The sequence below is a fragment of the Quercus suber genome, unplaced genomic scaffold (assembly GCF_002906115.3).
Source record: "Quercus suber isolate HL8 unplaced genomic scaffold, Cork oak 2.0 scaffold_11, whole genome shotgun sequence".
In the NCBI taxonomy this organism is placed as follows: Eukaryota; Viridiplantae; Streptophyta; class Magnoliopsida; order Fagales; family Fagaceae; genus Quercus; species Quercus suber.
This window is the reverse complement of record NW_027069477.1, coordinates 2,054,407-2,126,495: the sequence shown is the minus strand read 5'-3', so window position 1 is coordinate 2,126,495 and position 72,089 is coordinate 2,054,407. Positions and strand designations below refer to the sequence as shown.

Here is a 72,089-nt window from a genome sequence, read left to right as displayed (position 1 = left end):
AGCTTTGTGAATAATCAAGATGAAACCTTCATTATGTACAGTATATTTTCAAATTCAGCTGACCCCAAAGTTATTGTTAAAATGGTGATGGATGAATCAGGAATTATGCAACGGTCCTTATGGCAAGAGACTACATGGATCGAATATTGGTCCGGCCCACAAGAGTTATGCGATAAGTATTTGAATTGTGGTCCAAATAGTTATTGTGACCCACACAATTTGGTCAATTTTGAGTGCAGGTGCTTTCCTGGATTTGAACCTAAGTCATCTCGTGATTGCATAAGGGAAAAGCAAGGAGTATCCATGTGCAACAATGGAGAAGGGTTCGTGAAGTTGGCACATATGAAGGTGCCAGATACTTCAATAGCACATGCGGACATGAGTTTGAGTATGAAAGAGTGTGAGCAAAAGTGTTTGAGGAATTGTTCTTGTATGGCTTACACAAGTGCAAATGAGAGTGAGGGAGGGATTGGTTGCTTGACATGGCAAGGGGACTTGACGGACGCAAGAACATATCCTGATGTAGGACAAGATTTATACATACGTGTGGATGCAGTTGTATTAGGTACTTTTTCATCTTAAAATTTTGATAAAGCATTTTACAAAAATACACAGTGAGATCCCGCACCCCATTTGGTGGCTAGGTCATCGGTTCGATGAGCTAGGCAAATGATGTCGGTAGTCTAGTGGTTAGAGCCACCACTCCGATGATCAGTGCCAACGTTCTGGTGGCTAGAGCCATCACTCTGGCAATAGATACTAGTAATCTAGTCACTAAAGCTACGTGCTAGAGGTCTGATTACCGAAGCCACCATTCTGGTGGCCGGAGACATCACTCTAGCGGCAATTGCCCCATGTCCAGTTGTTGGAGACATCATTCAAGCTAAAATTTCAATAGTCTGGTTACTAGACCTCCTACACTAGCGGTTCTGGTGACTCAGCTACTGATTTTGGTTGTTTGCTTGAAAATTTTATTGGTCATACAAAACACCTTAAAATTTTATTTGTTTTACTTCAAAACAAATAGAGTGTTAGTCAAAGTTCATGTCTATTGTATTATATTAGTCTGAAATTTATATAGAATACTAGTTCAACATCTAATTTGTCCTATGGTACTAACCTTAAAGTTGATTTAGGTCACATTATTGAAACATGATTTTCTCTATTTAAAATTGATCTATTTCATATTTCAAATTATATATTACAAATCTAAATGAGTATTACATTCCATATGGGAAAGAATTTATATATGGTTTTGTTAAATTATCTAAAAATATCAAAATTTTCACAATTCTACCTTTTATCTATTTCATACTAATTCAAAACTCAAACAATGTGTGGAGAAGTCAAAATTATTTAAGAGTTGTATACCCCTAATAACACAACATTTCTACAAATATATTCATCACTCGTAGTAGGTCCAACTATGCAATACTTGTTTCATTTTATTTTTATATAGTTATTATAATAATGGGAGAGAGAGAAATTGAACTGTGATTCTACTTATATCAATAAGAAACACTCTCTTGGCATTGGACATTGTTGTTACAAAAATAGGTTTGCAATATTTGTTTTTTTTTTTCTTTTTTAACACATTTTCGGCCTCAAAAAAGAGAATCACAGATGGACTTGACATTGTTGTGAGAACATGTTTGTTTTTTTTTGTTTTGTTCTTTTGATAAGTTGGACCTCAAAATGAGAATTGCATTTTCTCTTTTTAAAAAATAAAATAAAATCACATATTCTCCTTAAACCCTTGTTCCATCCCTACTTTCATTTTCTTGCAAAATTGCATTAATAAATATTTATGTTCAATCAACTTCTGAAATTTATGATGTCATTTGAATAATTTTTTTTTTTTTTTTACTCAGCTCAATATGCTAAGAAAAATGGTCTTACTCAAAAAAAGAGGATGCTGGCAATTCTGGGAGTTTCTGTTGGTGTAATGTTTCTTCTTATAGTCTCAGCTGTGTATTGTTTTGTAATGAAGAAGAAGAAAGGTAAGGAAGTTTAGAGCAATTTTTTAAAACCTATTTCTATACTTCTAAGGCCAGTGAACAAATGCTCCCAAGATTACTCCAACACTATGTTTCAAAGTTTATAAAAGAATAGGCTATGTTTCAGAGTTTATAAATGAATAGGCTATGTTTTAGAGTTTATAAAAGAATAGGCAGAATATGTAAATCATGAAATAAAACTAAATAAAATGGAATGGAACTTGATATATTTTTCAAGCGTAGAAGTTGATTAAAGAAAAAATGAAAAAGAACAGGATATATTTTGTTATTATACTCATAATCATTTCTTTGGATCCAAAGATGGTATACTAAAGCAGCCAAGGAAATTTTTCAAATGCTATTCTTAAACTTCTTGCCTTTCAGCCTACGAATAAATGCATTGGCTCATTCCATTTGCACATTCTTATATCTACCATATACAAATGTCAAATTCAAAAGAAAGAACACTCGTAGATGACAAGATCAAAAATTCCATTTGACTTCTACAGAAAACATACATTAGCACCATTGCACCCCATTTTACAACCCTTTCTTGGGAGGGAAACCTGTCCTTCATTGCCAGCCAAGATATGAAGGACTTGTTGGGAAAAGTTGCTTTAGACCATACTAGTTTCTACCATTCATTGAGACATACATGTTTCTTATTTAATTCTACTCTAAATTGCAATTCGTCCTTCATTGCCAACCAAAGACAAAGTATTAAGGAATGCTTAGAAGCAGCTGCTTTAGACCATACCACTTTCCACCATTTAGCTGTATCCATCTTGTTTCTTATTTCACTCCAGGTTGAAATCTATGTGACTTTTCCAAATTTAGATGAAATCCAGTACATTGAGTTGTATAATTGTCTTAGCTAATTTTAATTGATGAAAATAAGCTTGTAGGGTAGTATCTTTTGATCTGATAGGTTTCCAAGGCTACTGCATTTCTTTCAGAATACTTAATACTTCTGCAAACTCAGAAATTGTAGTATCATACACCACCTTTTGGACATGTCAATTATCCTGCCACATGGATAATTTTTTCACCTTTTCAACTAAAAGCTTCATGAATGGCCCAACCAATTCCTTGACATTTTAAGATTTTCTCCAGCTCCATCAGCAGGCCTGAAAAAAAAAAAAAAAAAAAAAAAGAATGCAAGTAACCCAAATTCAAATTTTTTTTTCTTTTTGTGAAGAACCCAAATACAAATGTAACTTGTTTTCCAATAGTAGCGGCTCTAGGAATTTTTTTCAGGGTGTTCCTCAACAAGTATAAATTACACAATCTAATTAAAAAAAAAATTGTATATTGACAACAACAACAAAAAAACATGCAAATACATAAAGTTTATAATTGCCTTCTACGTGGTTTTCTTATAAAATATTTGTTCATAATTCTAGCAAAAGAATAAATAATAAACTATAAGTTGATTTGAAATATTAATAAAATTATTAATTATTGTTGTTTAGTTGTTTCATTAATTTGTTTGTCTTTTATAAAATATAATTTATTATTTTGTTGTTTCATTAATTGTAAATTATTAATTATTGTTTAGGCTAACATAATTTAATTTGTTTGTCTTTTATAATGTATTAGTTAATTAAATTATTAATTATTGTTTATTAGTTGTTTCTCCCAATTAATAACAAATTTATCCATTAATCATTTTTGAGACTCAATTAGTTTTTCTTCTTTTTTTTCTTTTTTAAAATTTTTTATATCCAGATGAATATTTTCTAGTAGACATTTCTAATCAAAAATACATTTATAAAGATTAAAATAAAAAATAACTTTTAAATGTAGAGCAAATGAAAAATTACATAATTTATATAAAAAATATTGTTGTAGTTTCATCAAACAATAACAAGTTTTTAACAATCACAACTTGTATAAATAAAGATTTATTCATTATATTACCAATAACTAATATATATATATATATATATAGAAAAACACAAGATTAAAAATAATACTAATAATAAATAAACACAAAACTGTGCAAGCCTAGCAGCGCGAGTCCAAATCTTCTGTCCCACTTTTCCTGCTCCATTTTATACTCCACCAATAAATACTTACCACGTGTTCACCTAATTAATTAAATATTATCATTATTGACTTATTAATCTTACAGTTATTAATTAATAGTATCACGTGGCAAGTATTTATTGGTGGAGTATAAAGTGGAGTAGGAAAAGTGAGACAGAAGATTTGGATTCAGCGCCCCAGCCCAGCGAAGAGGATGCCTGCCAAGATGCCACCCACAAAAAACATAAAACAAATCCTATTGCCCAAAAAAAAAAAAAAAAAAAAAATTCTTGAAGACCCAAACGTGGTGAAACGTCTAGCCCACTGCCCAGAGAATACTTAAGTCTTTAACAAATCTAAAGAAGAGTCCAGAGAAAGGCAGAATGGCAGAAATCCAAGTACCTCAAAAGTCAAAAGTCAAAACCCATTCAGCGCAGCGGAGAAAAAAAATGAAGAAAAAGATGAGATCGGAGGAAGCTTGGTCTAGGGTCGGACTGACAGTGGGAGTGGAGAGAAAGAATGAGAGTGTCAGAGAGCAAGAGTTGAGAGAAAAAAGCAGAGCAAGAATGAGAAAAAGAAAGGTAAAAATTTTAGGGATTTGAAGTTTTTTATTTGTTTTGACAACGTGATCGCATATATTGGGTTTTAGTTTTTTATATATTTTATATTTTTTGAGAATCCGTTTGCTGCAATGATGGGTTTGCTTTACCTTGTTTTTTTCTTTAAGTTGGGTTTGTAATTTGTTGTTTAGGATTAATGTTGGGTTTGTAATATGTTGTTTAGGATTGATGTTGGACCTTTTTTTTTTTTCTAGTGGGCTTGCTTTGTTACAATTTTTTTTCCTTCAAATTTTAGTNTCATTGTAGCAACTCAAGCCTAAGAGACTCGAGTTTCATGTTCTGGCAGTGGAAATCGAGTTTCATAGACTCGAGTTCATTAAAAGAAACTTAGAAAAAGAAAAAAAAATCCTCTGACCTATTTCTTTCTTCTTTCTGATTTCTTCTTCTCTCTCTGAACCTTCTTCTCTTTGGTTTTTTCTCTATATCAAAGCCCAAATTGGGCTCCAAGGCTGAAGCTCATCAACAAGGTTTCTATCTTGTTCATATCTCTTATTCCCCACCAGAGCTCACCTCCAATCAAGATGAATAGCATTTGTTAGGTTTAGGTTTGCAAGTTCCGATCAGGATGAGGTGGTGGTACGATTGTTGGGTTTGGATTTGTAGGTTTCGATTAGGAGGAGGAAGTGGAGCAATTGTTGGGTTTGGATTTGTAGGTTCCAATCAAGATGAGGTGGTGGCGCAATTAGCTTTGCGTATTTTGTTGGGTTTGGTTTTGCTGGTGAGATGTTTGTGAGGACTTGTGAGGAAGGTTTTGATCAGATCGGTATGAGGTGGTGGAGATTTTTCTCGGATGGAGATTTTGCTTGGATCGAATCCGATCTGTGAGGAAGATTGAACCTGTGAGGAAGGTTTTGATGGAGTTGGTTACGTAGGAACTGAAGGTTGAAGAAGGAACTGGGTTGTAAGGAACTTGAGTCTCATAAGCTCGAGTTCCCCGTAGAACTTGAGTGTTTTATGCTCAATTTGCTACAATGATCTCGAGTCTAATAGGCTCGAGATGTTAGTTTGCTAAATAGTTTGGAAATATTGTTAACTAATGAAACTATTTGAAAATAGAGGTTATTTTGCAAAAAAAATCCCAAGAACTTGAGTCTTGAGTTCCACATGGAATTTTATATCCACCTAAGCTTTGCCAACACTTAGAACTCGAGCTTTTTGCAAAACGTGTTAATTAACAAATGGGAGAAATTTATTTTTACCACCCTAAACTATGCCACAAATTACAGTTTGCACCCTAAATTATTCGAATGCACAGTTTGCGCCCTAAACTATGACCATTGTTACACTTTGCACCATGATGTTAGTTTTACTGTTAAATAGACGGAGATATGAAACATGTGACTTGCATATGTGAATTGCTTAACCAACATAGACTTAAAAGACCAAAAACCCCTCTTTCCAATTAATTAAAAAAAAAAAAACTTTTTTCCAGCTCTCTTTCTCTATCGTGTTACGTATCAGCCCCTTGGCACACCATTGCTCCACCACTGTGTTAATTGATTCTTTTTTCCTTTCTTTATTTGATTACCACTACTATTAGCATGGCTTATCCAAATTCCTTAACCCAAAGCCCCTTCTCATCACAAAAACAGTGTTAATTTCTTTATTTGATTGCCACTAGCATGGCTCACTGTGTTAATTTTTTTTCCTTTCTGTATTTTAAAGCAGATTTACTTCTCACGTTCTTTTGTTGGCCTCATCAATTCTCTTCACCTATATCGTTCACATCACCACCATGAGGAGTATGACCAAACTATGACAACCTCATAGCAATGCATACCCACTCAAAACTACCGAATATGATTTTGATTTGGGGATTTAGGCTCCGCTTGGGAAGAGGGAATAGAATGGAATAGAAAGGAATAAAAGGAATAATTTTAGAATATTCTTCTCTTCTTTTGTTTGGGAGTTTTAATGGAGGAAATGGAAAGTCCATTCCCTTGTTTGGGAGTTTAAGTGGGAGGGAATGAAATGGATATGAGGGAACACTCATTCCTCTCTATTCCCTTAAAATCTCAAATTTTCATTCCCTTCGAAATTGGGAGGAATGAGAGGGAATGGAATTAGATTTAATGATTTTTTTACTAAAAATCTTAAAATACCCCTATATATTCAACCTTTTATTTTAAAATAGGGGTCTAATAGTAATATTGTCATAAAATGATTCCATTCCATTCCCTTCATGTTGCTCACAAACAGGATTACTTACATTCCATTCCTTTATTTTAAAACATCTAATCAAGGTTATTTAATTCCATTCTTTTCCATTCATTTCCCTTAATTAAATGCATTCCATTCATTTCCATTCTCTTATGATCATCTCATTCCATTCCATTCCATTCTCTTATAAACTCCCAAGCGGAGCCTTAGGGTTGCAAATGATCTTGATTTGGGGAGAGGGGCTGATACACATGAGAGAGAACTAAAAAAATATATATTTTTAATTGATTGGGAAGAGGGTGTTTTGGTCTTTTAAGTTTGTGACATTTAAGCAATACACATATGCAGTTCATGTGCTTTATATTTTCGTCTAACTTAATATAAAATTAACGTCAGGGTGTAAAGTGTAATAATGATCATAATTTAGGGTGCAAACTATGCATTCGAATAACTTAGGATATAAAATGTAATTTATGATGTGAAGTGTAATTTATGGCATAGTTCATGGCGGTAAAGTGTAATTTTTCTAAACAAAAAAATTGTTAGTAAAATGGTATTAAATGGCAAAAAAAAAAAAAAAAAAAAAAAAAATCCCTGTGAAAGTCCTCTATTAATCCATCCGTTTAGTTTTTGGTTCCACCGCCTTAGCAGCACACGCAGGTTTTGACCATTTTTCTCTCTTCACACACCTCCACCGCTCTTTACCATTCTTACCCTAAAACAACAACAACACAGGACAGTACAGTACAGACACCCAGTTTCTCTGAAACCATGCCACAAGGTACTCACCCTTCTTCTTCAATTTCCTTTTACTTAGTTGGGCTTACATATATAATTTCAATTATTCTGCTTCTTTTTTTCTTTTCTGGGTTGTTTTAGATTCTGGGTTTCGTTTGATTTTTAGTTAATGATGATAATTGTAATACATATATGGCAGATCTTCCTGGGTTTTATTATGACAAGGAGAAGAACAGGTACTTCCCTATTAAAAGCCCAACACCCGGTTCCTCCCGTTCTTCTTCTTCGGCTACGGCCCAAGAACCAACTCCGAAGTCCACAAGGGTATACTATTGTTTACAATATATACTAAAAATTTGATTTTGTGAAGATGGCATGTCTAAAAAAATTGATTTTGTGAAGAGGTACTGAAAATAGTTGTATTCTTCAAACAGTATGATATATTTTGATATATCTCAAGGAGTGTTATCAGTTTTACAAAATGAGGGACTCAATTGATTAAAATTAAAGTTTAGAGATTAATTTGACAATTAACGTGAATTTAACTTTTCATTAATAATTTTGTTTCTTGAAAATATTAAGCATGCTTCTATAATTACTTGCATAAAATAGTATAAAAATTATAAATGGGCTCATTTCTCTGGTATGAGAATTGCAATAAACCAAGTATATGTATGATGCATTTAATTATCATGATGATAAGTATATTACAAGGGTTATAGATTATAATACTCGATGTTTTACACAGCGGAAGTGGCGACGGAACAAACCAAGTAAATGATGCAGAGTACCTCTTGCCCTGCGTTGATTGTTGCGGACATTTTCGTGATGGAACTTGCTCTCTATGTTGCAATGACGAGACTCATGGCTTAAAAATTGAAGCCATGGCCAGAGAAGGATAGTTACGGCATCCATTCATATAAATCCACCTTCTCTCTTTTGATTCTCAATTTCTCACTTGTTGAATTAATTTTAGGTAAATAATATATGTAGGAAAATGCTAAAATCATTACAAATTTTATTAAATAAAGCTTACAAACTAATTTGACAATGAATTTGAGTGGTGGGCTTTAAACTACCTTGTAAATGAATATTTGAATTTCCTCTCTATGATTGGTGACATATTAGTTTGTACAATAGTAGTGCCACGTACAATTCAGGGTATTCTTGGAGTGTTCTCAAGAACACCCTAACCTTTAAAAAAAAAAAATTATATATAATAATTAAAAAAAATTATTTGTTTACCCTTAAAAAAAATTTAAGAATACCCTCAATCAAAATTAGAAACACCTTTAAATTAAATATATATATATATATATATATTTGTTCTACTTTCAAGCAAAAAAAAAAGCCCAAAAATTTTTTTGAACTAAAATTTGAAGGAAAAAAAATTGTAACAAAGCAAGCCACTAGAAAAAAAAAAAGGTCCAACATCAATCCTAAACAACATATTACAAACCCAACATTAATCCTAAACAACAAATTACAAACCCAACTTAAAGAAAAAAACAAGGTAAAGCAAACCCATCATTGCAGCAAACGGATTCTCAAAAAATATAAAATATATAAAAAACTAAAACCCAATATATGCGATCACGTTGTCAAAACAAATAAAAAACTTCAAATCCCTAAAATTTAAAAAAAAAAAAAAAAAAAAAAAAAAAAAAAAAAAAAAAAAAAAAAAAAAAAAAAAAAAAAAAAAAAAAAAAAAAAAAAAAAAAAAAAAAAAACGTGCTTAATGAATATATTTCAAAAAATCATGTTACGTGGCAAATTTCCCCACTTTCATAGTATCAACTCTTCTATGAAAAATTTGAAGTTAGCTTTATTTTTGGAGGCTTTTTTATTATTTTGTTAATGTTAGGTTACCAATTATCCAGTTTCAAATTAACTCACACTTTTATAATGAATTATATATTTTATTGAATTATTGAAAACGTTATTATATTTCATAATTATTAGGTTTAATTATTAATTTTTATTAACAAATTAACAAATTGGTTATTAATAATAGGGACTCTTGGTCTCAGTGAGGCTCGTTGTATAGACCTGAAACACAATATACTTCCACCTTCACGTTTTTAGAAATAACTTGTAGTTAGCTCTATTTTGTTAGGGATTTTTTTTTTTTTTTTTTTTTACCAATTACAAGATTTCAAGTTAACTATTTTATTTTAATGATTCATTGAAAATTTTATTTTACTTATTAGGTTTAATTATTAATTTGATCTTTCAATTATTAGGTAAAATTCAATTTGCTCCATCAATTATTCAATTTAGTCTTTAAACTTTCAAAGTCAAATCAATTTCAAAATTGAGTTTCTTTTTTGTTTAAACTTTAATGGAATTAATAGTGAATTTGACTTAATTTTGAAAATTATAATCTTTCTATAATAACCCATTAACTCATTGTTTATTTGTCAAATTATTTAAATTCGTTAAAATTTAAACTAAAAGAAGTTTTAAAAATAAAATTGACTTAATTTGAAATTTGAGAAACTAAATTGCCACAATTAATAATTTGGGGACAAAATTAAACTTTATCAAATAGTTGAAGACCATATTAGTAATTTAACCTAAACTACTAGAACCTTTTTTTTTTAAAGAAATAATTACAATATGATGTTAACTGCGTAGCTCGAATCCTTTTCCCCTGACCCCCAAGCACTTTGCGTATAGTGATATGCCAATTTAGCTACAAGGTCCTTGACTAAATTACTATAACTTGATTATGTATATCTGTCATTCATCGATCAATAAAGAGCAACAAATTATGACGGTTCATATAAATATTGAATTTGTTAAGAATGTGCAACATCTCATACCTAGCATATACTGGGTTGAACTAGACTATATAAATAACTACAAGAATCTTAAATCACAACTAGATTAATCCTTTAAGGTATAGCACATATATGACTTGCACTTTTTCTTAGATCATTACACAAATTGTATGAATTTTTAGGAAATCAATAATATTTTGGCATGGACATATTTTACCCTCTAAAAATATTAGATAATTGAATTTTTTTTGTTAATCGTTTTCAAATATGATCTTATGAGTAATGATTGAATTATAGAAGAGAACAAGGGGAGGTGGGGGGATATTATAGGTTCAGCTACGATGCATAAGAAAGGTGTTTGGGGCCATTTTTTGGTTGCCCAGCCATGTGTGGTCTGTTGGAGAGATGACCTTACTAGGCCCGGGTTCTTTTTGGAGAGTTGCATCTAGAACTCAACATTGGGCCACGTGGTCCAACGGCTACTAGCGTATTTTTAAGCTTACAAAATCATTAAGGCCAAAATCTAAGAATCACGATAATGGTTGAGTAAATATGTAATATGTGTTTGATATGATAGCTTTGATTAGTAATTGTAATAAAGTAATTTATTTAGAGGTAAAGTAATCATGTACTTAATTATGTAAATTTAAAGATATGGAAGCAAAGTCACTTATCTTTGATGATTTGCAGCCCAGCTGTGTAGCCTCAGTGAGCTAATAGGATTCTAGCAGAATGCCAGCAGTAGAGGCTAGTTAAGCTTGCCCCTTTTGTCATACATTTAAATGAGTTTAAGCCTTGGTTAATAGTTGGAATAAAGTGACATGTATTTAATGTATGAAGTAATCATGTATTCAATAAAGCAAATTTAAAGATATAGAATCAGAGTCACTTATCTCTGATGGTTTACAGCCCCAGCTGTACAGCTTTTGTGAGTTGATAATGTCCCAGCAGAGTGACCCCAGCGGTAGAGAGGCAGTTTGCCACGATAACTTCAAGATTAAGAGAAAAAATGAGTGCAACTAGAGGGAGAGAAAGTATGTTCAGCTGTGTGTAGGGGCTGCTTAAGCTTGCCCCTCTTATCATGCACTTAAATAAGTTTCCCTTTTGACAATGCTCTTTTAGTGGTTGTGAAGTTATGAATAGTGTTTCTTTCCATAAGAAGGGCTTTTGCATGGAGTATTTGTGCCTTCTAAGAGAAGAGCTTTTGTAAGAAGTAGTTGTGCCTTCTAAGAGAAGGGCTTTGATATGAGATCTTGGTGCCTTCTAGGAGAATAGCTTTAGTAATAGAAGTTCATGCCTTCCATGAGAAGGGCTTTTAGTATGAGTGTTTGGCATCTCTTGAGAAGTGTGGAGATGGTAAAGACATAGATGTGTTTATGAGATGCAGTATTTGTAATATGTATGATATGTGGAAGTATGAGAGATATGGAGGTTAAAGATAGTGAAAATATGAGATTATAACTGTTGGAGAAGTTGTAGAGATTGCTTTCCAAGAGGAAAGATTTTGTAAGAGAAGAGCATGGAGATGTGCTTAAGTATTAGGAGATAGGAGCCGTAAGATAGGTGTAGAAGAGTATTGAGATGTGTTTATGGGCAGCAAAACAGTAGAATTTTAGAGTGAGAGAGTATGAGAGTGAAGCTTAGAAGAGTTGTGGTGTGTTATATGTAATGGTATAGTAAGTGTATATGAGATTATGTAAGAGAAGTGAAGAAAGAGATGTTTAGAGATATGGGTAGCGAGGTATATGTATTTTCAGAATATGGAGAGTGAGATAATAAATATGAGAGAGTAATAGCATTGTAGTGTGTTTAGCCAAGCTGTTGGGATTTTCTGCTGGGATGTATGAGAGCTTATGAAGGTGTTTATGAGCTAAGGGCTGAAGAGTTTAATTCCTAATTTGGAAACAAAAAACTCAGAAGTTCAGTACTTCATTCAGAGTTTCAGAAGATAATTAGAGGGAGAGAGAAGTTTATGAGAGAGTTCTCCTCCATTGGTGTCCCCCCCTTGAGGTGTTGATGAAGGATCCCCGTTAGAGTTTAAGAGGGTATTTTAGCAAATAATATCAGTCAAAATCTGTCCCAAACAACAATGAATCTTCAGAGAATCCATCTTAAGATTTGGGCAAAAATGGTATGTTTAGTTTTAAGGTGTTCTTGCTATTTCGGGTAAGAGTTACTAGGGAAAAAAATAGCAGAAAAGGAAAGTATTTTAGCAAGAGAAAGGTAGTTTCAATAGTTGGTTTTGGTTTTAGTCAAATGAGAAAAAATCGGTAATGCTTAGGCTGCTGGGTCAGCTATCACAGCTATTCTGAAAAGGCTGTCCTAGCTGTCAGGAAAAGTTATGACAGCTATCTTGAAAAAAGCTGTCACAACTGTCATAAGATAGCTGTTTGCTTTGAGCAAAAGTGAATAAGGTCAAATGGGTCCTTTCAGACTGCTGGAGAGGTTATTTCAAGGATTTGGTTGAAAAATGGTAAGATTTCTTTGAAGGGTATCTTGCTATTTTGGGTATAACAGCTAGTTGCTGGGATTTTAGCATTAAATGGCTGATGATATCACTTCCAGTCAGGTGTCAAGTGCTGAATATACTGCTGGGGTTTAGCTAAAAATGTTTCCCTTTTTGGGTGTTTGTGTTTTTGGTGCAAGGTCCCATTACAACACATTTCTATCAAGTGATAGAAGGATTGGTTAATAGTCAAAGAAGTTTTAGAGATTTAGTCAAGGTATCATTGTGTTGTGACATAAACTTGGTAAGCGAGAAGAGTATTTAATGCTCTGCTCTAGCAGCTGGCAGAGAATATATATGGTTTGATTGTGCAGACAGCAGCTGGGTATGAGAGATATCATGAATATTTTGCATAGAGAAAGCTAAAAGATAGCCAATCAGATTAGGCCATGTGTCTGAGTTGGATTTTAGCTAAAAGAAGTAATAAGATTTATGTAAAATAATATAATGAAGTTTCCAAATTTGTATTGCAACAGCTGGGGATTGAATGAACAGTTATTTTCCCAGCAGTTGGATGGCTGGAGATATTGAGCATTTGTCATATGATGAATATCAAGTTTTAGGAAAAGAGCAATGGGAAATTTTATTATCTAAAGTGCTATGTGATAAAAGATGCTTACCATATGTTACTCGCTACATAGGGACTCGTCAGAGTTCAGGGAGTTGAAGAAGACATGTCAAGCAACATGTTTCTTTTATCAACTTTAAATCGCTGAAGCTATATTGAACATACCTTTTGGCCCTCCAAACCACGACTCCTAAAGTTTCCCCAAAGAGACTTATAAGCTTGGGTCATAAGCCAAAAATGAGATGATGTACCTGGGTTTTGTTGTCATTTTGTATAAATATGGGCTCTTGTTGAAGAAGCCGCTTGCCATGAGTGTAAAAGAGGTAATATGGGCTGTGAGCTTTGATTCATTGCTTAAGCCCGATCCATATGTTGATGTTGATGATGTTGTGAGGTTATGATTCCAATTGATGAAGAGGAAATGTGGATCATGGACCCGCCTCTTGAAGTAAGGATCTCGTGGGCTATGTAAGCCCAATCCATGTAATTGAATGAGATATGAGCTTATTTTGGGCTTTAAATAGATTTACCAAAAAAATCAATGATATGTTGATGTGGCATGGGTTGCCAATGAGGTAATGCTACGTGGGCCGAAAAAACAGTCCTCAACAAAAGGTTAACATAAACGTATGCTCTATCATTGATAAAACAATTTCTTCAATGTCAAAGTAAAATATAAAATAATTGCTCTCAAAATAACCCAACAAATAAGAAAAAGGAAATAATTCATTCCTATATAGCATTTATTTGCATAATTTATAGTATCGAACGTACACTATAACACATTTATAGAAAATGATCATACCAAAATCGTTTTGAGTGTTTAAACCACCTTACTCAATATGAATATTTAAGTCTTACCATCTAGTTAACACTTCCATTTTAATTTTTAAGTTATCATCTCCAACCACCTTTTGATTTTATGTAATTGCCTCTGCATTCTTCTTGCCTTCCTGGTAATTGGCTCTTCTTCTCTCCATATTCTTACTAAAAATTAGTTTTTCTCTCTCCCATTAAATTCTTATTTTTCCCACATTATAAAAAAAAAAAAAAAAATGATTACCATCTCTCTCTCTCTCTCAAAAATTTTCTTTCTTTTGTTGAATTTTTTATTCTTTCTTGCATCTTTCTCTACTTTAGATTGATGAATTTTTGTATTCTTTAGAACTCTACTTTGGGTTAATGTTTTCAAGCTTTATTATTTTATTTTTCTTTGATTGTTAGATGGTATCCTACTACAATTATAAAGATAGTATATAAATATATAATGTTATTTTATTACATAGTATAGCTTGGATAATATGGTATTTACAACTATACAATTTTATTTTGGTTCTTCTTCTCATCTTATTTTATATAAATTTGTTATTTTCTCTCATATTCTCTCCAGTATAGGGTGATTACTCTCTCTGTCTCTGTCTCTGTCTCTGATTTTTTATTATTTCTTGCAACTCTATCTTAGGAGAATGAATTTTTGTGTTTTTTATAACTCATGTTTTTTGGTGTTTTGTTTTTTGTGTTCCCCCATCACAAGTCATCTCTCACCCTCTTATAGCTTTGGTTTGATTTTTGTTTAAATTAATACTTAATTATTTTGGAAGTGAGAATTTAAATTTATATTAAAATACAATCTTGGCTATGGATTTGAATATATCTATCTATTATTTGAGTAATATCAAGTATAATTTTGTAATGAGTTATGATTATCATGATTATCTCTTTAAGGGAATAAAAAAAAATTAAATAATAAATTTAAAACTTAAAAAGTTTTTTTTTTTTTGAGAGAGAGAAAAGACTTTTAGCTTTATTAAGATAGAGTGGCCTTATTGGCCTGAAAAATAGGATAAACTTATGGTGGAATATCCTTCATCCACACTTCATAGTCTATAATAGACATAGCTAGCCTAGCCAAACCATGGACATGTTGCCTTCTCTCTTAACATGAGAGTAAGACAATTTAGAGAAAGAAGAAGCACAAAAACTTGCGTCCTCTGTTAACAAACCAAAATAGTTTAAACTAAAGTCATTTGATTTCAAAGCTTTCACTACAATTTCAGAATCACCTTCCACGACAGCTTGATCAATTCCAATCTCCAATCCAAACTCCATGAGAAGCTGCCATGGCTTTGATCTCCAAAGCTTAAAAAGTTTAGTTGTACTAAAAAAAATCAAGAAAACAAAACACACTATAACAATAGTTGAAAGAATATGGACCATATCAAACAAGAATAACATCAATCAAACACACGAAAAATAATACAATGATATATTTGTAGAGATAGAGAGATGAAAATAAATACTTTTAGCAATTGTTTATTTTTTAGAGAGAACAAATTATCTTCAATAAATTTTAGATAACAAAACTACATTAAATTTGGTCGAAGATGTTAGAAGCACCCTTAGAATAATGCTTTCTAAAACTATGAGATTGGTAGAGTACAAAACAAATAAAATAATGTCTTATTCCGGATTGAGTATGGTTGTTTCCTAAAATTCTAGTAAGATTACTTTTGAAAAGCTCATTATGCATTATCATTCTAAATATAAAGCCCAACTACACATTGAATCACTACATTTCTTTTTTCTAGTATGATTAAAATGTCTACAAATTGCTGCAACAATTTCAAAAATGTTGTGGAAGAAAAGAGTCATGATGTAATGTTGTGGAAGAAAAGAGTCATGATGTTGATGAGGCAACCTTGTGTTATGAATTATGAGAGCAGAATTGGGTCAAAGAAGGGGTTTGAAGAGAGGATTGCCCTCATGACTAAAACCATGTTTCGAAGAAAGCGTGAGCTGAATTATATACTTGAAACTTGAGTTGAAAGTTGAAACCGGTTGTCTTGAAGTTAACAAGGCTTGTGGCTTCCGTGTACAACAACACTTCATTGTGTTGCTGCTAGGGGATTTGCTGTTTTAGCTGAGGTTATTAAGCTGCTCTTTCCCGGTGCTTCGGCACTTCATTTTGTCTTGTTGCATATATACTTTGGACTATGTAGATCATTTTAATTTGATTTTTATTGACTATGTAATTGCATTTAAAGTAATACTGTGTAATAGAACATGTATATATTTGGAATGATTTTTTATTTTACTTTTATTTTTTATAATTCAATAGTTACAAATTTACAATTAATTATAAAATTAAGAGGTATGAAAACAAAATTTAACTAAATTATCCAGTGCGGGCTACGAGGCTACAACTACTCTCTTTTTTCCCCCTGAAATACAAGGCTACAACTTTTTTTATTTCTATTTTTTGGTATTTAATCTACTGGTTACAACTAGTTGCTACTAATTTGTGACCAATGATTATTGTAGAATCATGTAACTTAAGGAACTTATCGTATGTTCATGTTTTTTTTTTTCCATCATAAGTTCATTTTTTGTGTGTGTGTATATATATATATATTATTTTTTTTTTAAAGCAATCGCCAATGTTCACATTCATATATTAATTTGAGTTAAAAAAAAAATTATACAATTTTTTGCTAACTAAAAACATTTATATAGAACAATGGTTATTACACATATGCTTGTTTATATAGAGCAATGGTTATGTAGGGCAATCATAACTTAAATTTTAATCTTCTCAAAAATAAAAAAAAATAACTTGAAGTTTAAATACAAGCTTGTGTGTACTGAATATGTGTGGAAGACTTATGTCCCTTTCTCTTGTATATTAATCTGTAAAACACTAAAAGCTATGGAGCTCTTTATTCTAACCAATATGGAGCAGTGGGGCCTAAACTAAAAAAGCTACTATAGGCTCTTTATTCTTTACGTGGAACCATTTCAAAAAAATAAATAAATAAATAAAAAAGCTACTATAGGCTACTATAGGCTCTTTATTCTTTACGTGGAACCATTTCCCAAAAAAAAAAAATGCTACGATAGGCTCTTTATTCTTTTCGTGGAACCATAAATTATGGAGCAGCGGTGCCGTGGTGAAGGCAAGCATTGTATTCCTTCCTGAGTTCATATCAACTTTAATCTTCCTTCTCCCGCATTTCATCCTTGCCTTCAGCTTTCTTCTCTGTCTTTCAGCGTTTTCTCTCATCCGAAAGAACAAATGGCCGATGCAATCCTGTATGGCGTTGTACAGAAGATCATTGAAAGCTTGGGCTCCTCCACTCTCAAACAGATTGGATCGATCTGGGGTGTCAAAGGTGATCTCGAAAAAATGAACAACACTGTTCTCACTATTCGAGCTGTACTTCTTGATGCAGAGGAGCAGCAGGTCCAGAACCACCAAGTCAAGCACTGGCTCAACAGGCTCAGAGATGTAGTTTTTGATGCGGATGACTTGCTGAGCGAGTTCTCCACTCATGTGTTTCGGCTTAAGGTGATGGGCGGTGATAAAATGGCAAAGAAGGTACGTATTTTCTTTTCAAGTTCAAACCAACTCGTTTTTAGTCTAAACATGGCTTGCAAAATAAAAGCTATGAGGGAGAGGCTTAATGATATATCAAATGACAGACACCAATTTCAGTTGAAGTTGGTAGATTGTCCTTTAGAGACACGAGTTGTGACTAGGGGGAGGGATCAAACTCACTCTTTTGTACCTGATGAAGATGTTATCGGGAGAGAAAAGGATAAGCAAGCCATCATAGATCTGTTGTTGGACTTTGATGTGGAAGATAATGTTTCATTCATATCAATAGTGGGAATTGGTGGGCTAGGAAAAACCACACTGGCCCAATATGTATTTAATGATGAGAAGGTCCAAACTAAGTTTGAGTTGAAGATGTGGGTGTGTGTATCTGATGACTTAGATGTTAAAAAAATTGTTGAAAAGATAATTGAATCTGCAACTAAAAGAAAACCTGAGAATCTTGAGATGGATCTATTGCAAAATAAACTTCGGGAGCAACTCAACCAAAAGAAGTACTTACTTGTATTGGATGACATTTGGAATGAGAATGAAGAGAGCTGGTGTGCATTGAAAAGACTTTTGATGGGTGGTGCAAAGGGAAGTAAGGTGGTGATAACTACACGAACCAACATGGTTGCGGAGATTACTAGTACTATCTCACCGTATTTTCTAAAAGGCTTGTCAAGGGATCAATCTTGGTCATTATTGAAGAAAATGGCATTTAAAAAAGGCCATGCGACCATCAATTCTAACCTTGAAGCAATTGGGATGAACATAGTAGAAAAATGTCAAGGAGTGCCTCTTGCTATAAGGATGATAGGGAAAGTCTTATTCTTTAAACAAACTGAAGATGAGTGGTTACACATATAAGAATACTAATCTCACAGATGTAACTCAATTGAAAGATGGTATTATGCCAGTTTTAAAATTGAGTTACGATTATCTCCCATCACATTTAAAATGTTGTTTTGCATATTGTTCATTGTTTCCCAAAGATTATTTGATCGATCAGTTGACATTGATACAATTATGGATATCACAAGGTTTTATCCAATCATCAGAGGAGAGCCATCAACTAGAGCATGTTTTTCTCAAAAAAAAATAAATAAATAAATAAAAAAAACTAGAGCATGTTGCCAATGAGTACTTCATGGAGCTACTTTGGAGATCCTTCTTCCAAGATGCAGAAGAAGATAGAGGCATGAATAGGAGGAGGTTTAAAATGCATGATTTAATTCATGATCTTGCACAATATGTATCAAAGACTGATTGTACATTGGTTGATACTAGTGCACAAAATGTGAAAGAAAAAGGACGCCATCTATCGTTTTCATTTTATAATGTTTCATTCTTTGAGAATTTAAGCACGTTGGTTAAAGCAAACAAGATACGAACATTTATATTGGCATACGATAAGTGGAAATATGATCAGGGAAAGATTGAAGAATTAACTCTCAAAAAACTTATTTTTACTTTTAGATACTTGCGTGCATTAGACCTACATGGTTTAAATATGAAAATGTTGCCAAATACCATAGGTACTTTGATGCATCTAAAGTACCTTGACCTTTCCTCTAATGATATTGAGGTTCTCCCTAGTTATATTACTAAATTGGTGAATTTGCGAACATTAAACCTCTCTCAATGTGAAAGGCTTCGGGAATTACCAACTGACATTCAAAAATTGGTTAGCCTCAAGCACCTTGACATAGAAGATTGTGAGAATTTGACTCATATGCCATGTGGATTAGGGCAATTGACTTCTCTTCAAACATTAACCTTATTTGTTGTGAGTAAGGGCCCTCCAAGTTCTTCCAAGCATTGTGTTGGGCTAGTGGAATTAAACAAGCTAAATGACTTGAGAGGAAAAATAAAGATTAAAAATTTGGCACGGTTGAAAGATGCCACCCCAGAATTTAAGGCTGCAAATTTGAAGGACAGGCAACGTCTCAGTGAGTTGGAATTAGACTGGAATCTAGAGAGTGATGATGGTGTAGATGCTAGTGATGATGAAAATTCCATGGATAGCCTCCAATCGCACGAGAGTTTAAAATCTTTGAGAGTAGATGGGTATATGGGTGTGAGAGTTTCAAGTTGGCTTTCATTCTTAACAAATCTCGTTGTATTAAGTATAGATAGTTGTAAGAAGTGCCAATATTTGCCACCGTTGTATCAACTCTCATCTCTACGAGGACTATGGATTTCCAATATGGATGGTCTGGAGTACATGACAGACGGGGATATGAATGATGAGATATCTGCTTCATTGGCATCACCATCGACATTTTTCCCATCCCTTCACACACTCTTTCTCGGTGACTATCAAAATCTAAAGGGATAGTGGAGGAGTGTGGATAAGGGGAATAAGGCAACAACGACATCAACAATATCATCATCATCAACTAATCACTATCACCAACACATGCCGTACTTTCCGCATCTTTCTACGTTATGGTTGGCGAATTGCCCTAAGATGACTTGCATGCCGCTATTTCCAAATCTTGAAAAGGGGCTTGAATTTAGGAATAGCAGTTTGAAGGTATTGGAAGAGACAATAGAGATGAATAATACGGGAGGAAGGGCTTCTTCATTTCCGTCCTCTTCCTCTTCCTCTTCCTCCTCCTTCTCCCCCCCTCTCTCCAAATTAAAGCAATTGCCTTTGGTGAGAATTGAGGAGTTGGAGTCTCTGCCAAAGGAGTGGTTTAAAAACCTAACTTCTCTTGAGAGATTAGTGATTTTGAACTGTCCCAATCTGATGTCACTTTCCGAAGGGATGAGTCACCTCACCTCTTTACAGACCCTAAGTATTAGCGATTGTACCAATCTGACATCACTTCTCGAATGGATGAGTCACCTCACCTCTATACAGACCCTGCTTATTTGGGGCTGTCCCCAATTAAAGCAAAGATACGAGAAGGAAAATGGAGAGGATTGGGATAAGATTTCTCACATCTCAAATCGTCAGATAGGGGGATGAAAAGTTGAACTACTGCATACGCTTCCCTGGTATGTTCTTCACTCTTCTCTGATTTTTTTTTTTTTAAACTTATTTTATAATTTCAATAATTCTAGACGCACGATTTTCAAAGCACAAGCAAAACAAAAATTAAAAACTCTACAATTTCTTTTTCCACACACAAAATTAAAAAACAGAATTTTACGTTTTCTTTTCCAAAACCTTTTGCAATTGAATCACAAAAAATTTAAAATCACAGAAAATCAACAAATATATTCAAATAATACCATTTCTCGCTCTATAAATTCACAACCTTTTGTAATTGAATCACAACAAAATTAAAAATTACCACATGCTTCTACTATATCTTTAATGGTAAAGGAAAAAAATAAATAAATGTGGGCACATAACAAATGAAAAAAAATTAAATGAAGACCAATTCAAAATATAACATAAAGAACCAAACTTAGTATTAATCATTCATCAATCAATCAACAAATATATTCAGTTCCAACTGCATCCAAGAAAGCTAATATTTGACAAACAGTAACAATTCTTTCACATAAATCACAAAAAATTTAAAAAATATATCACATGCTTCTGCAATATAGGGGTTAAAAAAAGTGGGCAAAAACATTACAAATGAAAAAACTAAATGAAAACCAATTCAAACCATAAAATAAAGAACCAAACTTTCTATTACTCAATTCATCAATCAATCAATCAACTACATAATTCAATTCCATCCAAGAAACCTAACATCTCACAAATAATTACAATTCTTTCACAATTAAAACACAATTTTTTTTAAAAAAATTTTTATAAATCACATGCTTCTACCATATCCTAAGGGGTAAAAAAAAAAACAAAGGTGGGCAGAAACATTACAAATGAAAAAACTAAATGAAACCCATTTCAAACCATAACATAAAGAACCAACCTTTCTATTATTCATTCATCAATCAATCAATCAACTATACAATTCAATTCCATCCAAGAAACCTAACATTTAACAAATAATAACAATTCTTTCACAAATTTTTTTTTGATAAGTAACATAAGAAATTTTATTAAAAAACCAAGTACAATGGAGGTATACTACAGTGGCACAATTCAAAAACCTAGATTACAACGATCTATAAGATCGGAGAGAGAAAAACAAGAATAGGAAGGCAAAACTCAACTCCCCTCAAGGAGAGTACGGAAAAAGAAAAACTTAATATCAAGAATAGACCGTTCGCAATCCTCAATACATCTAGCATTCCACTCTTGCCAAAAGCACCAAAACAAACAATGTGGCACAAAACAAACAAGAATAACAATTCTTTCACAATTAAATCACAAAGGATTAAAAAATATCACATACATGCTACTGCTATATCCTAATGGGTTAAAAATAAAAAATAAATAAATAAATAAAAGGTGGCCAACAAAGAACATTACAAATCAAAAAAATTAAAGAAAACCCATTTCAAACCATAACATAAAGAACCAAACTTACTGTTACTCATTCATCAATCAATCAACTATATAATCCAATTCCATCCAAGAAACCTAGCATTTAACCAACAAAAACAATTCTTTCATAATTAAAACACAAAAGTTATAAAAATAAAAAATCACATGCGTTCTGCTATATCCTAAGGGGTAAAAAAATAAAAGGTGGGCAAAAGCATTACATATCAAAAAATTAAAGGAAACCCATTTCAAACCATAACATAAAGAACCAAACTTTCAATTACTCATTCATCAATCAATCAATCAACCATATAATTCAATTCCATCCAAGAAACCTAACATTTAACAAATAATAACATTTCTTTCACAATTAAATCACAAAAGATTAAAAAAATCACATGTCTCTGCCATATCCTAAGGGGTAAAAAAAAGAGTGAGCAACAAAAACATTACAAATGAAAAATATTAAAGGAAACCCATTTTAAACCATAACATAAAGAACCAAACTTTCTATTACTCATTCATCAATCAATCAATCAACTATATAATTCAATTCCATCCAAGAAACCTAACATTTCACAAATAATAAAATTTCTTTCACAATTCAATCACAAAAGATTAAAGAATATCACACACTTCTGCTATATCCTAAGGGGTGTAAAAAAAAGGTGGGTAAAAAGTACCAAAAACATTACAAACGAAAAAATTAAAGGAAACCCATTCCAAACTATAACATAAAGAACCAAACTTTCTATTACTCATTCATCAATCAATCAATCAATCAACTATACAATTCAATTCCATCCAAGAAACCTAACATTTCACAAACAATAAAATTTATTTCACAATTCAATCACAAAAGATTAAAGAATATCACATGCTTCTGCTATATCCTAAGGGGTAAAAAAAAAAAAAAGGGTGGGCAAAAAGTGCCAGGGGGGAATTTGAGAATTGAGATATGGAATTGGAAAAGGTTTTTTTTTTTTTTTTTTTTAGGTTGGGGCTGTTTGGCTGCGTTATTGATGAATTTGGTTGGGTAATCTAAAAGTTGGAGTGTCAGAAAGTGAGTGTGAATTGTGATGAATGATAATGGACATCATTTCTACTGCGAATATTTATGCTGCACTATCATTGGCTTTTTCCTTTTTTTTTTTCTTTACAATTTTTTTTATTAATTTTTCTATAGTATATAATTTTATTTTTAATTTCTAATATATTATATAGTCTCATGAGTTTTATTTGTCAATAAATTCAAAGTTTTTGAAGCCGAACAAGCATTGACAAAATACACTAGCTTTCACTTAAAAGAGTGTTTTTTTTTAGGGATGTCTATGAGTTGGGTTAAGTGGAAAAGGAGGCCAACTTGCACCCAACTCAAACAATTTAGGGGTTTGAAAGTTTGAATCCTTTGTCAATGGAAACTGAATGAGTATTTTATTGAGTTGCCATACCAAATCTAGAGGTGGCATTGTTGACAAAGAGCCATATGACAATGAGAATTGAAAATATTGCAAAGTATCTTTAGTTTTTTTTTTTGATAAACAGTTGTTTGCCACCAAGATCCAAGATTAATTTCTGTTTTTGAAAAATGAATTTCTCCTCTATTTGAAGAATTTTCGATTACGACTTATACATAAAAATCATTGATGTCCTAAGGAAGCTATCTAAACCATTTGAACCTCATCAGCCCGAGTCAAGTTGGTCAAATTGGTAGGTTGGTCGGATCTTTGGACACCCTTGAATGCATTGCAATGGTGTTCAGATAATGTGCCATTGTGCCAACTTATGAGAGGGAACAAAAATCTTGATGTATTTTTTCAATATACATAGCATTACTCTTTTGAAGGTGAGGAATGAGAATTTTCTACCATACAAATATCAAAAAAATATTTATAAAATTGATTATAGATAATTTTAATATGTAAAAAGATAAAATAAATGTTAATGGCACCTGTCTTCTATAGATTTTTATTTTTTCTTAGGCTTTCCTTGATGTAATTTTGTATATAGTTGCTGCATTTTTAGTTAGGTGAAGAGAATGCTCTGTAGCTAGTATAGTCTTAGCATGGTTGATCTATGATACTGTCTTGCTTTTGTATAGACTTATTACTTTCTTTGAATAAAATTCTGCCGTTTACTCTTTAAAAAAAAAATCAATTCCTAACTATGAAAAGTTGAAAATGTTTATAAAGGTTTTACAACAATACACAATGTGTTAAAAATATGTGCATATTTTGCAGCTTTTGCTAGCATCCATTAGAGCATTCTCATTAAGAATTGTAAAAAATTTAGCATTTAGCATCTTAAAAAGTTACTGTATTCATTTTAACTTCTCACTTTACAATATACCCAACATTAAAAGTTCTATTATTTTACCACTTCATTTAAATATTATTTTTTTATTATTTTTGTATGTTTTCAAATAACTACCATTCATACCATGTTTTCTGTACCTAGCAACTACCATTAAACAAATCATTTTTTTTTTTTACAAACTTGATGTTAAAATTTAGCATTTATAGTATTTACAATTCTTAATGAGAATGCTCTAGTGTTGTCATTAACTCATACAAGAAACCAAGGCCAGCTCTTCCACTAGGCCAATTAGGCAATTGCCTAAGGGCCTAAGTGGAAGGGGGCCCCAAAATTTTAGAAAAGAAGGGGAAAAAAAAATTGGTTTCAGATGAATCTAAAAAAAATCCGACACATCTTTTTGACCAAAAAAACAAAATTTCTATTATATCCGATTAAACATTGATAGTACAAAAAAAACAATTTGGTCTAAACAAAATTAATTATCCCAAAAATAACATCATTGTCCTCTAGACAAACCAAAATTCAACAAGATAAACTACAAATCCAGACTATGAAATTAACCACAAAACAAAACAAAATAAAAAACCTTAAATCCCTAAAATTTTTACCGTTTCTCTTTCTTGCTCAACTTCTTTCTCTCAGCTCTTGCTCTCCACCTCTCTCATTCTTTCTCTCCACTGTTGCTGGCTGCCTGGCTCAAGCTTCCTTCGATCTAAATCATTCGATCTGAAAACTCTAAACTGACTAAGGAGTGAGGACTGCCGATTGCCTTTTTTTTTTCTTTTTTTTTTTTTTTTTTTTTTCTCCTGCGTTTTGATTTTGCAGGTGGATGAGTTTTGACTTTTGAGGTATAAGTCTTGGCTTTCTCTACTTTCTATTTGTTAAGACTAGGCTGTTTATATTGAGTTATGGCTAGACGTTTGGGCCTTCAAGGTTCTTTTTATTTTTTTTTTATTTTTATTTTTTTATGTGTAATAGGATTTGTTTTGTGTTTTTTTTGTAAGTGGGTCTTATTATTTTTTTTTTTTTTTTCTTTTGCTCCTGCGTTTTGATTTTGCAGGTGGATGAGTTTTGACTTTTGAGGTATAAGTCTTGGCTTTCTCTACTTTCTATTTGTTAAGACTAGGCTGTTTATATTGAGTTATGGCTAGACGTTTGGGCCTTCAAGGTTCTTTTTATTTTTTTTTATTTTTATTTTTTTATGTGTAATAGGATTTGTTTTGTGTTTTTTTTGTAAGTGGGTCTTATTAATAAGACTTGTGTGGCCATCTTAGCATCTTCTTGGCTGGGCTAGGCTTGTACTTTTGTTATGGCTATACTTAATTTTTTTTCTTTAATTTTAATCTTGTGTTTATATATATATATATATATTAGTTATTGGTAATATAATGAATAAATCTTTATTTATGCAGGTTGAGATTGCTCAAAACTTGTTATTGTTCAGTGAAACTATAACAATACTTTTTATATAAATCAGATTATATTTCTCACTTGCTCTACACTTAAAAGTTATTTTTTATTTTAGTCTTTATAAATATATTGTTTGGTTAGAAATGTCTACTAGAAAATACATCTGGATATGAAAAACTTAAAAAAGAAAAAGAAAAAGAAAAAAAAGCTAATTGAATCTCAAAAAGGATCCATGGATAAATTTTTTATTAGTATTAAATAAAATATAATACAAAATTTAGATGAAAATATCACAAATGAGCAAAAAAAATCACCAAAAATAAATTTTAAATAAAATATATTTGTGAGGACTAGATTTGAATTCCTAGCCCAAAAGTGTAAATGGACTTAGGCCCAAAAAGTCCAAAACAATGAATTTGTAAAGAAGTGTGTTAGAAAACTGGGTTTTAGTTCATCAGACGACAGGTTAAGTAGGTTGATGATAAAAAGATGGAGATAGACAAGTGTAGATAGAAAAATAAATGTCCTCGGCAAAGTCCGAGGAGACTGGTTTTGATATAATGATCTTCAATGTGGTTACAAGTTTTGTTCTAGATAGTTACGGTGTTTCTTTCTTGATTTTTCGATTCCCTTGTCTCGTTCCCTCCTCCTCCTTTTATACTCCCTTTCCTTTTCATCCCTATCTTCTATGTGCATGCCAAATGGTTAGTCTTGATACTTGTTTCATTAGCACCTCCCATAAGTCTTCATGTAGTAGCTGTAAGACTGAAATCCACTATTCAGGTATCACCTCCACATTAAAGCGGTCAGAGAGGTAGCTGCAGTGCATTGAATGCAGAGGTAGCAGCTGTCACCTTAGATATTTTAGGATCTTTCCATGTCTTGAGGTTCTATAGTGCTTATTTGTATCAACTGAGTATTTCTGTGACATTTCTTCGGATAATAGACCATCTCTACGGATCTTGGCCTCAGTCAGCCGAGGTGACTCTTATTCTCGACATAACCCCCTGGATCGTTATGATCTAGATTCACTTTTCCATTTGTCAATATGGTATCTTTTGACAGCGTTTACCCCATTTTCGGACATTTTTTTGACAGCGTTTACTCCATTCTCAGACACTTTTAGTCCTTAGCTTGGGCCTTAGGTCCACTAAATACCCAAATAATGACCTCCAAGGCCCAAGGTCCTTACAATATTATAATATAAAAATATTAAATAAATATTAATTTAATTAATACATAAATATAAAAAATGTCACATATTAATTCCTGCCTTAGATCCCAAAATGTCGGGGAATTAACAACAAAAACGTGGGGGAATTAATCTCCTCCAATTCCCATCAAATTGAATTGGTATTTTCATTAAAAAAAAAAAAAAAAAAAAAAAATTAATCTCCTCCAATTCCCATCAAATTGAATTGGTATTTTCATTAAAAAAAAAAAAAAAAAAAAAACCTTGTAATGAAGTATTTACAATTTAACAGACCCAATGAACGCAGACCCAGGCTTTGAAATCTGAGTGCCGGTGACTTTGACCACCTGAGCCGCCAAACAAAATGCATTGCTGACAAACTTGATTCTCGGATACTTATTAGTGTCTGAGCTGGCACTCCCACTGATAAAGTATTGTACTTGAACCTTCCCTTCTTCATAGTGGGCTGCTGCACCAACAACCACGACACAACATTAGTCCCCGTTCGTTTTCACCAACATTAAAATCCCCAACCTCGTTCGTATCGAACTCCACAGATTTGCTTATCTCCAAATCCAAACACCCCATCTTCTATCTCACGCCAAAATCCCCGTGGAAAATCAAATTCCTCACTGCCCTTTTCCTTTTACCAAAACTTTATCTTTTTCCAGCTTTTTCTTTTTTTTCCATATAGCATAAACCCCGTCATATTACCGATTCCAATTCCATGCACCGACACCACCGGACCCCTATATAAATACACCACCACCCACCACTACCACACTGTCACTCACAATTCCACCAATCTTTTCCCTATGTTCCGTAAAATCCTTTTCCCCTCTTCCCCTCCAACTCTCTTTTTTCCTTTCAAATTTTCCTCATTTCCCAAACACAGGACATTACTATCCTTGTCCCCAAACATCATCCCCCACGCTCCCCTCCGTTTTTTCTGCCTAACCTCGCCAATGTCGACCGACTCGCGCCCCCGCACCGTGTCCATTCCGGCCGCCGACGCGGCCGACCGCTCCGACCTGATTCGGGCCCTGGAGACCTCTCTCGGGTCGCATTTCAGCTCCGACCCGATCGTCCCGACTCCGAGCCCGCTGATAGTCGTCATCAGCGGCCCCAGCGGCGTCGGCAAGGACGCCGTGATAAACCGCCTGACGGAGCTCCGCCGGAACCTCCACTTCGTCGTGACCTGCACGAGCCGCGCCAAGCGGCCCGGCGAGACCGAAGGGAAAGACTACTACTTCGTGACGAAGGAGCAGTTCCTGAGGATGGTGGAGCAGGACGAGCTGCTGGAGCACGCGCTGGTGTACGGCGAGTACAAGGGGATTCCGAAGAAGCAGGTGAGGGAGCTCATGGGGGAAGGCTACGACGTGGTGCTGAGGGTCGATATCCAGGGCGCCGAGACGCTGCGGCGGGTTCTGGGGCAGAAGGCGGTGTTCGTGTTCTTGACGGCGGAGAGCGAGGCGAAGATGGTGGAGAGGTTGGTGGACAGGAGGACGGAGAGGAAAGAGGAGTTGCTCGTGAGGATCGCCACCGCGAGAGAGGAGGTTAAGCACGTTTCGAGTTTCGATTATGTGGTTGTTAACAGGGAAGGGGAGTTGGAGAAGGCGGTGCAGACGGTGGAGGCGATTATCGATGCCGAAAAGGCCAAGGTGCGGCAGCGGAATGCCGTCCTATAATGGAAAAAAGAAGAAGTAAGCAAAATGTGGTATGTTTATGTTGTATTTTTTTATGTTTTGAGTGTGTCGGGTTTTAATTAGCTTAACTGGTAAAGTCTCTGTCGATGATTGGAATGTACTACGGGAATAATATATGGTTAGTTGTTTTGTGTTGGATTGTGCAAAATTGCAAAGGAGTAGAGTAACAGATTAAGGAAGTAGGGATTGAGAACAGAGCAATTTTGTTTTAGACCCATGATTTTGTGTTCCACTGCTCGCTTGTGTTCGCGTTGGTCCAAAGACCATTGGCAATGAAATGATCAGTATTGATGAGGGTTATGGTTAATTCTGGCAAGGTGCAGGCAATTTTTTAGTGTACTTCTGATTTTATGGTGCACAATTGATTAGGGACCGTACCTCATGAAGCAAACTGATAAAATCTGATAAAGGGTCACCATCTTTTTGGTTCTTCTTAAAGCACAAAAGTTTAGAGTACATAGAAATAGATGAATTGATTGAGGGTATGACTAATTCCTCTTTGTTTTGTTGTGCTTTTGGATCTGAAAAGCGGTCCTTATTTCACAGCCTTGGAGTTTTTAATGCTCAAACCATGCATTCTTAATTGCTTTGCCCTGCTTTAGGTTTGACTAAGTCAGCATGACTATGAAAGTAATCAAGCTCGGTATGTTATGTTTTATGTTTGAGTATGAAGTCTCTTGTTGTCAATTGAAGAACTTGGGATCAAATCTGTGCCATAGGTTTTAAATCCTTTACCATTTATATCAACAAGTATGTTAGGGTGGTGTGTGATGTTGAGTTAATGTTTGTTGAAAGGGTTTTGGAATGTACTATGGGAATAATAAGTGTGTAGTTTCTTTCATTGTAGCAACTTGATTGTGTGTACATTGTAGTAGCTTCCAATAGATCCCCAAACTTAAGATCTTAAGTGTATTTGGTGACACAAAGATTTGCTTGGTAGATAACCCCAGGTGCGTATCAAAAGTTGCAAACTTTCTCCTTAATCTCTTTTTAGGTCAACTTTGTGTTGAATGGTGCAAACTGATATAGTAACAGCTCAAGCAGGAATTGAGAACATAGTAATTTTTGGTGTGCGCGTGTGTAGGTAAAATAGGATATAGTCATGGGAGATTCCTTTTTATTGAGAATGAAAGAAGTGAAAAGTTTCAGTTACAAATCTGGGAAAAGTACAAGTGGGAGAAAACCTTTTGAAAGGTGCAAGAACAATGTGACAATGTGATATTGCATCTATTTGAAGGTTCCTACAATATCTGAAATGTGCAAGAGGCCTTTTTCCAGTTGTTTTCGACCATTTCAGTTTGTTACAAAAGCACCTGGAGCAAGACAATTCATGGTGCATGAACGTTTTAACAGTTTTTGACTTTTCTGGCTGGCCTAATTTCTGAAACTTTACACCAATTATAACATCATAAAATTGGTTAGGGACTGTATACTTCATGAAGCAAAATGATAAAGTCTGTTGTTGTGGAATAAAGAAATGTTTTTAGGGTGGTGTGTGATTTTGAGGTAATGTTTTTGTGAGGATTTTGAATTTGGAATGTACTATGGGAATAATACATGGTTAGTTTTTTTGTGTTAGATGCTGCAAACTGCAAACAAATAGAGTAACAAGATTTTTTTTTTGTGTGTGTGTGTGTGTGTGTGTGTGTGTGTGTAAGTAAATGCAAAGCTTATGTTTTTACGAAGGACTGGACCCATGATTTTGTGTTTCACTGCTTGCTTGTGTCTGTATTGGTCCAAAGACCATCGGCAATGAAGTGTTTACTATTGATGAGGCTTATGGTTTATTTTGGCAGGGTGCAGGCATTTTTTTTAGTGTACTTCTGAGGATATTAAGTTTGAGTACATTTTTACTTTTACTGTAGATAGACGTTTTCCTTGTATTTATTACTTATATTAGGAAAGTTAAAATTTCTAACCCGAAGGGTAACAGAATCAGCTATGGAGCACAATTGGTTAGGGACTGTGCCTCATGAAGTAAATATCACTTGTTCAAATCTTTTCTTTCCTCTCTGAGTCTCCCATTTGTGCCAAAAATACTCATCAAAAAAGAAAAAAGAAAAATGGAAAGTTAAAATTTTTTTGCCATGAGAATCAGATGCGAGTGTATAAAATGAAAGTTGTTAGGTAACCGTTAATAGACAAACCTATCCAACTACATGCTTTTGGTTGCTAGTACTATTATAACTGAGCTGTTTGAGATAGGCCAGCAAGTCACAGTCCAAAGGTTTCTAGTACTATCATATGCATGTGCTATCATTGTGGTTGATTTTATAGAAACACTGCTGTTGCTCATCAGTTTTATACCATTATTTCTAGAGGTCTTGGGTTTGGACATGCTATTATTCTCACTTTACCCCTATTAGAGCATCCACAGCAGTGAAGCTAAAAATTTAGCTTTTTAGCTCCACCAAAAATTATTTTATCTATTTTACCTACACACATGCTATAGCAGTGGATCTATTTTAGGGATTTTTTAGAAAAATAACTATAAAACCCAAACAATATTATTAGTTAGACAACGTTTCAAATATATTGCATTTCTAACAATTCGACTTCAGAGGAGTCGATTTTACTGTTTATATTAACTATTTTTTTGCCACGTAAATAAAGAAATCGAGTCCTTTATACTCATTTTTTATACATAAAAATTGACTTCAGCAGAGTCGTTTTCAACACAAAGAAAACGACTCCACTGGAGTCGTTTTCTTTGTATTGAAGACGACTCCAGTGAAGTCGATTTGCCCAAAAACCAGCGCACCACTGGAGAAACCAGCAAACACCAACATTGGAGAACCTAGCAAACACCACGAACTGGAGAACCCAGCAAACACGAACACGAACCAAGGCGCCAATCCACCAAACCCAGGCGCCGACGAGCAACACCGACGAACCAGCAAACACCACGAATTGGAGAACCCAGCAAACACGAACCCAGGCGCCGATTCACCAAACCCAGGCGCCAACGAGCAACGCCGACGAGCAACGCCGACGAACCCAGGCATTCTCATTTCTTTTTTCTTTAGATCTGTAGCCCACTCTTAATCTCTTCCCCTCCAAAAGAAATAATCTCTCATTTTCCCCAAATACAAATCTAAGCTCGGCAATCATGGAAATCAAGCTCAAGTTCGTGATTTCTTCGTCCGTGTCTCTTCGTCTCTCAATCGCGGAAATCACGTAGCATTCAAGCTCAAGTTCGTGATTTCTTCGTCTGTCTCTTCGTTTCTCAATCGCTTCTTCGTCCGTTCTCTTCGTTTCTCAGTCGCTTGATTCAGTAGAACCTAGGAAGAATTTTTATGCAAAGAAATCGACTCCACTGGAGTCGTCTTCAATATAAAGAAAACGACTCCAGTGGAGTCGTTTTCTTTGCGTTGAAAACGACTCCACTGAAGTCGATTTTTATGAATGAAAAATGAGTATAGAGGACTCGATTTCTTTATCTATGTGGCAAAAAAATAAGCAATATGAACAGTAAAATCGACTCCTCTGAAGTCGAATTGTTATAAATGTAATATGTTTGAAACGTTGTCTAACTAATAATATTGTTTGAGTTTTGTAGTTATTTTCTAAAAAATCCCCTATTTTAGCTTTCAATACAATAAAATAATATAAACATCACAATAAAATAATATATCTCACTACCCAAAAAACATCCCAGCACCAACCACACCCACCTCTACCATCAGCAACAGCCACAGCCACAACTACAGCCACAACCACCACCACCACCACCACCGCCGCCGCCGCCGCCGCCGCCACCATTCATCAACTAGAGAAACCCAGCCACCATTCATCAACCATCAACAAAATCAAAACCCATTCATCAAAATAAAAATAGAACCCATCATCCACCATCAAATTAGCCAAAAGCCACCACGAAACCAGAGAAACCCAGCCACCATTCATCAACCATCAACAAACCCCATTCATCAACCATCAACAAAATCAAAACCCATTCATCAAAATAAAAATAGAACCCATCAACATAAAACCCAATCACGGTGACAACACTGTTTTGTCAATCACGACGACAAAATCAAAACCCAGCACTGGCGATCATGGGTCTTGGTGTTTGAGACGGAGAAAGATTGAGAGACAAAGTAGAGGAAAAATGAGATAGCAAAGAGATAGGGGCGGAGAATGAAGAGATCAATCGGCGGTATTGGTCTGAGGCGATTGGCGGCTTGGGACGGTTGGGTCGGGCTGGCGGTGGTGAATGAGGGAGCTTGAGAGAATGACATTGAGAGAGGAGAGTGACGGTGAGTTTTGAGAGCGGCTTGGGACGGCTGGGTTGGGCCGGCGGCGGTGAATGAGGGAGCTTGAGAGAGTGACGGTGAGAGAGGAGAGTGACTAAGAGAGGATGAGAGCTTGAGAGAGTTTTGGGAGAGGATGAGAGCTTCAGATGGAGTGACTGAGAGAGAGAAGAAAGAAAAAAGAAAAAGAAAAAAAGCAAGTGTTATTATTTTAATCACCAGCAAAATAAAATAATATATATTTTTTTAGCTCTCATGAACAGTGCACATCTATCTATAGATGTGCACTGTAGCAATGGAGCTTTAAAAAAATAGATTTAGCTCCACTGCTGGAACAAGATTTTAGTGTTTGAGGAGCTAAAATATAGTAATATACCAATATAGCACCACTGCTATGAGTGCTCTTACGAGCATAAAGAACCTTCACGCAGTCCAAATTTGCAATAGACCTTTCATCAATAACTGTCTTTTCTCATGCGCTTTTTTTGCATTGAATGCAATTGAATTCCTTCAAGATCCTTTCAGTCAGCAATGTATCAACTCATATTTGTTTTCAGTCACAGCTCTGACCTCTTATTCAGGGCGAGAGAACTGTCTCTCAATTCTTCAAGGGCCATCTTTTTTCTTCTTCTTAAAGCACAAAGGTTCAGAGTATATAGAAATAGATGAATTGATTGAGAGAATGACCAATTCCTCGTTGTTTTGTTGTGCTTTTGTATCTGTAAAGTGGTCCTTATTTCACAGCCTAGGAGTAATTTATGCCCAAACCAGGCATCCTTAATTGCTTTGCCCTGCTCTAGGTTTAAATAAGTCAGCATGATAATGAAAGCAAGCAAGCTTAGTATGTTATGTTTTATGTTTGAGTATGAAGTCTCTTGTCATTGAATGAAGAATTTGGGATTGAATCTGTGCATAGGTTTTTAATCCTAAGTGCATTTATATTAAAAAGTGTGTTAGGGTGGTGTGTGATATTGAGTTAATGTTTGTTGAGAGGGTTTTGGAATGTACTATGGCAATAATATGTGAGCAGTTGCTTGTGTTGAATGGTGCAAGGTAATATAGTAACGGCTCAAGTAGGCATTTAGAACATAGCAATTTTTGGTGTGTGCATGTAGGTAAATGCAAAATTTATGTCTTTACATAGGATTGAACCCATTATTTTGCCTTTCACTGATCATTTGTGTCTGTGTTTGTCAAAGACCATTGGCAATGAAGTGATATCACCATTGATAAGGGCTATGATTGATTTTGGCATAAAAAGTGCTTTAGCAAAGTGCAGGCATTTTTAAGTATACTTTTTTAGGATAGATATGATAGGATTTGAACTAATGGTGTTTGCTTCATGATAATTGTTTTTTACCATCATGCTAAGATACAATTGAGGAATTCCTCAAAGCTCCTGCATTAACTTTCCACCCTAGACTTGATATCCTTTTTCACATTCTGAACCTTTCCTGCTGATGACATTTGATACCAGACCAGAAAAGTCACATTACAAGCAGAAAGACATGGTCCTTATAGGGTCCTCTCCAAAGAGAACCACCTCATAATAAACTTGAAGCCCCAGATCCTAACAATTTAAGATACAGCACTGCAATGCGTTTTCACTCACAGCTCTGACCTTACCCTGGATTTGTTGAGGGACTTGTTGAGGGCAATAGAATGGTTCCTCAATTCTTCAAGGGTCATCATCTGTTTTGTTCTTCTTAAAGCGCAAAGGTTTAGAGTACCAAGAAATAGATGAATTGATTGAGAGTCTGATCAATTCCCAGTTTTTATGTTGTGTTTATGTATCTGCAAAATGTTCCTTCTTTCACAGCCTTGAAGTTTTCCATGCCCAAACTGTGTATCCTTAATCAGTTTTCCCTGCTTTAGATTTGACCAAGTCAGCTTGAGTATGAAAAAGAATGCTTAGAGGGAAGATGGAAAGGGTTGAACTCTCTTGTTAACATGATAAATACACGTTTTTCATACTCTTTTGTCGAACACACTGAAGGTCTCCGGTTTGAGTCTGGGCAATGCCAGAACTTGATTATTTTCTTTCTACTAATCAAAAAAACATTTTTCATACTCTCCTACCCTCTCCACAAATTCCGTTTTGCTCTGGAAAAATGAGGTCGCCATTTTATAGAAGTATCTACTATGTTCTGATGGTCTAAATGCTTTACATCCAATGGTCCTAAAAAAATGGAAATAATGAATGCATTAAACCATACATGTCGGCTTTACATTTGAAAGGCTACCAATGGTTAGGCTCCCATCACCTTCTGCAAATGTGGAACCATTGGCATGTGTCGTAACCTTTTGAGTGCTCCCTTGAACACTTGACATGCATGGTATTTCATGTTGTGTGGCTTGTGCAAACAATGATTACATGATGTTAGGGCTATGGCCTTATGGAGCTAATTCTCATGTTATGACATGTTTGAGGTCATTAGTGGTTAAAATTCATCATTTCTTGACTTATATCGACACTTGCCAGTTATTAATTTTCTATTGTTCAAGGATATTTTTCTTAATTTTACACGTTGTTTCTTGTAGGTGATGGAGTGATTATGGCTCTAAGTAAAGGAATTGTGAAGGAGTTACTTTGTAAACTCGGCTCTTTCAATGGTTGACGTGGACAATTAACTTAATTTTAATTATTTGGTTTGTTGGCAAATGTGGACTTTTGCAAGGCAATGCTTAGGATGAAAGGTTTGCAAGTCTCAGAGAATAAGCTAAATATGGGAGAAGAGAAATAGATGGAGCACAATCAGGAGATTTATTCCAATTTTTATGCCATTTGTGAAGCTAACAAAGGATTGAGTTAATTCATTTTTGGAACTTCATACTTAAAAATCTTCAATCAGGTTCCTTGTTAACATGGCAATATAGGATATAGTCATGGGAAATTCCTTTTAATTGAGAATGAAAGAAGTGGAAAGTTTCAGTTACAAATCTGGGAAAAGTACAAGTGGGAGCAAAACCTTTTTTGAAAGGTGCAAGACAAATGTGACAATGTGATGTTGCACCTATTTGAGGGTTCCTACGATATCTGAAATGTGCAAGAGACCTTTTTTCCTGTTGTTTTCTTGCCTTTCAGTTTGTTACAAAAGCACCTGGAGCAAGACAATTCATGGTGCATGAACGTTTTAGCAGTTTTCGACTTTTCGAGCCTGCCCTAATTTCTGAAACTTTATACCAATTATAGCAGCCCAAGATTTGTTTTTTTTTTTTTTTTTTTTTTTATTATTTTTTAGGTTAATGTCTTCATTTAGTTCATTAGATGTCCAAAAATGTGAAGAGAATCTAGTCTCTCCTCTCTTGAAAGTATCTGTTGTAATATGTATTTGGCATACCAAATTATCCATTTACTAACAATGATTCTAAAGAATATTCGTATGGATGTAATTTCTATGGGGTTATCCTACTATCAATGAAAGACTTTCAATCTTGACTATAAAAGAAAAAAAAAAAAAAAAAAAATTTCTAAATTTCTCCATGTACATAAACTTTAAGAAACATAGTTTCATGTATGATTCTTTTGTCATCAAAGACATAGCATAAACTTCTTAAACGTTTAATAATTTGATTGAAAATCAAATGCCTTATACTCAGTAAGTATTGTAAAGCTTTTAAATAAGCCTTCATTTACTTGTGTGCCAATTCCTCAAATTTATTTTGATTGATACGTAATATATATTACTATATCTTTGTCTATACAAATTTACAACAAGAATATTACTTATATATGTTGGACATAAAAAGAAACAAATTATATATGTGAAGTGAACATAAAATTGATTATTTTTTTTGTATGTTTAAAATATATGTTTACAGTTATGTATATGTTATTGTTTACAATAGGAAAAAAATTAAAGTACTTTTAAGCCATGTAATGGTTAAGATAGAGATTTATCAAAACCAACTACCAAATGACACAATATATTATTACAATAATAACGTTAATCTAGTTCTAAAACTCTTTTAAGTTTCTTAAAATTTTTTGGTAGCTTAGTTTTAATTGGGTAGTATTTAACATTTTTGGAAACTTTGGTTACATAATTTCACATTTTTGGAAATTTTTTGGTTGTTAAGTTTTAATTGGGTAGTATTTCACATTTTTAAAATAAACTCTTTTAATAATTTTATTAAACTTATTGATCATTGTTCAATTAATAAGGAGCTAGAAACAAGTTCACTAACTATAGTCATTTTTTGACCCTTGCCAAAATTAGAATTTTTTTTTTTCTCTTCACTTGATTATGCAACTTTTTCACTTACTTAATCAATGATTTAACACCCCTTCAAGACACTCAAAACAATAAAAATGGAACTATAATTACCCAGAAAGAATTGTCAAAACTCAAAAGTGGGCAAAATTATCAAAATCTTTGAATTGGATTACGTTATACTTTTAAGGTAAAAATATCAAAAGCCATGGGATAGCTCTTATCATCAACTTCAATCTCAAATAAATTCGGTTAAAATGTAAGTTGCACTCTCTTAATGTAACTGAAATTCATTTCAATTCTCTAACTTTAATTTTATTCAATTGAGTCTTTTAAGTTTTTAATTTATTCAGTTTAGGCATTCCATCCAATTTAATTAAAAAATTGACATTAAAAAAATATTTCTCACGTGAAAAAAAAAATCTTTAAAATTAATAAAAATTTTATAGATTTTTTTTTAATGAGAAATTTATTTTAAAAAAAAATGTTTTTTCATTAGTTAATTGCATTCTTAACAACAATTTTCTAATGGAATTAAATGAAAGTAATGAATTGAATAAATTTAAAACTTAGAAGACTTGATTGTATGAAAGTAAAATTAGAAAATAAAAATGAGTTATAGTCAAACTTAAAGAGTTCGATTTGCGTTTTAGGTAATAATTTTATTGATGTTGATTATGTGCATGTATTTTAGTTGACAAGAACAAGACCAGATGTGTATGTTAGGAATAGTTCCCCAGAAATGGCAAGTTGGAAACATTATTTAAACAGAACTTTGTGGTATAGTTCTGATTGACTCCAGCTCCCATAACCATTATTGTTGTACCTAATTCTTTTAGCACAGGAGCTGAGTCTTGTCAAACTGGTCTAGTTATATATCTCATGAGAGTGAAGCACTTTGGTTTGAGTTGTTGTTCTATGTGTGTTCTATGTTGCTTTAATTGAGCTACTTTGCCAAGGCATGCTGTTCTACTTTTCTGTGTATAATTAAATTCTATCATCTGAAAGAAAAAGAAAAAGAAAAAAAAAATTAAGCAGTGACTAGAGGTCCTACTGCTTCATATATATAAGAACTAAGAAGCCCACGAGCTAATTTGTAAAAGAACCACCAGAATTTTTGAATCTTTGAAGTGGGTTCAGACCTAATGCCATAACCCCAAACCNTTGCAATCCATAAAATGATAGCTCCCATACTTGAATTTATTGTTTGTCTAATATTTTCTAAATACAGTTTTCAAAAAATTGTATCCTATTTTCCTGATTTAAAATAGAATTTTAAAAACAGTTTAGGGGGTGTGTTCAGGATACAAAAAATGTTTTTAATGACATAGTTGTAAATAAATTGAAAACAGTAGACCCTACATATTTGTCCAAACTCTTTTATCTCTTAAATTTAGGAGTTTATCTTTATCACAAAAAAAATTCTCACACTTCAAATTTGAAACTTATCATTAAAAAAAAAAAAAAAAAAAAAACATGATGAGTTCTATTCCTTTATCATTATCCACAACAAAGGTAAACTACAGATTCTATATGTTACTTTTTGTAAACATTTTTTTAAAATCTCAAAAATAGAAATGGCCTCCCAAACAATTATTTTTATTTTTAGTATTTTGAAAATTGTTCTTCAAAGTGGGAGCCAAACACCTAAAATATAAAAATTATTATCTGGAAACTAGTTTTAAGTTCAATTTTGTGAAAATTGTTTTTATATTATTTTGAAAACAAAAACAAAAATCCTACTACCAATCAGGCCCTAAGACGCTCTCTTACAAATCTAGGTATTCAAAACAAACTTATCCAAAGTTTAAAAATAAAAAGGAAATTATGACACTAAAATAAAAAATAAAAAAATCTCATTGATGAGGCTAGGCTAATGCGTGTGTCTATATATATATATATATATAAAGATTCCTCTCTTTAAATTGGACTCAGACAAAACTTGGAGATAACTTGATAAAAATATACGTCCAACTCCACTTAAAATACCTATAAAATAGAACACTCTCGTACTAATCCATGTCTCAAAAAAAAGAAAGGAAATATAAACATAAACAGTAATTTGCTAGTCAATGAGAACTCATCATGTTTTTTTTTTTTTTTTTTTTTTAATGATAAGTTTCAAATTTGAAGTGTGAGAATTTTTTTTGTGATAAAGATAAACTCCTAAATTTAAGAGATAAAAGAGTTTGGACAAATATGTAGGGTCTACTGTTTTCAATTTATTTACAACTATGTCATTAAAAACATTTTTTGTATCCTGAACACACCCCCTAAACTGTTTTTAAAATTCTATTTTAAATCAGGAAAATAGGATACAATTTTTTGAAAACTGTATTTAGAAAATATTAGACAAACAATAAATTCAAGTATGGGAGCTATCATTTTATGGATTGCAAAACAAAAAAACTATATTTAAATACTCTTACCAAACAACCCCTTATTTTGTAGGTATTTTAAGTGGAGTTGGAGATATATTTTTACTGGGTTATGCTCAAGTATTTTTCCGTTAAACCTAAGGTTTAGGGGTATTTATGAACCACATAAAAGTCTAGTCCAAATAGGGGAATCCTCTTATAAATAATGTGTGTGTGTGTCTATATATATATATATATATATATTATGCTTTTGTATGTATATAATTTATGAAAAGACTTCCTTTTAAAAATTGTGAAAAGAATTGAATTTTTAATTAATTTGGAATTAAGTATATCTCTTTCTTCTTGTTAAGGTTAAGACTATTGAGTAATTAGGGCCAAATCGGCCATTTACTTTGCGGAAATTATTAGCAACATACCACTATTTGCAAAATAAGTAGCAAAATACCACTTTTTTAAAACTCAAGTTCATGAAACTCGAGTTTGTTGTGTATATCGAGTTTTAAACACTCGAGTTTCATAAAAAAAAAACTTGTGCTGAAGTGGATTTTTTTTTTTTTTTTTTTTTTTGGAAAAAAATGCCACATGGAACTCGAGTTTAAACTCTAGCTTAGCAAGCTCGAGTTCTTTGTAAATACAAAACCCGAGCTTAAATGCTCTTTTTTTTCCTTCTATGGTACTCGAGCTTACCAAGCTCGAGTTCCTTGTAATATGGAACTCGAGTTTGGTAAGCTTGAGTTCCTTATACTTTTTTATTTTTTTTTTATTTTTTTTATAATCAACAAATAAACATAAGCATAAAAATAAGTATTTTTTTTTCATTTGAACGCACAAACATATATTTTTATTTATTTAAATAGAAGCATTGTAAAATATAGAAATTTTAATTTCAAAATATGAATTTTTAGGCCACTCATACCCATTGTTCATTCATTTTTAACACACTCATCAATTTCTAACTTCTCGGAAGCATTATGGTCAATTTCTTGACTTGAAGTGTTTCTAAGAGGAATGTGAAACATTTTTTTATGTATATCTAAATGTTTGGCTAATGATGTGAAAGTTGCTTTGGTAAATTTTTTTTCTTGGCGAGTTGTAGCACACCATATTTAGATATTGTTCACTGTTTTCTCATAAAACACCTTCAGATTTGGCTTTTAAATTTAGAAAACACAATTTCATGAGGTGTTTTATGAGAAAACAGTGAACAATTTTTTAAATAGTGAACAGAGAATAATTTATGAAGAAAAGAGAGTGAACAATTTTTTAAATAATGCTGAATAGAAAATAATTTTATGCAAAATGCTAGAAATAGTTTATGCAGAAAATAGTAAAAAATTTTATACATAGTTAAATTGAGCCCTTATGTTCACATGCTTGTTCATGAACACATTATTATGTTTGAACTTTGTTTGTTTTATAATCAAACCTAAACTTAAGACTTGAACTTGACTTGTTTTTCAAAAAAATGAATATAAACAAGTTTTTTATCAAGTCGAACTTGAGCTGATTATAAACAACTTGGTTCATTTATAGTCCTAGCTATTTCCTTTTTTGTTATGGTAGGCCCAATTGAGCTGAAAGATAGTAAAAATTGTAATTACTCACATTTGTTGAGAATTGAGATAACAATTTATAATTGGTGTGCCATAAAGTGATAATAGTGGTGGTACAGATGAAAATAATGTTGGCACTAATTATATTTTGCTAACTCAACAAATTGTAAAAAAAAAAAAAAAAAGTTGTGAAAATTCGATGTCTCTAGCATTGCTAGAAAGTAGAAAGAGAGTGGAATTTTGGAAATAAAGTACCATACACGTCTGTAGACTGTAGCAGAATTTTTTTCGGGGGAATCAAGGGAAAAGGAAAAAAAGAGGAAATTGGTAGGAAAAAGAAAAAGTTGATATCAAGGCAAGGTCATATATGTGAACAAGAAGAAGCTTTGAGTTGGACCGTGGTTTGCCACTTAATCCTGAAAAGCACAGCTTACCTAATCTAACCTAATCAGTTAGACTACTAATTGATGTATTTGTCTCAAGGCAAGGTCATATGTGAACAAGAAGAAGCTTCGAGTTGGAACGTGGTTTGTCACTTTATCCTGAAAAGTACAGCTTACCTAATCTAACCTAATCAGTTAGACTACTAATTGATGTATTTTTCCCAAGGCAAGGTCATATACGTGAACAAGAAGATGCTTTGTGAGTGAAAAAAAAAAAAAAAAAAACAAACCTAGGGTGTAATGAGTTCATACCTTTTTGCACTGGTTATGGATGGGCTCAGAAAATTAGTTCAAGCTAAACTAATGTTGGTAGTTGTTTTTTGTTATACTCCAAGTAAAGAAAAATTGATTTGGTAAGCATACTCATAACATAAGCCAAGGTAAGCATGATTCATACAACATCAATACATAAGAACGATTTAATAATTAAGATTTATGGTGTCATTTCGACATAGTACATTGATCTAATTCTTACTATACCACCAATATTGGGATATGGCAACAAATAGAGGTCTATCACAATCAATTACCCAATGCACATTTGCTGAGCCAAAGTTAGTACATAAGCTCCAAAGAGCAACATTAAGCTTGTTAAAGTCCATATCTATTCCTTTTAATGAGAGTTATCTACTTGTCTTTAATCCTAACATTTAGCTACTTACTACACATCCATAACAAAAGTAAAAAATAAAAAAAATAAAAAAATAAAAGAAGAAGAAGAAGAAGAAGGAGAAGCTTAAATTCAGGCTTTAACAACTACCTTTAAAACCAAGAAATTATACATAACATTTTTTTTTTATGAAATAAAAATAGATGTGGGTTTTTTTGATATGTTTTTTTTTTTTTTTGTCTTTTATTTTTGTTAAATGAAAGATCCAAGATTGTTTGTGTTTGAGTGTTATTGCAGGTGTTGTAGGTGTTGTTTTTTTTAATTTTATTTTATTCAAAATTTAGTGTTTTAATACTAAAATTTAGCCATGTACCACACATCAATAGCAAAAAGTTAAGAAGAGCAAAAAATTTAAAATTTAACAACTACCTTTTTTTATGCTAAAAGGTTGACATTTTTTTTTTTTTTGGGGGTGTTGTTGTTGTTGGTTTTTTTTTTTTTTTTTTTTTTTTACAATTTTATTTATGACCGTTATCAAGTTGTATTTAATCCTAAAATGTAGTGTTTTAATCCTAAAATTTAGCCATGTACCACGCATCCATAACAAAAAGTTAAAAAGAGCTTATATTTACAATTTAGCAACTAGATTTTTTTTTTTTCCTTTTACGGTAAAAGTCTCAAATTTTTGTTGTTATAGGTTTTTTTTTTTTTTTTTTTTTTTTTTTTTGGGGGGGGGGGTTAAGGAAAGGCTCTAGATGTGCATCCACATTTTTTTCTTTTAGTGGTGTTGTTGTTGTTGTTCTTTTTATTTATGATAGTTATCAAGTTGTATTTAATCATAAAATGTTGTGTTTTAATCCTAAAATTTAGCCATATACTACACATCCATAATAAAAAGTTAAAAAGAACTTATATTTAAATTTATAATATAACTAGAATAAAATAAGTTTTAAAAAGCTAATTCATCAAAGGCATTGTTGTATCTTCAATTTGAAATCAGCCATTTACCACTTTTCGCGAAATTATTAGCAACATACCACTGTTTGCAAAATAAGTGGCAATGTACCACTTTTTTGAAACTCGAGTTCGCTATGTAAATCGAGTTTCAAACACTCAAGTTTCATAAAATAAAATATTAAAAAAAAAGAAAAAAACTTGTGCTGACGTGGATTTTAATTGAAAAAATGCCACATGGAACTCGAGCTTGGTAAACTCAAGATTCATGCAACACAATACTCGAGCTTACAAAGCTCGAGTTCTTTGTAAATACAAAACTCAAGTGTAATGCTCTTTTTTGTTCTTCTATGGTACTCGAGCTTACCAAGCACAAGTTCCTTGTAATATGGAACTCAAGTTTGGCAAGCTCGAGTTCCTTATACTTTTTTTTCCGATAATCAACAAATAAACATAAACATAAGTAATTTTTTTCATTTAAACGCACAAACATATGCAGTGAACAAAGAATAATTTATGCAAAAAAATAGTGAACAATTTTTTAAATAATGCTGAATAGAAATAATTTTATGCAGAATGCTAGAAACAATTTATGCAGAAAACAGTGAACAATTTTTATGAGAAAACAGTAAATAGTTTTAATTAATGCAGAAAACAAATTTTATGAATATAGTCAGCAGATTTGAATATATAGTAAACAAGATGTGCAGAGAGCAACCACCCTCTCCACCTCACCCCTTCTCTTGAAGTCCATCAATTCGACTCTCCAATTTGTCTACTCTGTGTTCGAAAAGTGGATACACTCTACCTTTACTATTGCTCAAGATGCGATTTTGCTACCCACATTTATTGTGCCATGCTCCCCTCAAACCGGGAGTACATAAATTTGCAGGAACTTAAAAAGGAGTAGTCCATCGAGTCAAAAACTGAAGATCCAGAGCTCCATCAATTCTTTGACTCAAGAATTTGCAAAGTCAAAAAAACCACTGTTGGGGAGGAGGGAACTGAAATAGCCACAGAAATCAAACACGTTAGTCACGAGCATGATTTGAAGCTTACTAATGGGATTCCGAATAACACAAAATGCAATGGTTGTGTACAATCCATTCTCTCTCCATTTTACAGTTGTACCCCGTGTAGCTTCTTTCTTCATAAACTTTGTTCTAAATTACCCAAAATAAAACGACACTACACACTTGATGCACACCCTCTCACCCTCAATTATCAGCAAGCTTCTTTTTTTTTTTTTTTTTTTTTTTTGGTATTGCCAATGGCCAGAGGTGCAATGGCTTAAAATACAACTGTCAGATATGCAACCGCAATTACAACCATTTCTTTTGTTTACTTTTCCATAAGGGTTATGTCAGTAAGAATAAATGAGTATATTTGATAGGTGTTTGACAAAAGGCTTCCAATAAGTATTTTATTTTTTAATTCTCCTTTGATCTGTCTTTTTATTTTTTGTTCCTATACAGATAACTCTCCTGTGGTGGAGTTTAATTAATTCTCAAAAATATTGAAAGAGAATCGCAAGTAGCATATGCAGGTAGTGCATCCTATGTTCAACACATTCTCCGTGACATAGCATGTAACTGCATTTTTTTTTTTTTGGCTCAATGACAATTAGTGTTGCCCCTATATAACTTCATGCAAGTGAGTTGATGCTTCCTTTTTTCTTTATTGAAGTCATCTGCAATTTCTGGAGCCAAGGATAAATCTAATGTTTATGTAAAATTGTATTGATGCAACATGTAATTAATTAGTGAATGTCATTGGTAGATTAAGCGATTCTAATTTACTTATCCCAAAAAAGAGCAATTCTAAATGAAATTTTATCTAAATTATATTTTTGAATGGATAAAAAGGTGTTATTTCATGTTATTACTTTCAAATAAATTTAACATTCTAGTTAACCTTCTCATGTAGCAGCTTACAACAATATTTGCTTATCACGCTTGGGTACTCCACTAGTTACCAGAAGGAGCAGTCCACCTGCTGTATGATTTGGCTCTATAGGTGACAATAATTAATTAAGCCTTCTGTTTATTGACAAAGCTTCTTCTCCTTCCCATGTGACGTTACTTGGTAAAGACCAATTACATGGTAGCATATAATTCTAAAAGGGTTATTGTGTTGTCTTTTTAGATAGCAAATTATGCTTCTTGTTTTTTTTTTTTTTTTTTTGTAATTGAAAATTGTAGTAATCTCAAATTATAGTGGATGCAAATTATTAACTTTTTTCCAAAAAAAATAGAAGAGCCTTTGATGCACGTGCTCAGAGGCTAGTATATATTATGCTTTTGTATGTATATAATTTGTGAAAAGACTTCCTCAAAAAAAAAAAAATGTGAAAAGAATTGAATTTTTTTATTAATTTGGAATTAAGTATATCTCTTTCTACTTGTTAAGGTTAAGACTATTGGGTAATTAGATTATTAATTGAAGCTACAACAATGCCTTTGATGAATTACCTTTTTAAAACTTCTTTTATTCTTTTATATTATAAATTTATATTGTAGCTAATGAATCTTTCATCTATAAATTTTTTTCAATTATACATTTCTAACATATGATTCAAGATATAAAAATCGAAAATAATAAAAAAGAGGAAGAATTTAAAATGCAATGAATCTAAAAAATAACTTGAAAAATTATACTAGTAGTAAATAAAATATAAAATAAATTGAATTATTTTTTGAAAAGTTACAGAACAGTTTTTTATTTAAAAAAAATCATAACTCTAAAATTTAAATTTAAATAAATATTATTTAATTGCTATTTAAATACAAGAAAAATAACTTACTTGAAATTTTGGTCTGAAGCCTCCAATTGTATCAAGGTGCCTTTGCTCTCATGTAAAAACTAAAAAAATATTGTTCGACCCCATTTAGTGAGGAAAAGTATAAACTCACATTTGAGAGAGAAAGTGTGTTGATAATGAGTAATAGTCAAGCAATTAAATTTACTAGTTGTTACGAACTTAAACTTTTGGAATAAATAATAATTTATCATTGTCATTCCCTAACTATATGATTCTAATCAAGCTAGTGAGTATAAGAAACTAAAAGTTTTATAATAACTTTCAACTTTGTGAAATCTGCATAAAACGAGCTGAGTACACTCAAGAGACAACAATCAGATGTAAAAGGTTTTAACAGCAAAGAAGGTAAATAGCATTAACAACCCCATTGAATACTTGTAACAGTTTTTAGAAGCAATAGTGAATAGGATTAACGACCTTGTTGAAGACTTGTAGTTATGGAAGGTGCACCAGAGCAGACTAACGGTGTAGGTACATGATACATAGGAATAGGCATTTGCGGTGGAAGATTTGGCATTCTTGCATCAAATTTAAGACCTTGAATGGCTTGCCTTATGGATGGTCTCATATTTTGATCAGAGTGAGCACACCAAAGTCTAACCACCACCACACACTCTACCTGTTTTTCATCAAAATTTGTCTGCAACATTCTATCAACAGCCAAAAGAAGATCTTCTCTTCCATATAAATTCCAAATCCACTCTACCAACATCAATTCAGAATTCGTTCCCACACGATCAATTGACCTTCTTCCAGTAACAATTTCTAGGGCAACTATTCCAAAGCTATATACATCTGATTCTTTACTAGCCCTACCTGTATATTCTAGAGCCAAGTATCCTATAGTTCCAGCCAATCTAGTTGTTATGGGAGCTAACTCATGGTCCATTAGCCGACCTAGCCCAAAGTCATCAAGCTTGACATTGCTTAGAAAGGATCATGACGAGATTGGGCTTCCATGACCGCTGGATATCACTGATGATGATGTGCATAAAAAGTGTCTCATACTCTGTGCTTTTGAATGGAGAGCCTAAGGGCTTAATCTTGCCAACACGTGGTATCTTGCAAGGCAATCCCATATCACCGTACCTTTTCTTATTATGCATGGGGGAGGTCTTTTTGCCATGTTAAAGCAAGTAGAAAACAGAGGAAGCATCAATGGTGTCTCGATATGTTGGAGAGCCCCACGGATCTCCCACTTACTATTTGTTGACGATAACCTTGTTTTTTGCAAAGCCAACATGACTGAGTGCTCCAGCATTTGGAAAATTCTTCGGGATTATGAAATGGCGTCAGGGCAGAAGATGAACAGGGACAAAACATCCCTGTTTTTTAGCAAAAACACGCCTACAGAAACCCAAGACTCCATCAAAGAATTATTTGGAGCACAAGTCATTAAACAGCACGAGCCATATCTGAGATTACCTTCATTAGTTGGCAGAGAGAAAAAGAAAGCCTTTAAAAAAATTAAGGACCAAGTGGGAAAGAGAATTGCCGATTGGAAGGGGAAGTTACTATCTAGTGCTGGTAGAGAAACACTTATAAAGGCAGTGGCCCAAGCCACACCGACATACTCCATGAGCTATTTTAAGCTTCCGGGCTCATTATGTAAAGAGCTTAAGGCCATGATTAGCCGGTTTCGGTGGGGACAAAAAAAGGAGGAGAGGAAAATCCCGTGGATCGCATGGGAAGTTATGCAAGCCTAAGGCAAATGGAGGAATGAGATTCAAAGATTTAAAAGCCTTTAACTTAGCTCTCCTTGCAAAATAGGGGTGGAGATTAATGCATAACCAAAACACACTCTTTCACCAGGTCTTCAAAGACAAGTATTTTGAGAACTCCACATTCCTTGAAGTCGAATTGGGGAAGCACCCCTCCTTTGCATGGAGAAGCATTATGGCAGCCAAGAATGTTGTGGCAGAAGGTACCAAATGGAGTGTCGGCAACGGCAACAAGATTAGATTATGGGAAGACAAATGGTTGCCAATGCCTACCCACTTCAAGCCTATTAGCCCGAGGAAGAATCTCCAGGAAGGAAACCAAGTATCAAGCTTGATTGATCAGACGTTGTACACTTGGAGAGAAGATGTTGTGCGTAATACTTTCCTCCCACATGAGGCTGAGATTATTCTCGGCATCCCCCTCAGCTCATTCCCCACTAAAGACAGACGAGTTTGGTCAGCCACTGCAAATGGCTTCTTCACTGTTCGTAGTGCGTACTGAGTTGCTCAACAACTCCAAGAAAGCGAAGATGTTGGCCAAAGCTCTGACAGTATGGTAATGACAGGCCTTTGGAAGACCATTTGGAACCTTAAATGCCCATGCAAACTAAGAAACTTTGCATGGCGGGCAAGCAAAAATATTCTTCCCACCAAGACTCGCCTCAGAGACCGCCATGTGCAAGTTGACGTAGAATGTGACATGTGCGAAGCAACAGAGACACCGGGACACGTTTTCTTGGGGCGCGGCCTGGCCATGGAAGTATGGACAATCCTCGGTGTCAAGCCACCTAATACCCCTTGGGAGCCAAAAGATTTCTGTGACTTATTCTGGCTGTTTAAAGAGCGATTCCAAAATGCTAACTTGGAAGTCCTTATTGCAGCGGCATGGGGCATTTGGAACAATAGAAATGATGTCAGGCATGGTGGTTCCTCTAAAACAACAACGATTATAGTCACTAATGCTTACAGGTACATGAAGGAGTTCAGACAAGCAACAACCATCACAGTCCCAAGGCGTGAATCTACGCAGGAGCGGTGGAAGCCTCCACCCCACAAGTGGTACAAGCTAAACATAGATGGAGCAACGTTTAAGGATGAAGGGCATTGTGGATTGGGAATAATAGTTCGGAACGATAGAGGAGAGATCATGGGGGCTTTGTCGAAGAGGATTCGTTTCGCTTTGGGTGCATTAGAAGCTGAAGCCAAAGCAGCGGAGTGTGATGTAATTTTTGCATGGGAGCTGGGACTTAGAGAAGTCATTATTGAAGGGGATTCGCAGGTAGTCATTCATGCTTTGTCTACAGAGCAACCTGCCCCTTTATCAATCTAGCAACTTATCTCGGGGACTAAGACATGGCTGCCAAAGTTCAGGTCCTGGAAGGCATGTTTTGCACGAAGGGATTGTAACAAAGCAGCTCATTTAATGGCTAGATATGCTAAGGAAATTGAAGATTGTATTATTTGGGTGGAGGACACTCCCCCTTTTATTGTATCTGAAGTTCACTCTAATGTAATTTCTCTGGGTTCTACCCAAGTTTAATGATATTGCAAACTTCCAATCAAAAAAAAAAAAAGAAAGAAAGAAAAAACAGAATCAAGCATGACATTGCTTGATTTGATATCCCGGTGTAACAGGCATTGCTCCCACTCTTCATGAAGATAAAGCAATGCAGAGCCCAACCCAAGAGCTATCTTGTATCTCACTACCCATGTGAGAGGACTCCTCTTGCCAAAGAGGTGATAATCAAGGCTACCATTTGGCATAAACTCATAGACAAGTAGGAACTCATCTCTTTCACGACACCTTCCTATTAGTTTCACCAAATTTCGATGTCTCAGTTGGCTAATAGTCTTCACCTCAGTTATGTATTCTTTTTCCCCCTGCTTGGACCCTCTCGAGATTTTCTTCACAGCAACTAGCATATCTAAATCAGTTAAGTGCCCCTTGTAAACGGCACCAAACCCTCCTTGACCCTACTTCTTCTCATTCGAGAAATGGTTGGTGGCTGAAACAAGATCTCTGTAAGAAAACCTTCTTGGTCCTCCTACTCTTCCCTCAAGTTCATCATTTATTGATGCTAAATTTACTGTCTCTACTACTACCTTTTTCTTTCCTTTCCATATCAACAATACGACAAATGCAAAAATTGCCCCAACTATCAGAACACCACCTGAGACTGCTAGACCAACCACAAATCTTTTAGTTTTCGCATTCTTTCCATTTGTTTCCTTTATATCCAAACTTGAACTGAATTCCCATGACTGAAGTGTATGTCGCTCTACATACGAACCTGTAGTAGCTGAAAATCCAACTTTGACCCATTGTGGGAGAACTTTCATCAGATCAATTTCATAAAAAAGACTGGTATTCTCCTGAGCGTTAGAGGTTGTTTGGTATTTCCAAGAGACACTCAAATTTTTAGTAGAAGAATTGTAGATAATCCATACATCAGCAGTATCTCCACTGTGTAAGCTGGCATTCCAAGGGGTGTAAACAGCAGAATAAATTGCATTGTTGTTAAGCCCGACATGCTCAACTGAAGGATCCCATTCTGGGTTCGCGAAAGAGTCACTCAACTAGAACAATTTGGTTCTGAGTTGAATTAGCGGTTGAGGTGTTGAATAGGCCTAGAAATCCCCCAGCTGAATTTGTCCGAACCCAACAGGGGCTAGAAAGAATGCTAGCCCATGGCCGTAAGTGTTCATTCCTTGGGTGTCAATAAGGAAGGAGAAATGTGTACTGAAGTCAGTGAGCTTTCCTGTATCAGGGTCCCAAAGCGGCACCCCCTTAGCATAGAATGCCTGACCAACTCGGTTTAAATAATGAACTCTGTTCATTTCAATGGCTCCTAGTGTTACCATTGCATCACCTAGACATAGTATGTTGGAGGGATCAGGCTCAAAGAGAGTTATTTGGAAATAAACTGAAGAAACAGTGGGAAGAACTAGAAGGAAGAAGTAAAGAGGAAACATGGTATGTCTAGGTGGAGAGAGAGTACGAACTATTGCGTGGAAGTGGCACCTGAATATTTCGGTTATATCAAGATATGATTCTAATGTTTATGAATGATGATTCTAACGTTTCAGTCACCAATAATGCACTTTTAAATTTAAGTGAATGGGGTTTGATGAATTTTCACATGAAACTATATCCCTCGAATAAAATATAGAAAGATTACGCTGATGCCTCGCCGGCAAAATAGCGGCAAAATAGCGTCAACGCACTTAATTTAGTGAAAATGATACAATAAAACAATACTTTGGAATTCTGATTAGTGAATTATAGTTTAGCACTAATAAAATCATCCAGAAATATTTTTAAGATAATTGATAACCTTGATTATTGGTATTCACATGTTACGCCACCTTCGACACCGACGTCTGGGCAGATGACGCTGCAAAGACAACTTTTATTATCAGTAAGTCTGCTAAGACTGGTTTGATCATGTCAAAGAGTAGGAATTCATCGGTCAATTAAATGTTTTTCTTTCATTTTGATATTCTAGGCATAAGGCCACCTGAATTTTAAAATTCTCTGTTACGACCCTTATTCTTCGTCTCACATACCTAGGCAACAATGCACATTTCTTCATAGTGAAACTAAATTCAATGTTCTACCAAGACTGGTTTGATCATGTCAAAGAGAAGAAATTCATTGGTCAAGAAAATGTTTCCTTAATTATGATATTAAAAAATACAGGACCAGCTTTAGGTCTTGGCCTAAAGCCACTTATATTATGCCTAAAGCTCTCTATTAACTCCAAAAAAAAAAGTCTTAAAGACTATAGCCTGTCAACAGGAATCCTTTGCTCTTGTTGTCCCCCTTTTTTTTTTGCTGAATTGTTGGCCATTTACTACAAGACGCAAAGGTTCTGTCCACATTTCATATATGGTTGAATTCTCTCATGTACAATGTCAGGGTAATAGTTGCTAATACTCTTGCAAGGTATGCTAGCTGTCTTGTGTCTCAACTTTAGTAGTAGTTTGGACGAAAGAAGTTTTACCAGAAATTGAAGCTGTGTTTCTGGTTGATTTGGCCTCAAATTTATTTTAATTGAAAAAATTACAAAAAATGCATAGGTGATGATTAATTCCTCGTAAAAGACTTTCACTTTTGTAAATCAATCTCTCACGTAGTAGATTGTTAATATTAGTCACAGAATCTCATAGGATCCCATACCAACAAATTTTTCTCTCTCCAATACCAAAATCAAAATTGGAAATAAAATTTTAATTTTCCTTGACCATATATCCACCACCTTAATCAAGGTAAAGTGGAACTCATTAATTATATATATATATATATATTTATTTATTTATTTATTTTATCACATTTTTTTTTTGAAAGAGTTTCAACCTATAGCATCTTGGTCGGATCATAGTTCTTTTATCAGACCAAGACACTAATCAATTTTTGGTGTAAGCGAAAATTGAACCACAGATCTCTTATTCAGCTATTAGAGACTTTATCAATTAAATTAACTGGAACCCACTTTCATCACAAATTGTTAAATCTTACTCTTGAACCCATAATTTATTTTATTCTCTATAAAGAAAATAGAAGTTACAAATTATAAATGAAATCATGTTTAACAAATGTGTAATGCTCCGTAATAATTAACCAAACAAGAAATATACTTTAGCCCTTTTATGTAATTTCCCAAAAATCAAATAAGAGCCTCTAGCCGTGGAAAGACTTATCAGCGAAGAACAGAGGTTAGCCGTGGATCGTATTAAAAAAAAAAAAAAAAAAAAAAAAAAAAAAAAAAAAAAGAAAAGAAAAAAAGAAAAAAAAAAGAGGTTAGCCGTGGAAAGACTTATCAGCGAAGAACAGAGGAAACGACGGTGTAGTCTCTGTCTCTTTTATTCATTTCACCATCAATCAGACAATAACAAGAACGCACCTTTGTTTGTTCAATCTGTAAACTTCAATATTCCTTCGCTTCTCTGTCATGTCTTTCACCCTCTTCGCCTCTCCTTTCTCCCTTCACAAATTCCTCTTCTTCTTCTTCGCACCAATCACCTAAATACTCATTCTTCTTCTTCTTCTTCTTCTTCACGGCTATTACATTCATGCAAGAACCTTCAAACTCTGAAACAAGCCCATGCTTCTCTCATTGTCTCAAATGGTTTCCTACCCATCTCTGTTGCCTCAACTCTCATGAGCTTCTACGCCCAATTCCATGACCTTCACAGCGTCGTTCGCGTATTTAATACCTTAGAAGAACCCCATACTATTGCGTGGAATTTGATCATGAAGTCTCATCTTGATGTGGGTCTTTTTTATTCGGCTTTGTTGTTATATAAAACAATGAGACGTCTGGGTGTTGCCCATGATAGTTTCACGTTTCCAATAGTAAACCAAGCTGTTTCATCGCTTCAGAGTGATGTAATGTATGGAGAGATGGTCCATTGTGTCTCAACGAAAATGGGGTTTGGATTTGATGTTTATTTTTGCAATACTATGATTGAGGTTTATTTGAAATGTGGGCGTGTAGATTATGCCCGTAAACTGTTTGATGCTATGTCACAGAGAGATTTGGTTTCTTGGACGTCAATGATTTCAGGGTATATTGGTGAGGGAAGTGTTGGTAGCGCTTTCATTTTATTCCAGGAAATGATGGTAAAGTCTGAACCCAATTCGGTGACTTTGATGGCAATGTTGCAGGCTTGTTGTGCCATTGAAAGTTTGATCCATGGGATACAACTTCATGGTTATGCAATCAAGAGTGGGTTAGCAATAGATGGGTCAGTACAAAATTCAATTTTAAAAATGTATACTAGGACAGGTAGTGTTGAAGAAGTCGAAATCTTTTTCAGCAAGATTGACAGAAAGGATGAGGTTTCCTGGAATATTCTGATTTCCTATTATGCCATGGAAGGGATATTGAAAAGTTAGTGAATAGTTTTAGTGAAATGCGGGGTAGTGCTGCAATCAGCATTGAGACTTTAACATTACTTATATCAGCATTTGCAAAGTGTAGAGATCTTTTTCAAGGAGAAAAGATACATTGTTTAACTATTAAAACTGGTTTTTGTGATGAAATTTTGCTCACTTGTTTGTTAGACTTTTATGCAAAGTGTGGGGAAATAGAGATATCAGCTCAGTTGTATAGAGAAATTCCAAATAGAAACATTGTTACGTTTGGTGCTATGATGTCGGGATTCATACAAAATGGATATATTAAGGATGCCATAAATTTATTCCATCAAATGCAAGCTGCAAATTTTGAGCCTGGGCCTGAGATTTTGAGAAGCATTCTTGATGCATATACTTATCTGGGAGCACTGCAATTGGGTAAGGCAATCCATGGCTTCTTTATAAGAAATTTGTCTAACAGGTCTATGGAGGAAACCACACACATGGAAACCTCCATCTTAAACATGTACATAAGATGTGGAAATATTTCTTCTGCTAGAGCATGTTTTCATAATATAGTGGTCAAAGATTTAGTAACCTGGACAACAATGATTGAAGGCTTCGGAAGCCATGGGCTTGGTCTTGAAGCCCTAGAACTTTTTGGTCTAATGCTGGGGGAAAGAATAAAACCAAACTGTATCACCTTCTTGAGCTTACTGTCTGCTTGCGGCCACTCTGGTCTTGTCAGAGAAGGTGTGAAGTTTATAATTCAATGAAATGGATATATGGTCTTCAACCTGATTTGGATCATTACACTTGCACGGTGGATCTTTTGGGTCGATATGGAAAGCTTAAAGAGGCCTTATCTATAATAGTGAAAATGGTGATTTTTCCTGATAGTAGGATATGGGGTGCTCTTCTTGCGGCTTGTAGAATTTATGAAGACATAAAACTTGGGGAATATACAGCACAAAGGCTTTTGGAATTGGAACCTGGTAATATTGGGTATCATACTTTGTTGAGTAATGTACAAGCATGTGTTGGGCAATGGGATGAAGTTGAAGAAGTAAGGAGAGTAATGAATGAAAAGGATCTGAAGAAGAAACCAGGGTGGAGCTGTGTCGAGGCTAATGGGATGATCCATGGTTTTGTTTCTGCAGATAGATCACACCATCAAGTGGAGGAGATTTACGAAATTTTGGGGAGTTTAAGTAGGATGATGCTGGAATTTGTATAGTATTCTTAGGCTAAATTGATCAATTGAGTCTTGCATTCTAATGCCCATGCAAAGACATTATCCTGGGCTAATGGAAAATGCTAGAGAGGAGTAGAAAGAAACTGGGGATGAGGACCTTGCAGCATGTTTTAAGAAGTTGAAGTAAAGTGATGGGTTTAAATTTGCTGCTCAAATTGAGAACGAAGTTTGAGGAATTTTCAGAATTGGGCTGATGAGCAGTCCAGATTTGTTGGGGTCCTTGGAAGAGCACTAGGAATGGCATCAGATGCTCACAGCAGGCAATTCTCTCTTTAAGGCACTTTAAAGATCAATTACCCCAAGAGCTGGTCGATGCCTATGATAAGTTCCAAGAGCAAGTTGACTCATATTTGAGTCTGGTCCAAAATAAAAAGGCATTAGAGAAGGAAGAAAGGAGAGCAGAGGACAAAGAAGAATGGAATATGCTAAGAGCAAGGTTGAGGATTTGACGAGGTTGTGTGTGAAAGTTGATGCACTGATAGAACTTGCTAGTAAGGCAGTTAAGATGACTGGTTTTACATAGGCCAATCAATATACTCATTTCTCTTGAAGATACTGATATTATCAAGTGGTATGCAGATGTAGGGAGAAGATGGCTAATCTTCTGCTGCTGCTGTCACAACTTCAAGATGGTCAAAACTGTTATTGCATTTTAAAACTAGCAGAGTAGTATGAATTCGACCAAATGTGAAGCCATCAAGCGTTAAACTAAAGATTTGAAGGTCTCTGATTTGAATGGATATGAAGAAGTGCACTTCCCCACAGAAAGAGAGGTTAAAATAATGGATGATCAAAATCTTTTGGATTCATGGCCTGTTGATGGGGCTTTTATCTTTGGCTTTGATCAAGTTGGCTGCTATGAGCTTTCATGTTCCTGTATCGCTCATTTCTGTGACAGAATGGATACCCTTTTTCATCGGGTGTTATTTCTGCAGAACCGTTTGAATGGGAATCCATTGGGTATAGTTGAGCCACTTTTGTTGTCTTCCATATCCTCCTTAGAAGATACACCAGTTATGGGATTTAGAGAATTTTCCAAACCCTGAATTTCAACCTTAGTACTTCCTTTGTGGCTTTATTAAAATATATTGCAACTAGATTCTTTTGTTAAAGTTTCATTATATTTTTGAAAATGGATATGCAGTACTATTCACTGTTACAGCGAAATCCATTTCTTTGGAATGCAAGAATAATGCTGGCAAACATTATATATATGTGTGTGTGTGTGTGTGTGTGTGTGTGTGTGTGTGTATGTATATATATTTATAAATACAAAACAATTATACAAAACAAAATGATTTTGTAGACTTCAACGCAAATTAAACCATCTTACCTTAGTTACTTCTCTTATTTTGAGTTCAATCTAGTTGTGATATATTACTGTTCAATTCATGATACTCTTGGAAGTATTAAAAAATATGATAGAAAAGCATTGAAAAATAAAACAGGAAATCAAATACTGATATATAGACATGCTTAATGTAATGTATATTTCTTTTTGTACGTTTCTTTATATTCAACTACATAATAAGCTTTTCAAATGTTCTAAAAGTCTTTAAATTGATTAGAATGGAGAAGATTAATAAATGAAGCTGGAGAAGTATTGACAATATAATAGGGACAATCTTCTGCGTTAGTAAAGTGATTTCAATGGCATTGCTCAGAGGACCAAAACTATAGATTCAGAAAATTACTCAAAATGTATCAAATGAGTCAATTTTGGAACATTCGATAAAAATAATATTCTCAAGTTAACAACATAAGCACTCAATGCAAGATCAACAAATTAACTGGTTTATATTTTTTGTACTCAATTATTTGACTCATCTTGGCATCCTGTAACTTTTTTATTAGTAAAAAGATAAAAACAAATTATGCTGACCAAAAAAAAAAAAAAACTAAAAACTAAAAGCTATAGAGTGTAACACAAGTCACAAAGAGCACATATTTGTCAAAGAAAGACCTTCTAGGTTGCACAGCAACTCAAAGCTCTAAATGAGTAAAGTAACCAATATAGATAATTTCAACACCCTAAGAATGACTTTATCTTCTAACAGCTTTAAGATTTTTGTTCCCTATAAATTTCAATCTTGTTAGTTTGCTCATGTAAGATTCCAGCAAGGAATATAAGGCTGTGCTACTTCTACAAAACTTCTATATACCCCAAAAGGAGATCTGCCTCAATTCTCCAGCTCCTGTTAAAGAAGCTCACTCCTCTTCTAACCTTTCTCATGATCTCATCCCTATTGCTTCTCTAGGCCAATCCAGAAAGGTTCTTGCTCTAGAATTATTTAGGATCAATGCTTGGGATCGCGATCCTACGTGATCCCACGATTTGCCATGCAATTCTACCTCGAATCTAACATATAAACGATCCTAAATGATCTAGGTCGATTTAGGAATGTGGAATCAAAGGAAAGGTTGAGCTAGAGTTAAAGACAATCAAGTTTCAATCCACTTAACATAAAGAGTTGAACTTTTACCCATATTTTTTGGGTCACACTTAACTGGAGTAAAATTTGTTTAATTAGAAAGTAGACATTTGGAGTTTTAAAACGGATACAAATTTGACCCAATTTAGATTTAAATGAGTAAAATATAATCGTTTGAAGTTGACACAATTACACTTGTGAGCAGAGTGTCATATGAACTACAGGTAAGATGGTAAATTCACCTACGTTGGCCGATATTGATAAATGATCATAGGCCAAGGGTAGTATCTAGTTTCATACAACCAACCTATATGGTTTGAGAAAGTAGACAAAGGATCAAATCAATAATTATCACATTAATTACTCCTAATCACCTACTCTTATTACCCACTTAACGTTAAATGTGATGTAACCTGTTCTCTGTGTGGGGGTCCTAACTAGTTGGGAAGGATGCCTAGGAATGGGCTTGTTGCATTTGCCAAAAGCAATGGAAGGGAGTCATGATGGTTTCTCCTAGTCCAACACATGCCAATAAAGGGTATAAATATTCCCTCATCTCATCTTCAAGGTATGCAATTGAAGACCTATAAAGAAAATCACTTAGAGCATTCTATTCTTGCTCCCTAACTTAAGCTTCAATGTGCTTACCACAAATCCCACAATGGTGTTGTGCTCTGTGTCCTGGAACCTAAAGTACTAGACTTCCGTTGGAGCTTTCAACTCTTTTACTAAATGTTACTAAATTGACCCAACCCTTTATCCCATCCTATTGAATTTAAGAATCTCACTTAAGCGAAAATACAATGATTTAGAATTTTAATACTAATAATGGAAGGGCTTTTATTTGGTTTCAACCTTGTTTTGTACATCTATATAAAAGCACCTTATACTTAAATTTTAGAGGGGAAAAGGAGGCGTTGAGAGCTCTTTTTTGACACTCACGTGGCACAATCTTGTTCACAACCCACGCCACATCAATATAAGAAAAAATTAAAGGGTTTCAAGTTAAATCTCTTTAAAACCCAGAAAAGCTTAAATTTTATACAACTAATATGGTTAGACTTTCTTTCCAAACATCCATATTGAGTTTCAAGAAGCTAAATTTTTCATGATCACAATTAATTTGAGTGCAGAACAAATCAAGCCTAATTAATGAACAGATTGATGGTATGTAGAAAACAAATTGAAGCCTAAGTAAAAATGTTGAACTTCAAAAATCAAATTGAAGACATGGATCGAACATTATTAACAGTTAGGAACTTGAATCAAACTAAAATATACTAGCACAAACAAGATTAAATTAAGTAACAATATTACAAATAAGTACTTACTAGTTACTGGCACGAATACCTTTTAAATACTCATGAACTACAACAACAAAAAAGCTCTTAATTATTTAAGGAACTACTTTTACAAGATAATGATCTCTGTATAGATAAATTTGTCAGTAAAGAGTGATAGCCTTTTAACCTAGAGCATATATAAATAGCAAGCGGGAAAAAGGTGTCATTGTCACGTGAATCACACGTGCACTCATGCCGGTGCAAAGTACAAATAATAAAATTGAAAATAAAAAAAGCAGGTAACATAAAAATTTTCACAGCTTGGGAATGGGAGCAATCTGGCGGTAGTGTCTTCTTCTTCTTCTTCTTCCTCCTCAGATTTGCAAATGTGGATTCAGTCCTTATGAATCCTGTAAATTCAAGAAAAACCCATTTGAGATAGAAAGCCAAAAGCAGAGTAGAGAAGGCGAAAGAAGCAAAGCAAAGAGAGGCAGAGAAAATGAGTGGCTTTGCGCTGGGTTCAGCGTTTGATTCCAAATCGGGTCAAATGATAATGGTGGCTCTGATTTTAATGGTTGGGACCTTCTATGCTGGCACCCTCTTTGGCAACAATGGCCCCATCTACGTCTCCAAGCTCCCTTCCAATTCTTCTTCTTCTTCTCCTTCTTCCTTTTCCACTGGTAACACGTCTCTCTCTCTCTCTCTCTTTAACTTTAATGGGTGTCTTTTTTTTGGTGGGTTTATGTTGTTGGTTTGGTAAATTGGGCAGCTTGAATAGTTATGCATGGTGTGGTTGGAATTTAGATTGATGGCTTTTGTTTTCTTTGTGTTTCTAGCTTTTATGGGTGTTCAAATCTTTGTTTTTTTTTGGTGGGTTTATGTTGTAGGTTTGGTAAATTGGACAGCTTGAATAGTTATGCATGGTATAGTTGGATGTTAGATGGGATTGTTTTTAACGGGGAGTGTGATGGATCTTGTTTAGTAGTGATCTATTGGTTTATGGTGATTTTGGTGGGGGAATGTATTTGATTTCATGGTCAAGATTTTGAAATTGTATGGACATGATACATTGTGTGGTTTAAGTGAGACTGGGAACTGGCATAAGTTGGGTCTATGTAATTTTTCAAAACTAAACTTTGTAGAAGGCGTCTACATTCTCTATCTTAGTCTTTTATTACACATGCAAAGCTAAGATGGAGAGGGCATACTCGACTATGAACCCAAAGCATAGCTAGCTCATCCTTATTAGAAGTTGTCTGGTTGAGTGTGTTTACTATATGGTGTGAGAAAAATTGATGAAAATCATGTTAATGAATAATGTCATGGGAGTTGTTCAGTGCCGTACTCTTATGATACTGCTCCCATAGCATAAATGTGGATTGGATTTGAAAGGAAGTTCTTAGTGCCATGATCTCTTAGGCCAGTACTGCATGATTCCCACAAACTGAGTATTGTTTGATGTCATTTAAGCATTTGAATGCTTAATATGCAATAGATCTTATGGGTACAAATTGTGAAATTCCAACTCTTTAATTATTGCGAATGCATGATAGAAGTCTGTTCTTAAGTGCTGTACTTCAGGGCATGAACATATATAATGTATATGTGCACATTGTACAGTCGGCTGGATTGTCTTAATCTATGATTTGACTTATTTGATGTATCGCCTTGATTGTTGCTATGAGGTCAACTGTAGTGGATGCCTATAAGACATTGTAACGTCTTAAGATTTGGTATTTTACTAAGCTATGCAACCTTGTGTTCTTGTGATTGATATTGTTGTATTCCACAATTTCAGGTATTTCTACATTTATGAACAAGGTTGCTCTTACTTACAGAAAAACACCACTTTTGATCCCTGATACTGGAATGAATGTGTGCCCATTAACATTCAATGAATATATTCCTTGCCATGATGTTTCTTACATTAAGAGTTTGCTGCCCAACTTGGATGTCTCTAGAAAAGAAGAGCTAGAGAGGCATTGCCCTCCACTTGAGAAACGATTATTTTGCTTGATTCCACCTCCAGAAGATTATAAGATACCAATACGATGGCCAACAAGCCGGGATTTTGTGTGGCGGAGCAATGTGAATCATACACGACTTGCTGAAGTCAAAGGAGGACAAAATTGGGTACATGAGAAGAATCAGCTCTGGTGGTTCCCAGGTGGTGGTACCCATTTCAAACATGGGGCCCCTGAGTATATTCAAAGGTACACTTGTTTTACATACTCTATTTTGTTCAAATGTGTTTCATATTCTACCACTACTATGATTGGCCATGTAGTTAGCATTTGATGATGATTTTGCTAGTCAAGCACTGAAGTAAAGTTTATTGTATGTAAATTTGAAGTCACCATTGGCATTGATTTTTTTGAATTTTCTTATAATAAAATAATATATTAGTTATTAGGTTTTTTGGAGCATTCAGTCATGCTTCCATGTAAGCAGTTCACTCCCCGTCCTCCCCCATACAAGATGGAACTGCCAAATTTAATGGGTAGCACAATTGGCTAGGGACCATGCCTCACGTAGCAAGGTTTACTAGATCAAATCTCCCCTTGGGACCAAAACTTATCTAAAAGAAATGGCAACAGCCATTACAAATAACCTAATTAAACATACCTAAGCCAAACTGGGCCTGAAAAACCAGAATAAAGAAATAGTCCCATGTAAGTCTGCCCTAGGAAAAGAGTGAGGATAAAGGGAATGTTGTCTAACCTAGGTAGCCCAAATTTTTCACTAACATTTTATTTCAATTGTAATTTCCGTAGTTCCTGAGTTTATCATCATATTTGATTGTGGTGCTACCAGTCGTTTAGGATACCTTTCAGCTTTAGGAAAACTCTTCCCCCTTAGTTTTTACTTTTTGTGACAAGTAAGAAGAATCTATATTGCAAATGCTACTTTATGCCAAACAAGCATAAAGAGTAAAAAAATACAAGGAATGAAAAGAAATGCAAAAAGAAAGTATGAGCAAGAGAGAAGATAATTAATGAACAGAGGGAGGGAATCGCTATTTGTGAGTCTCCAAGCCCGAGACCAATCATACAAATGATGCAGATTTCATGCTTCTAGAATTTCCAAATTGGAATTTGCTTATGTTTATTATTTATATAAGTATTCACTATCCTTGTTTTGGGAGTAGGACCACCTGAAGAATTAAGCTACTGTAATTCTATACAGTATTTAAGTCTTAACAATTTTGTTCCGTTTTGTCTCTTAATACTTTTGATTCATACTATGAAGATTCCACCTAACTTGTTGGTAAGGATTCATTACATAGTAATGTTGGTTTTAACTAACAATTGAGGTTTTTATGTATTAAAAAGAAAAATTTCTCCTTCTAGGATCATTACTTTGTAATGGATTTTATAAATTGAGGTTATGGTTTGTGATCCAAAATAGTTCATAGTTTGGTTTTGACATTTCTCTGTTTGTTTAGGCGGAAAAACATTTTCTAGAAATTTTTTTCTTCATTTTCTATGGTGGAAAACATTTTCTGTGATCAACAAAAAACAAGTCAATAGAGAAGAAAACAATTTTTTTTAGGAGCAGAAAATGTTTTTTGGAACGTCACATACTCAACAAATGAAACGTCACATGCTCAACAAACCACAACAAATTAATTTCAAGCCACCAAAGAATTTTCCCAATGGTAACTTCTCTCTCTTTGCCACCCTTTTTCTTACCACAGACCAATCATTGACTATTGTTTACTGATCGTTGATTTTTTTGTTCAAACCAGTCTCTTTCCCACTTACGTTTTTGCTTAGATTCCAAATTTAGAGCCCGATTTCCCATTTGAGACTCTCAAGTTGCCCAAAAAAATGGAAATTTTTTTGCTATTTATATATGTTTTGCGAATGAAAGTTTTAATTCATATAATTATTTGGAATGAAAAGAAATATTAATGATTTTCCATGCAATTCAATCAACTGAAAATTGTTTTCTTGCTCATTTTCAAGGTCACTATCAAACATAGGAAAACAAGTCAGTTTTCTATTGAAACAAACAGATTAAAAAATCTAAAATATTTGGGCTAGTTAAAGGCTGTGAAGTTTGGGAAACAATTGAAGTAAATTGGTCTGTTGAACAAACTTATCTCAACTACACACAAAATAGAGTCATGGAAGTCTAAATGCCTAAAATATTAGACAAACTATGTTTTATTTTGTAATGGGAATGTCAAATTCTACATACTTCTAAGTTTTGTGTCAGGATCAATGTATCCTGTGATGTTTCTAGTCATATGTTTTTAACTTTATTGAATTTTATTGTAAATTCAGGTTAGGAAATATGACTACAAGTGAAACAGGTGATCTGCGTTCTGCAGGGGTAGTTCAGGTTTTGGACGTTGGTTGTGGGGTTGCCAGCTTCTCTGCTTACCTCCTCCCACTGGATATTCAAACAATGTCCTTTGCTCCCAAAGATGGACATGAGAATCAAATTCAATTTGCATTGGAGCGAGGAATTGGTACAATGATCTCTGCTTTAGCCACAAAGCAACTACCATATCCCAGTAGCTCCTTTGAGATGGTTCACTGTTCAAGGTGCCGTGTCGATTGGCATGAGAATGGTACTCTTCCGTCCTAAAGATATTTATATATACTGCATTGTAGAAATTAAGAAAATGCTACATAACATATGAATTTAATTAGTTTAATTATCTTGAAAAATAATAAATTAATAAGTATCCAAGAAAGTAATTAGTTGTTATAGAGATCAGCGATGAAGGCATGAAGCAAACATGCTTCTGTGCATGTTTATTATCAAACTATTGTGTGACATACCTGTACCTATTGGTTGCATGTACTGTAAACTTTGAATAAAAATCTGCAACAACCAGCTTTCAACTAGTAGGAGCCCATATATCTACTGCCCCTCCACCTAAAATTACATAATTTTCAAGATGCTTTCCTATTAATAATGTACAAAAGCCAATATGACCATGTTGAGTGTGAACATAGGGAAGAGTAATTAATACTTTAGCATCTCCTTTACGAATATATGAAAAATAATATGAAGCAAACGGACTCTTGAAAAGAGTATGATTTCTTCCATTTTTAACTAGACATAGACCACTTCTCCAAACAAAAAAGTTTATGGTATGAGATATATTTTACTTTAGTTTGCTATAAAAGTATGATATTGTACTGTAGGACCAAATTATGAGGTCTTCTTTCATTTGGGGGCCTTAGGAAATTGTCTAAGTGGATTGACAATAAAGCTAGCCCTGAGTGAAGGATGCTTTCTGCACCAGTGGGATCTGTAAATTGCCAAGTTTTGATTTTTTATGCTAATTACTTTAATGTGAAGTGTGCTTATTCTTTTTGTTCCTAATTTGTTACTTGCAGATGGGATTTTACTCAAAGAAGTGAATCGCCTTCTGCGATCTAATGGGTACTTTGTCTATTCGGCTCCACCTGCATATAGGAAGGATAAAGATTATCCATTGATTTGGAATAAGTTGGTAAATCTGACTTCAGCAATGTGCTGGAAACTCATTGCTCGAAAAGTTCAAACTGCAATCTGGGTTAAACAAGAAAATCAGGCATGCCTTCGGCACAATGCCGAGCAGAAACTTTTGAACATATGTGATGCTGTCAATGATTCTAAACCATCATGGAATACACCAATGAGGAACTGTATACACGTAATTAGTGGACAAACAAATATTCAGAAACTCCATACTAGGGCAGAGCGTCTTTCTGTGTATTCAGAGAGTCTCAGCAAAATAGGTTTGTCTATTTTCTTTTTCAAAACTTTAAAGAAGGTAGTTCTATGTTTCTGTTTGTCATTTTGCATGAATTCTTTTTAAGCATGTTGTTATCACCTTCGTGTTTATACAGAAGGACAGATTTGATACATATCAAACTCAACTAAAGTAATAAAGCTGAAGATTAGGCTTCTTAGATGCATATTTCATTTAATGTTAAAATGGACTTGCCATGGACTAATAAGAATTGAGCTTGTGCTAAGTTTGCAATCCCACATGGAGGACCTGAAGAGAAATATTCTGGCAGTCTGGCTTTTGACAAGCTCAAATTTTTATTCCTTAGATCATTGGCATCTTAAACAATTGATTGTTTGCAAATAGAAATTCAGTTTATCCTAAAAGAATTATGATAACCTAAAGCAAATTGAAATTAGTTGTAATATAATCTAAGTGATGAACAAAAATAAAGAAAATGTGATTTTCTGTTGAGGGATTTTGAGATAGCATGATGGCACTGTGCCAATGAGCTTTGTATTGATGGCACCTCATCCTCCCTTAAGAAAGGTGGAGGGTAAGGTCTTTGGTTCTCACCAGGTGTGCGTGTAAACTTGCTAATCAAAAAGAAAGAAAGAAACAAAAGAAAAAAGAAAAGAAATAAGAGCACGAAAGCATTGAAGAGTTGAATAAGTGATTCGTAAAATTCAATTACTAGTTTAATTTTCTTCAAATATGTTAAAACCATTTATTGAAGTCTTAAACCAAATGGCATTTCCGATTCATTTAGTTCTTGCAACGCTGCTGTTTGCTCATCTTTTGGACCTTTAAAGTTATAAATATATGGACATTATTATTAAGCATTACAAAGAAGTGTTATTCAGTCTGATGACATGATTATCTGTTCGCAACAGATATTAATGAAAAGGAATTTAGTTCGGACACTTTGTTTTGGCAAGATCAAGTTCGCCTTTACTGGAGGTTGATGAATATTAGTAAGACAGAAATACGAAATGTCATGGACATGAATGCTTTCTGTGGTGGATTTGCCGTGGCTTTGAATACCTTGCCTGTTTGGGTAATGAATATAGTTCCTGTAAGCACAAAGAATACCCTGTCTGCTATTTATGACCGAGGACTGATTGGTGCTTTCCATGATTGGTAAGATTGTGTGAATTTATTACATACTGCTGTTAAAATTTTAAAATTCTTTAAAAACAAAATTTTCTAATATTGTTAAGCTATGTAATACTACTCTAATTAGTAGTGACTGGCAGCTAATGTTTTTTGACATCAGGTGTGAACCGTTCTCAACTTATCCACGAACATATGATCTGCTGCATGCGGACCATCTTTTCTCTATATATAATAACCAGGTAGAAGGTTGCTTACTGGAGGATATCATGCTAGAGATGGACCGTATGATAAGGCCCCAGGTAATTAATCTGTAGTTGTCTTGATTGTGTACCCGAAATGTTAAAATGAAAAATGCCATGAATTAAATTCATCTCCATGATTGTCTCTAGTCAGGGTTGGAATTTATAATTTTCTTTTGCATTTGTTAGTTATGGCTTAGTAGCAAAAGTTTCCAGGAAATTTATTGAGAATGTATGTGCAGGGATTTATTATTATTAGAGATGTGGAATCTATCACATCAAGAATCCAAGATCTTGCTCCCAAATTTCTATGGGAGGTTACATCGCATTTGGCAAAAAACAAAGAAAACAATGCAGAAACTGTGTTATTATGCAGAAAGAAGTTTTGGGCAATTGTCTAAAGTACGGCGTAAAGAGCTTTGCCAATACAACAGCAACAACCACCAAGCCTTCGTCAATTTAGTTCTTTCTTTGGCAAACATGTAGGTTGTTCGTATAATGACCCTTTTTTCCTTGTACTTGCTTATGCTTGTCGACCTTGTGAATGAAGTGAGGTCATAAGTCTTAAGTTGTTTATTGCTTCATAATCATATATTGTGTAAATTTCTAGAGAGACTTTCAATGTACAACTTTCTCCTTTATATTCCGCCAATGGTGGCAATACAAATTTTGAATTCCTCATGATCATCAAACATATTCTAGCAGCCGCCTCTCTCTTCTGTGTACATGCCTACATGACCTTAGCAAATGACCGTTTCGGTTGTAACACCTCTCATTCCCTTGTTAGGCTTTTATTCATCATTCATATCTGATGTATATTGCATGTATTAAAATAATGATTAAGTGATTAATTTTAATATTTTCTATCAGCATAAGCTTTTGACATAAGTGGTAATTTATCATGATAGTGCAGTGATTCTAATTTTGCACCCCCTATATGTCACACCTCCCCCTTAGAAAATAAAATTTTCAGATGTTAGGAAAGTGGTGGTTTATCAATATCAGTGGAGTGGCAAAGATCATTTTTTTTGGTACGTAATTCTTCAGGACTAACCAGTCAGATGTGGAGAGGTCAGGCCAAGTTTGAGAATTTGTTTACTAAATGATATCATGTAGTCTGTATATCTTTGTATTTATTGTGACGCGCACACCATTTATAAGCTGTAGGTACATTTGAAACCAGGTGTCCGAGCATGAACGGAAAAATCAACATAATTTGATGCTTCGCTTCTATGCATTCCAGTTGGTTGGGTTTGACAGTATGTTAAATGTTTTGAGTAGTGGACCAAAGAAGATGACCTTTTTAGACCCATTATAGAACTGGAAACAAGCCCAAGATGGCTAGAGATTAAAGCCACTCGACTCCTTGCAAGAAATCTATCTATTTCTTGCAACCTTTGAAACATGTTCGGAATGTATTCTTTCATCTCCTCTCCCTCTATATCCCTTCATCTCAAACAAAACCTTTCGCATTTTGGATTGCTACATTATGGCCTATCCTTTACCAAATTTAGTAATTAGAGGTTTCTCTATGTGCCAATTGGTAACTGTATAATGTATATCCTTTTTAATCACTGACTCATTTTTTATTCAATGTTCAAACCAGTTTCTTATGATGGTTGGTGGAGTTCAAATATCTTACAGTCCTAGGAGAAACAAATTGAGTTGGGCCAAGTATTTTCAACCCAACGCAACTTTCTAAAGTTAAGAAATCCTCGAATGGGTTGGATTGTTGGGCTAGTGTTATTTTATTAGCTTTAATAAAGTATTGTAAATTTTATATAACTATTTAATCTTGTTATTAAATAGATTATTGAAATTTACATAATTACTTTGATATATTAATTTTATCAAAACTATAAATCAACCCAAACGCCAAACCATTAACCCATGAAAAGAAAAACCAACTTGAGGGGTATATATATATATATATATATTTTTTTTTTTTTCTTTTGTGAATTTAAAAACAAGAACCAAACGGGGCGTTAGTTTTGATCTTTTTTTCTTGTTGAAAAATAGTAAGCTGTTCAAGGCGTCTCCTAATGACACAACCAGGATCCAATCTGAAGTGAAGAGGTTTGTTTTGTAACCCAAGCCCATAGCAGATGGAGGCTCTACTGGAATGCAATTAGCCCATATAATCAAGAGGATAGTCAATTTAAAACCTGGCCCATCCATTAAATGTCTGGGGCCTTGATAGACATTCAACATCTTCACCTCCAGCACATGTGTTTTTCACTACTTTGCTAAATGAATAGTAATCCATAAAAAAACAAAGCAATAATCTCGCATGATATTTTTCATTTTTTGGAATCAAGGTTGTGGTCAGGATACAAGTCTACAGGTATAACAAAATCTCAATTATGATGATGAGTTATGACCTTGGGTCACTCAAAATACACATAACAATAATAATATCTCTCACATTAAAGGACTCCCAAAAAAATTAAAAATAAAATAAAATAAAAGAGTTTCTAAGAGAGAGAGATTGAGAGGGACAAGATCTTGGAGTCATTGACCCTCCAATGAGATGGAAAATTAAGATTGGAGGACAATAAAGTAAATCCAAAAGAAGTGCCAATAAGGATGGAGAAAAAAAAAAAAAAACAAAACAAAACCCCCCTTGGCCTTGAATGTGTCAAAAGAAAGGTGAGGCCACTAAATTGGAGTTGACATGACTAGACAACCCCACGCTTGTCGCCTTTGCCCTCCTCCCCCACATAAATCTGCCCCCATTATTATTATTATTATTTATTATTTTTATTTTTTGCAGTTGGTGCTCTCTCTCTCTCTTTCTCTCTCTCTCTCTCTCTGTCTCTCTGTCTCTCTGTGCAGTGCTTTGACCTCTTTTAGCTCCATCACCCTCTTCTTACTTCCCATCTTTCTTGTGGACTTTTAAGGTTTTATACTGTTTTAATAAGATATTGATGAGGTTCAACCATTCAAGTCTATGTTACAAACTTATGATTAAATCTATAATTAGGAATACCTATACTCCCTGTTCCATTTAAGTCTCTTAGGTATTTGGTGAGGTTGCTACTTAGCCGTTCATTTTACGGCTAAATTTTATGTTGCTTTTAATGTTGATTTCTCTTGCAATAATTGGAATTTATCTTCTGTGGTTCTGGAAGCATGCATGTGCGATAGGAGCTACCATGATCATACCTAGTTTCCATATGGAATGTTCATGAAACTGACCATTTTAATATCATTTTATTTTTAAAGGAAAAAAAAGAAAAAATAAAAGAAAAAAAGGTTGGTTGGTTTTTTATATTGTGATACATGTGGGTTCAGGATATGTTGCCATCAATCGCCATTTCATGGACACATCTTGACTTATGTCATTTAATATTTGGTCTACAAATGTACTCAAAGTCCTCAGAAGTAAATGATAGTTTTTTTAGATTAGTGCTAGTTAGTATTTTTGGCTAGAGCTTGACTTTTGTTTGGTTCCAAAGTTAATGATAATATCTCATTGACGGTTGAGCACTTGTGGTCGTTTTAATTAAGTTTTGTTTAGATTAATTTTAGTTGACTTTTTGATATTGTTGGATTTGATGTTGTTCACACTGAATATTTTCACATCAATTAGACTGGGTGGAATATGTCAAAGACTCTTAATTCTTCATTTACGTCTAATTAAACACAGCATTATAAAAGTGACATTGAGAAGGCAAAGTATGGGTCAACGATTATAACACCAAGGAAATTAACAAGACATGATTGATTACATATATGACAAGAGACAACACATGATCAATCATGAAAAAAAAAGAATAAGGGGAAAGAAATTTCGGGGTGTTGCATATGAATAGTTTAAAATGATTGCAAATGACAAACATTAGAGTTGATACATTAAGATAGAAGCAGCTCCACATAAATTTCCAGTTCTTTCTCAAACTTGATGTGGTAAAGTTTCATTTCCCCTTTCTTAATGTTAATGTTAGAACAATAAAATTGAGCAAATTCTATATGGTGGTACACAAAGGTGAAACAAGTTTGTGAAGAGAAGCATTTATTTGTAAAGTATACAAACATTATGCGCTTCTTATTTGTAGTTTTGTACATCTTCATTTAACAACAGGCCATGGCCAAAAAGGAGAAAATTAAGGTAAAAGCAAGTGTCGGTATGTATTTTGCTTCGTTAATTAGTAATAGATAATGTTATAAACACAAACTTTTTTTACAATATTTTTACAAATCATGTATGACAAGTTCTTACTGGTTCTCATCTGAACCCTTTATTAACATTATTTTTCTACTTCTCAATAATCATTCACTACATCAACAGTTTGTAAAATAATTTGAGCGCATTTTCTATTAGTAATTAACAACTTGACCAATTAAGTGGAAGAAAAGTGAACACGATGCAATATATGAATGGTAAACTCAAGTGCAAGAAAAGTGAACACGATGCAATATATGAATGGTAATCTGGTCTGGACAATTTCGATCTTATCCATAAGGCCAGGTATATGTGAGTTATATATGGTTCCTTGGATGCTAATCTTATCAAGAAAGTCTAGCAAGTAATTTATGGGGGAGTCTTCCTAGCTAATTTTCTTTCTAGATTTCAACTTAGTCCATAGATTTGTAAAGTTATTCTTCTTTCTTTCTCTCTCTCTCTCTCTCTCTCCTCTTTTTTTTTTTCTTTTTTTTTGACTTCTTGTATTAATTTTCTTTCTTTCTCTCTCTCTCTCTCTCTCTCCTCTTTTTTTTTTTCTTTTTTTTTGACTTCTTGTATTAATACATGGACAAGAATGATTTATTGCACTATTGATATAGTGAAGAAAATCATATCTCTTTTATCAGTGGGTTTTTTTTATAATTGTTAAAAGCCTTGTAATTTAATTGGTTGGTTTTTTTTGGCATTTTCAACGGAGATATTTAGAATTTAAATTCTCATTAAAGAAATAATTTTCTTATAATAGTTTCTTTTTATGCATTTATTTTATAGTCTTGCATCTTAATTTTGACATAATATTATGATAATCTACTTCAACACTTCTATTGATGGTGATATTATAGAATAGGGAAGGCACCTCAAAAATTAGAGCGTTCACATTGGACACTCCCTTTGTTTGTTTGTTTGTTTTGTTTTTTTGTTTTAAACCAATTTAACTAGCACTATAGTTAGAAAAATATCAGTGATGATCAAATTATCATCCTGAATTTCACATTGAGTATTATAAATGAATTATTTGATACTAAATTAAGAAAATTAAAATGAATACTTAGCACAAAATTAAACTACAATTAAATGCTAATTTGCAAAAGAATAGTGCTACGGCAGGGTACTTTAAGTTTTACTTCATTGAGCTTACAAATTGATGTGTTATTAATTATAAATAGGTAATTTAAATATTTATTTATGAAATTATTATAGTCCACTAATCATATTAATTGTCACATCAGTTTGTAAGTTTTATATAATAATATTTGTAATACTTTTAATATTTTCATTTGCAAAAAGCCACATTACTCGGTAACAATACCAAGTACATTAGCTTTTGTATATACATTTTCACCTTTTTCTTTTTCCCTCCCTATCTCCTCTAATTAAAAAATTGAAAGAAACTCTCTCTCTCTCTCTCTCTCTCACTAGCAGCAAAAATGTGGGTGGGCACTGTATTGAGTTAGTAATGCTAAGCTTGGGTGTTCATTAGGCTTCAGGCATTGCTAGGTGTGTCACTGAGGTGGTTGATTTGGTCGTGGGTAATTGATCAATGTCTGGGTGTTATTATTTAGTGTGGCATTGCGACGATTTATCTAGTCATGGGCGACTGATCAACATCTTCAGGTCGCTGGGCTTTGTGCTGTAGTAGTCAATCTTCCTATGGGTTGTTGATCAACGTTGTTGAGTATCTAGATGTAGTTGTTGTGATGGTTGATATGGCTTTTGGTTTTGATTCCAAATTAATATTATTCTTGTTAGATGTAGTGTTGGTGAATCCATGACAACGTAAGTCTTGATTCAGTTGTAATTTTGTAAATCAAGAACAAGACCAAGTGCAAGATTCAATTCAAGAAAAAGGCAGTTTCGGTTTCTTCAACTATCACTAGATCAATCAAGAAATGCTTATCAATCTACTCTCGATTATGCCTCAATCAATCAAGGATTGGATCAATTGATTCTCGTCAGACCTATTGAATCAATTGTTAAGTGCGATTACGTGCCCTACAACTAAAACTACATAAAGGCAAATAAGAGTTGACGAAGATAGAGATTTAGAGAGCTTATGCAATGTGCTTCAAAAGAAAAACCAATACCTTGGTTTTACCAATCATGAGTTTAGAATTGAGTGAGCATTTGGATCATGTCCACGATTGGACGTTTTGCGTTTCAGCCATTTTTTTTTTTAAAACACATTTGAATAGTATTTTTGGTGTGAACAGTAATTCGGAAT

At 33.9% G+C, this 72,089-nt stretch overlaps 6 protein-coding genes and 1 pseudogene across 8 annotated transcripts in view; 6 read left to right on the top strand and 1 right to left on the bottom strand.

Moving 5' to 3' along the window:
* LOC136069843 (G-type lectin S-receptor-like serine/threonine-protein kinase At1g11410) overlaps positions 1 to 2,041 on the top strand; it is a 2,832-nt gene extending 791 nt beyond the window's left edge. Inside the window, exons 2-3 of one of the 2 annotated variants that reach the window (XM_065778883.1) lie at positions 101 to 565; positions 1,872 to 2,041. In XM_065778883.1, coding sequence (XP_065634955.1) covers positions 101 to 565; positions 1,872 to 2,014 — 608 coding nt within the window. In that variant the 3' untranslated portion in view covers positions 2,015 to 2,041. Of the gene's footprint in view, positions 566 to 1,871 lie in introns of both variants that reach the window. The other variant, XM_065778882.1, reaches the window with a different exon arrangement.
* A 15,431-nt stretch (positions 2,042 to 17,472) lies between these two features.
* On the top strand, positions 17,473 to 18,645 carry LOC112019753 (putative disease resistance protein RGA3). Its single transcript, XM_024052270.1, has one exon. The coding sequence runs from the start codon at positions 17,473 to 17,475 to the stop codon at positions 18,643 to 18,645; it is 1,173 nt and encodes a 390-aa protein (XP_023908038.1).
* Positions 18,646 to 18,925: 280 nt separating this feature from the next.
* Positions 18,926 to 20,116, top strand: LOC112019754 (putative disease resistance protein RGA1). The gene has a single exon (XM_024052272.1). It carries the CDS (start codon positions 18,926 to 18,928, stop codon positions 20,114 to 20,116), a length of 1,191 nt encoding a protein of 396 aa, XP_023908040.1.
* A 7,349-nt stretch (positions 20,117 to 27,465) lies between these two features.
* LOC112019780 (guanylate kinase 3, chloroplastic) lies at positions 27,466 to 36,499 on the top strand. 2 transcript variants are annotated; one of them, XM_024052303.2, is made up of 2 exons: positions 27,466 to 28,810; positions 35,608 to 36,499. In XM_024052303.2, exon 1 carries the CDS (start codon positions 27,923 to 27,925, stop codon positions 28,793 to 28,795), a length of 873 nt encoding a protein of 290 aa, XP_023908071.1. In that variant the 5' UTR covers positions 27,466 to 27,922; the 3' UTR covers positions 28,796 to 28,810; positions 35,608 to 36,499. The 2 variants fall into 2 exon arrangements, with proteins under 2 accessions (XP_023908071.1, XP_023908070.1); XM_024052302.2 differs by having other exon boundaries at positions 27,467 to 28,824.
* Positions 36,500 to 46,439: 9,940 nt separating this feature from the next.
* Positions 46,440 to 50,736, bottom strand: LOC112012033 (L-type lectin-domain containing receptor kinase IX.1-like; annotated as a pseudogene).
* A 2,081-nt stretch (positions 50,737 to 52,817) lies between these two features.
* LOC112012040 (pentatricopeptide repeat-containing protein At4g35130, chloroplastic) lies at positions 52,818 to 55,996 on the top strand. The gene is given in 3 exon segments (XM_024044399.2): positions 52,818 to 53,642; positions 53,645 to 54,373; positions 54,376 to 55,996. Coding segments are annotated over 3 exon segments (1,932 nt in total). The 5' UTR covers positions 52,818 to 52,924; the 3' UTR covers positions 54,861 to 55,996.
* Positions 55,997 to 58,879: 2,883 nt separating this feature from the next.
* Positions 58,880 to 66,374, top strand: LOC112012057 (probable methyltransferase PMT7). The gene is made up of 7 exons (XM_024044415.2): positions 58,880 to 59,273; positions 60,392 to 60,806; positions 62,883 to 63,172; positions 63,951 to 64,334; positions 65,221 to 65,467; positions 65,604 to 65,742; positions 65,925 to 66,374. The coding sequence occupies exons 1-7, from the start codon at positions 59,093 to 59,095 to the stop codon at positions 66,081 to 66,083; spliced, it is 1,815 nt and encodes a 604-aa protein (XP_023900183.2). The 5' UTR covers positions 58,880 to 59,092; the 3' UTR covers positions 66,084 to 66,374.
* The last annotated feature ends 5,715 nt before the right edge of the window (positions 66,375 to 72,089 follow it).

Excerpts from the sequence above, each read along its gene's own strand:
- LOC112019753 (XM_024052270.1), top strand. The coding sequence starts at position 17,473 with ATGGCCGATGCAATCCTGTATGGCGTTGTACAGAAGATCATTGAAAGC.
- LOC112019754 (XM_024052272.1), top strand. The coding sequence starts at position 18,926 with ATGGAGCTACTTTGGAGATCCTTCTTCCAAGATGCAGAAGAAGATAGA.
- LOC112019780 (XM_024052303.2), top strand. The coding sequence starts at position 27,923 with ATGTTCCGTAAAATCCTTTTCCCCTCTTCCCCTCCAACTCTCTTTTTT.
- LOC112012057 (XM_024044415.2), top strand. The coding sequence starts at position 59,093 with ATGAGTGGCTTTGCGCTGGGTTCAGCGTTTGATTCCAAATCGGGTCAA. Across the intron at positions 59,274-60,391 it reads TCCTTCTTCCTTTTCCACTG|GTATTTCTACATTTATGAAC; the intron begins GTAACACGTCTC and ends CCACAATTTCAG. Across the intron at positions 63,173-63,950 it reads TGTCGATTGGCATGAGAATG|ATGGGATTTTACTCAAAGAA; the intron begins GTACTCTTCCGT and ends TGTTACTTGCAG.